General features: G+C 40.8%; 2 protein-coding genes across 2 annotated transcripts in view; one reads left to right on the top strand and one right to left on the bottom strand.

The window, feature by feature from the left end:
• LOC122155791 (cell cycle control protein 50C-like) overlaps positions 1-5,484 on the top strand; it is a 10,362-nt gene extending 4,878 nt beyond the window's left edge. The window contains exons 5-7 of the mRNA XM_042809996.1: positions 833-970; positions 1,905-2,114; positions 3,199-5,484. Of these exons, the coding sequence (XP_042665930.1) occupies positions 833-970; positions 1,905-2,114; positions 3,199-3,389 (539 nt within the window). The 3' untranslated portion in view covers positions 3,390-5,484. The remainder of the gene's footprint in view (positions 1-832; positions 971-1,904; positions 2,115-3,198) is intronic.
• Positions 5,485-12,291: 6,807 nt separating this feature from the next.
• On the bottom strand, positions 12,292-54,677 carry DCBLD2 (discoidin, CUB and LCCL domain containing 2). Its single transcript, XM_042809993.1, has 15 exons — positions 54,566-54,677; positions 38,531-38,758; positions 34,311-34,448; positions 33,033-33,084; positions 31,730-31,802; positions 28,490-28,623; positions 27,126-27,166; positions 24,498-24,713; positions 23,224-23,348; positions 20,229-20,376; positions 19,804-19,977; positions 18,787-18,880; positions 18,374-18,423; positions 16,662-16,799; positions 12,292-15,591 (listed from the first exon to the last, which is right to left on the bottom strand). The coding sequence occupies exons 1-15, from the start codon at positions 54,675-54,677 to the stop codon at positions 15,149-15,151; spliced, it is 2,166 nt and encodes a 721-aa protein (XP_042665927.1). The 3' UTR covers positions 12,292-15,148.
• Between the last annotated feature and the right edge of the window lie 17,412 nt (positions 54,678-72,089).

The raw sequence follows: 72,089 nt of genomic DNA, 5'->3' as shown, positions 1-72,089 counted from the left end.
TCCTGGCCACAAAGACTAGGTTTCAGATTGGATTTCTGTGGGAAAAAGGAAGGCAAAAACACTTCTATGGACTTCTCCTTCCACCCATTCATCCCTTTTTATGTACCCCCTATCTGTTTTTGGCAGTGCAGCTGCTACCTGCAAGTAGCTGAACCACCTACACCACAAGTCCTCCACCAGTCGACTTGTGAAGTGCAGCTGTAGTAAATTCCAGATCCATTTGATTTTCACCTGTGTGCACACCTGGTCCTCTGGAAATCTGAGCTACTAGGCGGGGCTCAGACCTAGGCCAGCGGAGCTGACTCTGTAGCCCATGTGGATCAGAAGTCCTGGCTACTGGGACAGAATTCTGCAGAGAGTTAGGGATAATAAGAATTTAAAATGCTAAGGGTAAATCTTTCAGAGCCTGCCTTTATATCAGTCCTTAGTACGCAGTGTGGAGCCAGTGGCTGGTGGTGTGGGAGAAGCAGGTGATGTCTGAATTGCCACTCTGCTTGCTCAGTTCTATCCCTCTGCTGTAACAGAGGCTTATTTCCTGCCATAAGAACAGTTTTTAACCCAAGCTAGCAGATAAGGGAACAGCTGAGTAAAAGAAGAGGTGAGCAAACTGCAAGCCCTGCTAATAAGCTAATAACAAACAGCTGGAGATGTAGTGAGAAGAGAGAGTTGGAACCAAATGATCTTTAAGGTCGTTTCCAAGTGTAGTCATTCTATGTTTGTTATTTTTTCTGTTCAGTTGGAAGGTGTTTCGTACTGTTTGTTTTGTTAGTCGTGCTGGTCATTGGAACAACTGTCTTTCACTCAGATGTGTTGCCTCTTGTATTCCCTCCAGATACTATTGATCTTTTTTACAATTTTGACTCATCTGTTATTCAAGTACCACTGCTGAGGACCGGAAACAGTTGGTGGACAGATAAACACGTGAAATTTCGCAATCCAGAATCGCACAATCTCTCTGCTGCATTTGCAGGTAAGAATGGTTCTACCAGCATTCCTTACTTTTCAGTGGCTATCACCTTCCCTCTCTCCCTCCCTGTGTGCAGAGTTTTCCCATTCTGAAAAGGGAATTGCCCCTATGAGAAATAGCCAGTAGTAGAAGCAGCATTGGAGGGGTAAATGAGAGCAAAAGCCAGATTTAGCCAAATTGGTCCTTTATTTTTCCACTGACCATCAAAACAGGGAGAAAGTGGTTTTGTAAGAAACAGTTAATCTGTCCAGAGAAGGCAAGGATGCAGTCTCAATATTTTCTACTGAAAACATCTAAGAAGGAAAAGTGCCACGTCATGTTTCCCTTCTTCTTGCCTTTGCAGATCCATAGGTAATTGTGAGCCAAGTGAGACTTAGTGTCTTGAGTAGTTATTTCCAACAATTGTTTGCTAGGGCTATCTCCTTGTTTAGGTTAAGCCATATTACAGGCTGCCCAGGGAGGGTTGTGGATTGTCCTCTGGGAATATTCAAGCCCTGCCTGGACACTTACCTGTGCAGCCTGCTGTAGGGGGGGCTGCTTTGCAGGAGGTTGAACTTGATGATCTCTGGAGGTCTGTTCCAGCCCCTACAATTCTGTGATATTGAAGTAGGACTAAAAGCACCATGTTCTGGATCAGGACATTGCTGTGCTGGATACAATAGGTATGATACATCTCCCTGCGTCAGGGAGAATGAGTTATCTAAGTAATTTTCATATAGCAAATTCTAAATACCGTAGGCTGTTTATTCATGTTTGAGTTGAGATCCATGGAATCTAAGTGTTACCAAACATATAATTTTGTGGTAATGGACAGTCTTGTCTCTCTCCCTTTTCTCACATTCTGTGTTAGTTGTGAGCAGGCAAAGAAGTTAGTAATTGACCCCTGTTTTTCCTGACAGTATGTCTTTCCTGTTTTGTTTTTCTTTCTTTTTCATAGGAACAGCAAGACCTCCTTACTGGCATAAACCAGTGTATTTGTTAGATGAGGAAGATGAAAGTAATAATGGATATATAAATGAAGACTTCATTATCTGGATGCGAGTATCAGCCTTTGCTACATTCAAAAATCTTTATCGTCGTATCAGCCGGAAAGGGCAGTTTACTGATGGCCTCCCAGCAGGGAATTATACTTTCCATATTTCCTACAGTATCCTTTCATATTATCCAAGGGAATCCTTAACTATTAGGTGGTTGCAATGTGGATGGGATTTCTATAGTAGAATGGCAAAGAAAACAAGTGAAACACTCCAAGCTAAATCATCATGAAAAGACCTGACTGTAAGGGTGATGGCTGTTAGGGTGGAGTTTCTCTAGCCTGTGCAGATGAAATTAAGACTTGTTGCTCATGGCAGCACCCAGCTTTGGATTTGATTTCTGCGGGGAGGTAGTGGGTTTTACAGAGAGGATAAACCTGAAAGATGGAAATCTGAAGAGGTGGCTAAAATGTTCAGTATTTGCCTGGTTGGCTGTGCAGTCACCATGACTGGGGCACAGACGTGCCAGGGGTAATCCTGCCAGTGAGAGCTGTGTGGGATGCCTGTACCAGCAGAGCCCTCTGGTGGATTTCAGCCGTGGGCTGATAAGATTTTTGTGCCAGTTTAAAAAAAAAAAGTGCTCACACACCAAACAGTGTGAAATTTGCTGACTAAAGGCCCCATTTCGTTCACAGGAATTACGGTGACTGTAAATTTCTCTTCAATCTGAACAAAAGCAGTTACGATTTTAAACATTGTAGCTCCACTGAAAGGCTCCCTGTGGGTAGAGAGCATATTACATTAAAGGTGAGCACTATCCCTCACAGAGGATATGTAGAGTGTCGTCATGGTAAGTTTCCCAAATGGTTCACTTTCAAGTGAGTTTTGTTTGCTGCTTAAAAATATTATGGGTCATATCCAGTTAGCCCAGTAGCCATTACATACAGTATGAATCTGAAATTCTTAGTAAAAAATCCTAGAATTTCCTGAATTACACTGAGACTGTATCCAAAATAACTTGGAACTGCTTCTGATGTTTTTGTTGTTGTTGTTGTTGGGTGGGTTTTTTTGTTTGTTTTTGTTTGGTTTTTGTTTTCTGATTAAGATAGCAGAGACTTCTCAGGTCACTTAAAGGAATTTTTGCAGCAAGTACAGATCTCCTGTCTCCTCTGTGTCTTGGGAAGGATTTTGAGTACTACGTTTTCTCCTGGAGGTAATGTAAACTTTGTTAGTGAATCCTTAACATCCTTCTGTCAGACTTCCCTGTTACCAAATTCAAGGGGAAGAAATACGTGATTCTTTCAACCATGGTATGGAGTGGAGGGAGTAACCCATTCCTGGGAATTGCCTATTTGGTTTGTGGTGCAGCAGCAACCCTGACAGGTTTTATCATAACTGCCATCCACTTAAAGCTGAGAAAAAAGAAAACGTATTTTCAGAGACGCTGATGTTCTCTGGATTGCTCAGTGAAAGCAAATGTGTGCTGTGAATGAAGAATGGGCAGCATCTTTCATTCTTTCCCCAATGCTCTGGATTTGCTTTATTAACAGGTTTGGTGAATGTAAGCAAATTGAGGGACAGAGCTTATTCATCATCCAAACCCAAACTTAAGTGAGGCTGCATTATTATTAATGCATTTATGCTCCTAAATTTGTTTCTTAGGAAACTTATATTGAGATGAGTTTCAAAAAACAGATAGCACAGTGGTTTGGAATTGCAAGGACAGCAAAACTATGTGGTACTACTGTTTATCCAGAAGTCAGGGTCTATACTCATTTCTTACTTAGCCCTTTGTTGCTACTGTATTTCTATTGACTAAAATGCAGCTTTGGGTCAGTAAAAAGTGAGATCTTGGTCCAACAAAGAGCTTGAGCTGGTAGAACCTAATGCTTAAGCCCCCTTATTGACCACTTGCATGGGCTGATTGGCTTGGCACAGGCGGTACGAAGCTTTTTCCACTATCCTGGAAAAGCAGACCATTCATTTGTGTATTAGTGTAGGATAATCATCCCAGTTCAGTACTTACAATAGAATACAGATCGTGTTTTAAAAACACGGAGTGTGTTTAAACCCTTTGTTGTGTTGGTTTTATATGAGTACCAAGGCTAGCCCACAGAGCTAGATAGAGGATGTGAAAACATCAATTTATATTAAAAAAAAAAAAAAGTGGTTTACTAGCTTAAAGTAAAGACTCCTTCAGTGCTAACCATTTCAGCAGAACCGTGTAGCTAATGCAGCCTGCCTACTGAAGCCTTCTGTGCAAGACGCTGACTCTCAGTGACATGAAATGTCTGTTCCCCACTCAAGTCCCCATTTCTGTGGTGCAGAAGCTCAAAGTCAGTAGTAAACATAAACCATCAGAAAATCTGACAACTTCATTTTCAGGAAATCAATGCTGTAGCTGGTGAATAGACCATTTTTGTTTTCCATGTTCAAAATTTCAGGTACTTTGAAGCAATTTCCAGAATGCAGGAATGACGCAGAAGAATTTAGGTCAAGAATAGCATACCACCTATGAGTTCTTAAAAACAATTTTTCCCTGGCATAAGTGGAAATAGAATAAAACACTCTTAATGAATTTCTTTGATAAGTACTGTGTGCCTTACCCTCTTCTCCACCAAAAAGCCCACGCCACTGAGATAAGGAAAAAAACAAAGACTAGAGCAAGAGTGTGGCATAGGGAAGCTGTGTGATTCTGTCAAGTCTGGTTTGCTGTTAAAGATGCCTCTGTCTGTCTTTAAAAATGTGTGCAGCTCTTAGGACATGGAACTTAGGCAGATAGACTCTGGTGAATCAGAATGCACTGTTTCTTTCAATGTCTGCTTCTTAATTGTGCCATGAGCACCAGAAAACCATGCTGCCCTGGTTCATAGCCTGGCCTGTCATTACAAGCTTGCTCCACCAATGTCTTATGCTGATTTTCTGGGTTAACACACATCTTGTTCTGTTCATCCTGGTCGGGTCCAGTCCCCTTCATCAGAAAGCTGTGAAAACAGAGTTCCAGGATTTCAAACCACTGCATCTAATCCTGCCAGGGGCTTGGGAGAGCCCTATCCCTGACTGGACTGGACAAGACAGGGCACAAAAGCAGTACGTTTAGCAATGCTTAAGCTCATTATTCTAAATCACTTTTAACAATGAGACATGCTCCTGAACCTTCTTAGTTGCTTTTGAAAATTTAATCCCATACAGCCCTCTGGAAGGCTCTGTTGGTGTTGCTGACAAAGCTGAATCAGGACTTATAGCTCCAAACAGACCACAGGACTCTGTTTTTTCTTTTTTTCTTTTTAATGCTTTTTTCCCCCCCTTTTCTCTCTCTGTGTTCTGTTGTTTGTTTGTTTTTTTTCTCCCTTTCCTTGTTTCTGTTTTTTTAATCCTCTGAGAAACGATATATCATCTGGGTGCTTAAGCCACAGCACAATTGCCATTGGTTCTATTTCTTTATGGAGTATCTGGTAAAAATGTGACTAAACTGAGACTGAATAATGAGGTATGCATTCCAGTGATTGAGTGTCTACAATAAAGAAAAAAGTATTTAGAAAATGCAGTCTCGCAAGCAGCATTGGTGATATGTCTGTTATCTCCCAGAGGTTGGTGCAAGAACCTGGCTCTTCTCTTGAAACGTGATATCTGTCAAGTTCTCCTCAAGGAAACCAGTCTTCAAACCAGTCTTCCTCTGTTATTCTAGAGGTTAATGAAAGTTCTTTTTCACCTTACCACTACTTTAAACACGTCTTCCATCTTTAGTGAATCCTCTGAGTGGTGTCCTTGGCAGCTGCTACTTGAATTCAGGAAGTCACTGCTGTTTGGTCTACTATTAAATGGGGAGGTTGGTGGTCCTGAATGTGGCAGGGGAGTTGGAGATTCATGATCCTTGAGGTCCATTCCAACCCATTCTGTGATTCTGTTACTCTGAACAGCTCTACAGAGCATCCTGTCATTTTGGGTAGTACTGCCTGGTCCACAATAATGGGGATGGCAGCTTTGATGAAGTACTTGCAGCAGATATGTTTGGATGGAATCTGCCTTGCTCAAAAAGACAGAAAATAAAGTTTTAGTACCCTCCCTACCCTGCTTTTTGTGCAGTGTAACCAGTAGTAAGTGAACCTTTTTCTGTGGGATGGTAGCATTTGTGAACTTACTGATTCAATGCATAAACATCCTGGTTTAAGGTTGCTGAATGAAGCTAAGAGCTGTACCTGTTATGTACAAATGAACAGCACCGCTGTGAGTGCTCCATTGCTAAGCCACTCAAGACTTACTGCCATGATCTGTAACATTTTGGCATAGCAAAATCATTAAGTTGTTTGAAGCCTTTTTCTGCAGATGCCAGTGCTTCAGAAAACAGCATAATACCCAAGATTTTTGCTTTTAAAGGAAAATAGTCGTGCTTTTCTCACTACTACTTAAAGCAACAGGCAAATATGCCTGTTTCTTTCCTGAAAAAGAAAGTAGTCTATCAGAAACAGGGCCAAATCACAGTATCACAGAATTGTAGGGGCTGGAAGGGACCTCCAGAGATCGAGTCCAACATCCCAGCAGAATAACTCTCCTACAGCAGGCTGCACAGTTTGCTGGACCCAAATTAATGATATCATAAATGTTCAGTATAGTAATGAGTGGTGTTCTGGTGTGTAATTTTTCCCCATGTGTTCCTGGAGCAGAGGAAGAGACTATTTATTGCCAGCTTTTACTTCTGAGGATGTTTAGTAACTGGGGAATAGGCAAAGAATTCCTGGTGGTATACATAATCTAAATTTATATGGTATGCATGGACTAAAACAGGTGAGCTAAATGGGATGTAAGTTCCTGTTTTGTCTTTAATATAAATGTTTTAATTTGTATTGTAGAAGGTAACAATTACACAGGAAAGCATTTTATCTCCTGAAGTTCTGCAGCTCAGTTGTAACTCTGGCAAAAATATTTTGGGGGTGGAAAGATCCCACTATTTTAAAAGCCTCATGTGCAATTTTTAAATCTCATTTTGAAATTGCAGAGGGGCAATAGAGAGAGCTGTGTTTCAATGTCAGAAATTTTCGTGCTGCTTTTGGTTGCTAACTCTCTTTAGGACTGGATTTCATGAGTGGTGTCTATATCCATAGAGGGAGGCGTAAAACAGAAGTAGGAATTACAGGACATTTCAGGAGTACTTCAGATACAGATTCTTCCAGGACTTTTTCAGCTTTACCATTTCACACGCGTACATCCAGGATCTGTTTGCCATGGCTCGTTTTTCTCTCTAAACACAGATATTTGCTTATCTCATCTGGAAATAAAAGGATGGAGTCTTCATGTGAAACAGATGAGCACGATCGCAGACCTATCGAGTCTGGAAAAATTATTTACATGTTGAATCTGTTTTGTATAAACAGCTCTGTTGCATGGAGATTCCTAGTAATAGTAATTGGATGGAGCACCATGTGTTTTAATGATGCATTACAGTGTTAAAAATCATTTCCTTTTCCTGAGGAACCAAACTGATGGCAGGGTAAAGACAGGGAAGGCACTTTAGGAAAGGGAGGGCTTGGAAAATCAGATAATATGCAGAGAGGACTGCATTTCAGTTTGGATTTAAGTTTTGGTCTGACATAGGAGAAAGCAGCTGCTTCACTGATCAGGTGGTGCTGTCTTCCTTGAGAGCAGTATGGTGGGAGAAAGTTAATCTGAGAAAAAAGCTGAGCTGCTTCTGTTTGCTCTGTGTCCTGCTCTCCTAACCCCCTTCTCCCCCCCCAGGCTATGGGAAACCAGGCAAAGAAAGCACTGGGTCTCATTTGGCTTCTGCTTAAATTTCATGAGTGTGTGAGAAAGTTGTCTTCCTTTCCCTATGCAGCTGACTGGAAGAGGAAAAGGACTATGAGGCTAATTATGGTCCAGTGTGGGTGGAGGCAATAATAAATGATATCAAAAGGTAATTTCCTTGCAAGTTCATAGAATCGTAGCATGGCTTGGGTTGGAATGGACCCTGAGCATCATCAAGCTCCAACCTCCTGTCACAGGCAGGGCCACCAACCTCCAAGTTGCATATCAGTTGGGAATCATCAAAAAGCAGAAGCTGTCAAATGCTTTTTACTTTTTCTGGCTCCTATAAGATGTAGTGATCCTGAGAGATGATTGTTTCTGTTACTGCAAGAGAAACTGTTTAATTGTGAAGTCTTTCTTGGGCCCAGGGTTAGACTGCTAGGCTTCCTACTGCAAGGCTGTGTCCTGGAGTCCTGGGAGTGTTGGAATTGGCAGCTGGGTCCCAGGCTGGTGGGCATTTAGCAAGGTGACCAGGGGAGCTGGCTGAGCTTTTAAACTGAACATCTTCAGCACCTGTCTCATATTGGAAACATCTTGCTTGGTTGTTTCTGGGAGTGTCTTTCTCCTTCAGAATTGGTAGCTCACAAGAAACTGCTTGAAATGTTTTGGTCCAGATCAGAAGCATTGCGTAAGAAATCAGAAGCAGCTGTAATGAAAAGACTCGGGTACCCACAGAGCATGTTGTAGGTACTCTGGACAAATGTGCTGTGTGAGACCAGGTGGAAAATGGTCATTTAGCTCCGCTGCCACTCATTACATCTGTGCATTGAAGAGCCTGAAGCAATGCCTTTACATCTGAAGCCATTAACAAATAATTTGTGAAAGAAGGCTCAGCTATCCCAAGTCATTTGCCTTTTTCCCTGTGAGGATTCTTTTGTGTAATGAGAAGCTGTCCCATTAACAGCTCTGTCACAATACTGAGGGATTTGGGTCTGAAGGTTTGGTCAAGCATTCCAGAGCTTTCTCTAATAATTTATGTGAAGCGCTGGGCTTTCCTCAGACTATGTTATTATTGACAGTGAACCTGAAAGCACTGTAAAAAGAACAGAAAGATGAGTGGTTTAAAGAAGGGAAGGAAGTAGCATCCAACCCTGCCCATAGCCCTGGTTGTCACAAGTTAGCCTTTGGGGGTCGTGTACTGAGCTGCTGTTGCTGCTGCTGAGGTACAATGGAGCAGCTGCTATTTGGCAGTGCGGAGAGACATCGCAGCAGCTCAGGACAATAATAATAACATCTGCAGCTCATAACAGCCCTCCCCGGCGGGTGTGCCGAGGCATCCGGCACAGCAGCAGGGGACAGGCAGGATTTAGCGCTCGGCGTTGGCAGTACTTCATCCTTGTGGGTGGCAGGGTGGTGTGAGGAGGTGGCAGTCCTGTGTGGGCTGGCTTCTGCTGGCTGCTACTAGGATGTCTGAGGGGAGGGAGGGCAGTCCGGAAGGCGTTTGAGAGCACTGTGGGGGCATGATGCTGAATGCAGGGTACGCTGCTGGGATGTCTGCACAACTTAGCGTGTGTCAGAGCTCGCTTAGGTGGCCTAAGTGGGATGTAAAGATAAATCACAGAGTGGGAGAGAAGGTGAGGGTGCATAACTTCAGAAGATACCAGCCTGTTAGGCACTGTCATAGCTTTTGGCTTTGTCGGGATTTTGATTGAAATGGAATGTCCCACACGATGTAAGTAAATAGGCTGCATTTTATTTGCCTTGAAGCTTACCTGTTCTGTCAGGAATTCTCATATCCACCAAATTAAGTGATATCAATTGTGTGGTAGAAAGAAATGAAGTATAAATGTGTCAGGTGTAATTTTAAGTGTAATCTAAGTGATTGTGTTTGAGAATGACTTTGATTCAAGAATTATTGATTCAAAAATGTTCCCTTCCCAGAGGGTGGGTGTAATTTTAGTTTCAGGAGCACACCAGAACTGACAGAGTTGCCCCCATAGTGGACCCTGGGCTCTGACTCTTCTGTAAGAGGCGGACCAGTAGCTCTCAAGCAAACAGGACTTCCTGAGCATGTGGTTTTAATGCTGCCTTCACTCTGGCTGGGTTGTTTCTGCTTCAGGTGAGAGAGAGGGTGAGGGAGAGGCGCTCCTTGTGAAGCTCGGGGCAACGTGGGGCTGAGAGCTCTGGGCAGGCGGCTGCATGCAGGTAAGGCTGGGCAGGTGGGGTGTTTGGGGTGCTGAGCTGTGAAAGCAGAACCTCAACTGCTGTGTTCAGAAAGCAGGGCAGAGTGTTGAGCCCTTCTCTTCAATTTGTGTTTCTCAGTGCTGTCAGGTGACAGCTTTATTTTGGACCTTATGTACGAATGGGTGATGGGAAACGTCAGGGAATCTCAAATCATGAGCAGCATGGGGCAGAGTTAGTGGCTGAACAGCCACACTGACTGTGTGCAACTGCAAGGGCTGCTCTGAAAGTAATTTCGTTATGTTGGCCTACGCTGCCAGAGGCGGATGGTGGTTGTATGGCAGTAGAGGCAGAACCTTCCCACCAATATTCACTTACATGTTGTTGCCATGTGACAGATGGCAGCAGAGGGGCAGTCTGACAGAATGGTGTCTGACATGGGGGTGCAGATGAAGCAAAGCTGTGTCACTGAATTCCTTCATGTGGAAAAATGGCACCCATTGACATTTATTGATGCTTGCTTAACGTTTCTAGAGACCACACAGTGGATGTGAGCACAGTGATGGTGTGTGGTGGGAGTATGTTTCAGCACTGGTGACTGAGTGGCAGTGGGGTCATATAACCCATGTTCATAGATTAACGATGGTTAATAGACAAATAAGTATTGGAAGGCTGTTGGCACGACTTACGCAGAGAATATTCTTGGGACTATTTAATGCTAACTCACACACTCATACACATACCTTACAAAAAGTCAAATTTGGAAATAAGTGTAAATGCTTAAATTATGAATATAGCTGTAGTCAGAGTGGTCTTTGAAGTGGGCTTAGTGGGAACTGATTTTTGCAGGCAGTTGTACTCATACTGGGTATCACGTGGCTGCTGCTTTCAATATGGTGCGAGTTTCAAATCTGATACAGATGCAAAAGTCATTAAAACTTTGGAATAGTGAATAATGGTTTCAGTCCCTCGATGCTGACAAATTTAGTATCTGCCACTGTTTTGTGTGGGATCACTGCCAGGGAAGGTGTAGTTTTATGAAAGAAGTTTGGTTTGATCATCAGTGATTTTATCCCTGCAGGATTCGAGGCCAGGCTGGATGTGGCTGTGGGCAGCCTGGGCTGGTGGTTGGTGATCCTGCACACAGCAGGGGGGTTGAAACCAGATGATCATTGTGGTCCTTTTCAACCCAAGCCATTCTATGATTCTATGATTTTCCTCGTTTTATGCAGTAAGGCAATTCTTTGTGTAGGTGTTTTCATCTTCCTCTACTGGGTTGAAGAAAATACTATAAAAAATGCATAAAAGCGTAAGTTGTTTTGTTGGGTTTTTTTTCCCCATGAAAATGTTATTGAAACGTTGCTGGTTACAATCCACTATTAGAACTGAAATTTTGTTTAGATGTTATTTTGTTCCCCCTTTACATTCAAGTTTTGGATTTTGGTCCCATTTAATTTTGTTTCCTGCTGTCAAAATAACACCGTGTTGTGGTTTGCTCTGATTACTAAAGGGGGGGTGTTGGGTTGGAACAGAAATGAAAATTCTCAGTGTTGATGAAGATCTCAAGCATTTGGTGTGAACCAAGTGTCCCTCATGTGGATGATTCTCTTGTGGACGGTCCCACGCTTGTAAATACTTCCTGGAATGTAAGGTGATAAGGTAGGCTGCTGGCTGCCTAGGTGTGTAATGGATTGATTTTTAGGCTTAATAGGAGAAAGAGTGAAAGAGAGAAAGAATTCCTGTAGGATTTGTCAGTATTTGGAAGGCCGTTGCCTCAGAGGAAGAATCTCTGAAATACTTCTGTTACTGTGACTAGAGAAAGACATTCTGTTAGTCTGGAACGTGACTGCAGGTTTCCACTTTCTTCTTCAATTGCAGAATGACTGGTTGGACTCTGTGACTTTAACCAAGAAAAGATTAAAAAAAAAAAAAAAAAGCTTAGAATTCACATAATTTATTTTGTGTTGAGTTTGTATTTAGGTAGATTGCAATTCCAGTTCTTTGGCCATAGAGTTGTTTGCACGGTTATTCCAGGTACGTTCAGCACACAGCTGTATGGCTGAAAGCTGTTCCAGGCTTCTGCCAGTTAAATGTGAATGGAGGCTGGACTCCCTCTCCCACTTTCACATGCAGTGCTGTCCTTGCATGTGGGGCCAAACAGCGCTTCTTCCCTTTCACCACTGGCGCTTACAACTCGGCATGCGGAAAACTGACACCAGTTTTGAGGTTTTCAGATCAGCAGCAACCTCGGGCCCCAACACGAGCTCAGGTAAGTGCCAGAGCTGGCTGCTACGGGCTGTGGTGAGGAGTTTTCCTCTGAGCACTGTTGTGGTGCCAGTGCCATGTTGCTGTGGGGGCAGGGCACAGCCCCAGAGGGAGTACAAACTAGCAGTGATACGGACATGAAAGTAAAGGTTGTTAAACACAAACTGAGCATAATAGGTATGTACAATTTATTTAAAATACTTTTTAACATACATTAAAAAAACCTCACTATTTATACAGTCTAATTTCTAGCAACATATACAGATACTGAGCAACTACGCTACATGCTGAGGTAAGAACATAATCAAGCCAAAGAAGGCTGAAATACTTTTTATATCCATAGAGCTTCACATGTAAAAATGAGACCCATTAATTGTACCTCTGCTTGCGTTGTACATGGGAGAACATCACTCTTAGGTCTGTCACACAGTTTACATTTGGGAGTTGATGTTTAACAGTTTGCAGCATACACTTTAAACCCAACTATGAGAAATTCCAACTTACAATGTAAATGTTGAAAGCGGTGAGCAAAGCATGAGGCCGTTTTCTTTCATAAACAGGATCTAACTCCATTCTTAACTCATGCTGCTCAGATAATGAAACTGCATCATGGCTGCTTGAACAAAACCCACTCTCTGCACTGCCTCAGCCTACAGTTGCACCCGTTGTTGCACTATACCTGGCCTACAATAAAAATAAAATGCGGATTTCCAACACTGTTTATTAATTTTACTGGATTACTTAAATCGGTGTGATCCACGCAGATCTTTTTGTTTCAAAGACTAAACGTTCAAAAGTTTCTTCAAGTGAATTGGAATACGTATGTCACCGCTCCGTGCAACCAACCAACCTTTCAGCCCTTTCAAATAAAATGCCGTAATGTCAAAGTTATAACTGCTGTGAGGCAAGAGCACTTGAGAGCAAGAGCCTATTTAAGGAGAGCACAGATGGCTGTGACTTAGCTTTATCAAACAGATGAATTGCAGTTACATCAAAAATACAACTTATGTGCAGGAAATGCATGTATTTCCACAACTAGGCCTTGCATACTGCCCTTCGTTGCCTACTCAGGTTTAACCTTAGGCTCCCAATTCTAAAAAACATTCCCATTCTCACACTCAGAACAATATAGAATTGAGTTTTAAGGCAGCAGAGTGTAGGTGACAATGTTCTAGGCAGTGGATAGACCACGAGAAGTGCTGGTTCACAGAGTTATATAAAGCCTCTCTGCAAAAAGACTCACATGCTCAGTCAGGGCACTGCTCTGTACAAGTGTGCAGTAGCTGTTCTCTTGTACATGACTTTGGCTTCGATGGGGATGGGAGCCACCTCGTGTCAGGCCCACGGGCAACACCAAAGCTGACAAATTATGTTACAGAAGCAAACAGTAACCATTACAGTCCATAAAACTGGGCTAATGTGTAGCTAGGGATTTTCACATTTATAAATTAATTCAGCATCCTCCCACCAGTGCTGTTACAATAAAAATAAAGCTTTTTAAGAATGCTTTTCTACTACTTAAGATAAAAAAGCTGTGCTTTGTTTCTAACAAGGTTAAAGAAAAAAGAAGTGGCAAATACAACATCCAAATGGTTCTCATTTTGTGATTACTGAGATAAAACTAGTCTACCCAATCTTCAGTAGAAGACTGACTGCCATGTTTCATTGCAGAGAAAACTGGAACATTCAAAAGATATAAATTCAATTAAATGCTTCTAAAATGACACTCTTTGGGACAGCAATTGTTCTCAGTAAAAAGCATTAAAGAGTCCAAGATCTTTAATAAAAACAATCATAAGAAAAGCTCTAGGACCAAAGATTTCCAATTGTGCTAAAAGTACCATACGTGCTAAATGCATGTATTTACACAAACTATGCACCCTTAGAATATTTGTGTGCTTCTTCAAGCACTCACAAAAGTATGTACATATCTTTCTTTGAATATGCTCACCTCGTAATCTACAACACTAGATACTGCTGTGGGAGAGGGAACATCTCAGTCACTTTGAATGCCTGCATGCTTCTTGCAGAAGTTTAACTGAAGGCAAACACCAGTCAGAGCAGCCTTTACTCAGCAGGGAATAAGTGAAAGCAGTTGCAAAGTAATTTGCTTGTAAGACTTCAGACTGTACCTTCTGTATCCCTACCAGGACACAAAGGCTGAGTGGCTTAAGACATGAGGCAGAAAAGAAAATGGGTTGTACAGAAAGCAAATTCTAATTTGAGAAGGCTAACAGAAATGATAAGAAACTTCTAAGGAACACATAGCGCATGATTCCCAGTCCTGTGAACAAAAGCCAAAATTAACAGAATTTACAATCATGACTATTTTTACGTCACAAAGTTAATGGAAGTTCAAGGCTGTACACACATTTTATAGGGTAAAATGAATTTTAGATGCTGTAGTGCCTATGTATCGTAGAACAGCAGAATTGTTTCAGTGGAAGGGACCCTCATCACTCATCTGGTCCATCTCCCTGCAGTGAACAGGAGAACCTACAGCTCGATCAGGTTGCTCAGAGCCCCTCTAACCTGACCTTAAATGTCACCAGAGATGGGGCATCCACCATCCACTCTCTGGGCAACTCATGCCAGTGCCTACAGCTTTTTGGAAGTCTGAAGTTTTGATTGTGGATTATTATTTTTCCCCAGAAATAGTACCATTAGCAAAAAAATTACCGTCTTTCATACTTTCAACAGTTGTTTCTCCAAATTTCATTCACATCTATGACTTTCTGAAGCTAATCTTGAAGCGATCTTCTGTCATGCCTGACAGATAACTGTACAGTAGTGAAAAAAAAAAACAACAGAGCTCCCGATTATAAATGCAGCTTAAGAAAAGGCAGAATGACTGGTTTCCCAGATTTCCAATAATACATCTTTTGGCTCAACACTGTATTACTTAAGATTAACAGTTATCAAAACAGTGTGATTAAAAAATGAATCCGTCAGCTTTACGAAACCGGCTTTTAAAAACAAGCCGTGTTTGCCATCATCCTACCTTATGTACCTTATACATGAGCTAACTTGGTTCATCTTTACTGCTGATGGAATGGGCCGTGCTCTGCGGTACCTGGTACACCAACTCGTCAGCAGTGCCTGGGCCCAGCTGTCCCTTTGGTGTGTCATACAGTGCCTGTGCTGAGGACACGCTGTCCGTCCTGGACAAGAGCTTATTGTAAGTTCCCACCAGTGAAGGAGCTGGATTCCCTGCTGCTTTGAAGGTGGAAATAGAAGGAACGCCCAGAGGTGTGCTGGGATGACTGGACATGTCCATGACTATTGGAGTTGCGTACTCTGGTCCAGTTATAGGCAGTGGTTCAGCGTAGGCATGATAAACTTCTTGTATAGGTGAATTGTAAGGGTCCAAATCAGCATAACTTGCTTCTTTTCCTTCCTCTGGTTTGAAGGTTGATCTCTGATGAAGCGAGCCGACAATGCCGCCGACCAGAGGCTGAGCATACTCTGTATTACAAACCCCAACAAAACAAAGTAAAAATGCACTTACTGGATATTTTCCTTATAGCAGCAACACATTCAACACATCCTGTCAGCAACACCCCAAGGAGTATTATCCTGGATCAAAGTACTGGTTGATTTTTGTCTGTTGTATCGAGGTGCTTTGTGGGGAAAAAAAGAAGTAATCTTCGCCCAACAGATAGAGCATAAGCTCTATGTGTCTATGTGACAGCACCTGATAGCTCAGGTGTATCATTCTTCCCTTGTGAGCTACTATTGCTCAAGCTGAATATCTGCTCTAAACTAAGTGTTTTCAAACGTGCTTCCCTGAAAGCTTAAAAGTGAGTGGAATTATCCTGTCTGGTACTGGATAAGAAGTGGTCTTCGGCATGGAGGGTTTGTCGTCTGAGAGGGGAGCCAGCACACAGCCAGCTGCAGCTGAGATACTGCAGTTTGACAGACAATCTGAGAAACAGAAGCTCACCCAAAATCAGCCCACCACCCAAAAAGAGAACATCATTACTTCTGCATGCTGTAAAGCTGTAATTCCTGTACATCTGCAAACTTCTGCCATCAGCACCGTCAGCACAGAATCAAAGGCAGTCAGCCATCTTCCTCTAATGGCCAGTTTACCATAAAGGGCACATGCTGTTATCAGTAACTGATTTTCCAGACCAAGCATATGGCTTAATCAGACTGTCAGTGTAGGGAACCAAATGCCACGTATCAGATTTATGCATAATGTGAGAAGTTGTTTTCAATGCTTGTAAACACAGCTAAAGAAACTGCACTCATTATGGCATTTAAAACGAGCAGCTTTCAGTTACTGCTGTAACCTGGGGAAGTGTCTACCCCCAGCACATCACCAGTCAATCAATACATACTTTCATGGCATTCACTCAAAGAACAGATCTGAAAAAGTCTGCGTTTTAATATGTGTTTATCAGCACATTCATTTCTATTCATTTCCCTTCACCTCCCCCAAGTAAACACGAAATAATTAAATGCATTTCTGCCATTTTTTGGCATTTTGTGTATTTATCACATAGCCTGTGAAAAAAACAACAAAAAAGTACCTGCAGATTCTGTTTGCAGCACTGTTGGAACTTCTCTTGGTCTGAGGCGGCCAATTTCACTGCTGCTGTAGCGTACAGGAGTTTCTTCATGTTCTGCTGATTTGGTAGGGAGAAACTGCTTCATTCCTTTCCACCACCCTTCACACAGTTAAAAAAAAATAAAAATGATAAGCACAGATACTAATTAATTGTTAAGCTATTAAAGTGCCATACGCCATGAGTTAACTGTCTGCCCCCACTGCAGTCATTAGGTTCTGCTGCAGTGCTGGGGGAGAGCAACGACTTCCCCCCTTGTGTCCCTTAATCACTGTGCTACTCCTACCCAGCACACCTGTAAGCTTGCAGAATGCAACACAGAAAATGCTACAGAGTCTTACTTTGTAACGAGGCCGATTTATAAATCAAGTATTTACACAACATTGTAACCCAGGAGTATGTGAATTAATGGGCTGTTAATGTTTCTCACTCATTTTGTTTAAAAGAAGCTAATCGGTGAATTTCTGCAAAAACTGCGTATTTTTTAACTTTGGAAAGGCTGATAAGGAGTGACTGTGGTCATGAAAGCTCTCGGGAGAGAAGGCTGCCTTTGCTGCAGTCATTCCATCCCTCTCACTGAGTAACCAAAGCCATCCTGGTTCCGCTGTCCATGAATGCATTTTATTTTAGATGTAAGAAATCATCTTGTAGGCAAAGAAGTCCAAGAACGAGCAGACTTAAAACCACAGAACAGTGTTAAAAGTATGAGGAAGCCTGTGGGAAGAGCACAAACAGAGGTCCCACAGAAAACTGCAGCAACATTTTTGTAATATTGCCTTCTGCCCAATTTCAGTACTCCTTTTAAAACAGACTCATGCACGGAACATTTAAACTTAAATCAGCTTAAAAAAAAAAAATAAAATACAGTGTATTCATCATAATATTTGAATACAGGAGACTTTGACACTTAACATTCTAAAGCAACTATGCTGTGACCTGTCAGAAAATGGACACGTAATAAAGAAAAATAAATTCATTAACAGGTTTCTTTTCTAATGAACAAGGCCATACATGAGACTGCCAGAGAACAAAGACAGGGATGTGGCTATTCTGTAGCGTAAGGTCAGAAAAATGAAGCATAGTTAGTCATGCAGACAGTGAAAGCTAAGCCAGCTCTTTAAGCTGCAGCACCAGAGTTTGTGTGACTCCTTCAAAGAGCTGCTCTGTGGAATTGTCTGACCTGAAGTTAATGAGGCACAAGAATGGAAAGGCAGAAAACATACCAGGGTATACAAGGGGATTCTTGGGATACGAGTAATCCCACATTGTTACAAGGACAATGGAGAAGAAGAAACTTGACAAGCTCCATATACCAAGATGAAATGTTTTTTTTCCAGCACAAAAGAAGTACCAGAAATAAAAGACTATTATATTTACCAAAAGTTTCCTCATGAATGATTTTTCCCCTCTTCATGCAATTAAGAGGCTCTAAACTTGTTTTACTTAAAAAAGAAGACTGACACTGTAAGCTGGAACTGGAGATATTTTCCATGTCTTATAAAAATGCAGAGAACAAAAAAGCTAAGTCTTATCAGCAAGCAAGTTCTGTGCTCTCTGTCCCTCCATCTCCACCAGTCAGCACTGTAGAAGCTTCTGCTGGTGGAAAACATCACTACAGTTTGAAAACATTACACTAAGAACACCAAGTAAAGGACTTCATAAGATCATGTTGTTACCTGCACGATCCCAGTAAGGTAGATCATAGGTGCCCTCAGTTTTTTTCTTGCTGTGAGAAAAGGACAGAGTATTTTAGCCAGTCTTCCTACCAGAAGCGCATCCGTGCTCAGCAACCTCGGCTGTAACTGCTTCTCAAGCTTACAGCCCAAGCCCCAGCAACCCGGCCTGCTGCTACCAGTCTGCTGCTACTGGAGAAATCAGTTTTCAGAAAAAGCACTTGAAAGGAAACTATTTACACAAAGCACTTCCGTTGTGCTTGCTCTCCAAATGAACATTTTCTCAGAAAGAGTGAAAAAAAGCCCTTCCAGAAATGTGGATCGTGTAGTTCCCATAGCAACACATGCAGAGTGCTTCATTCCCACACACCAGACCAACATTCTACTCAAGTACTTTCATTAATCCATTCATTTACCGGTTTCTCCAATGCCACGCACAAACTAAGATAAGAATCAGAGTAGTGAAGACCATCACCAGCACTGGAACCAGAACTGCTGCCAACGCCACATCTGAAAGCCATTAAATTAAGTGGTGTCAGACAGAAGTGCTTCTCATAAATCAGTTCTTATTTTGAAAATTACTTGGGTAAAACATGTAGTTTTCAGGTACAGCATCTATCACACTGGGTCCCCCTGCTAAGCTACCCTGCTGGATGCTCACACAGTTTAAACAGCAATTATTGTCTTCTCTCTTTTACATGTACACAGCATTTCTGAAAGCTTTTCCAACAGAATAAATAGCTTTGTTTTGCTACAAATACATGGTTCTCACAGGAAAATGGTATTTTATCATTAACATGGAATACCAAGAGCCCAGGGTTATGCAATCACTGAAGTCTGAACCTCTTACAAGAAGTAAATAGCACAATATCCTAACAATCACTACTTGTCTATCTGGGTTTACGTGTGACATGAGAGCATGTTCTGTCCTCTGCTTCGCAAAGGACACTTCACCAATGCCTACATTTGCCATGCTCTTGTTCTCTTTCTGACAACTTTAATAAACAACATGATGGCACCGGGTGTATTTCAAATTTCATGCCAATGGGACTGATTAACAGAAGACTATCTATATCTAAGTGTCTTGTCCTAAGCAATTATCAGATTAAAATGACAAAGTTACTTCTAACTCTGAAGGGAAGTCCAAGTTACAACTTCTCCTTTTGAGAAAAGCTCTTTAAGTAATTAAAAGTTAAACTCATTTTCAACATAATATTTACATCCCTTAGAATACTAGTTTTGTTTCCACATGCTGTATGCAACTGAGCGTTTTTAGCATCTGAATCTTTAATACACAGGCAAGTATTAAAAAGATTGATGTTTTATTACAGTATATAAAAACTGACAAGCAAAATTAAACTCAGAAAGCATATTTAATATATTGCAAAGTACTGTAAGCAGTTCCCACATTTCTAGTGCTCAATCATGGATACCTTTGGTTACGCTTGGAGTCACTGTGGTGTTTTTTATTTCAGGCGTGAAAGTCGTTTTATCTGTCTGCAACGAAGTCTTCACCGAGTGGACGAAGTCCTCACTGATGTCATCAACCTTGTTGGTGTTGTCCTGAGGTGGTGGGGGAGGCAGCATGGAGATTTTGGGAGCACGGACTTTAAGAGAAAGGTATTTAGAAATGAGGTTGGTTTTTTTGTTTGTTTGTTTGTTTAAGTGCTAGCTTTACATGTTTCCCTGTCAAGAAAAGAGCTGGAACAGTTTGTTATGAAACTTCTGTTCATTTTGTATAATGAACAAAAAAAAAGCTATGAATCAGTAACATGAGAGCAAGCGACTCGTGTCTCTTGAAACACTTTTTCAATTGCTCTGTTTACACACAGAATGGGAAAGTTTTCAGTTGCCTTACCTATACTGAACTGACATCCTAGCAGTTCTACTTTCATTGCAATTTTCTGGTGCCATTTTAAGGGGTTAATCCTAACAAATCGTGCAATAATAGGTGGGATAAAATTATTGCGAACTTCCTGGTACAATTCAGTGTTCCCTTGAAATACCTAGGAAAGAAAAAAGAAGAAGAAAAAAGACAAATACTATGTTACACAAATATAATACTGAGTAATTAAAACCAATTTTGATATTTCACACAGCAAAAGTAAGCCGTAGGGAATGCTAGCAGTATTTCACACCCAGAACAGTGCTGCTGCCTGACCATCCCCACTCACCCTGCCTCCTGCTGAAGAAATGAATGGTGTGTGTGTGCAGACCAATGGGAATACTGGCTTTGTTTCTGCATGCAGTGTGTGACTGATGCTTGGTACCCTCTGCCTTCCTCCAAACAGAGGAGGAAGGTAAACAGAGAAGAAACAGTGTACTGATGTGACCCAGGCAACCCCTGTTGCTACACAAATGCTGAGTTTGTATGGCAATAAAAATAATTTTAACTCAGTTCTTTCTCAGTGTTTTGCACTTGCTCTTCAAATACAGCAAGCAGTTGTGATAATGTGGAAGTAAGTATTATCAGAGTCTTCACACTGCATAATAGCTAAAGAATGGTCTGTCCTGTGAATGGATATGGCATCTATTAGGAAGAATTGAAGTCTAATGTAATCACACTGTCCTCTAGTGGTTGCTGTCTACAATGACTTGCAAAAAAAAAAAAAAAAAAGCAAAACACATTAAGAACTCCAAATCTCTGGGTCAAAAACTCTTCAATAATAGAAGCGAGCAGAAATTGCCTAAAGAATGAGCTAAAGCTCATCCTTCACTGCTGGGTCTCACACACAAAGAGCTCATCAAATTTGCAACACATCACAAAAGAGGGGACCATAACAGAGCAATGTCTATTTTCAAAGCATTGACACTGATGCTTCAAGATGCAATTCAAAAGTCAGTCATGGCACTTACTGGCACAAACCTGAAAAATAAACGCCATGGAGATGTAGGATTTTTCTGCTCACTCACACTACTAGGTAAAAACAATCCAAATTGTACAGAAGCAGGAAGGTGCTTTGGTGTTTTGTACACCATATACAAAAAGACAGTGCAGGATAAATGCCTGCAACATCCAGCAGGTCTGAAAGAAAAGCATTATTCCAGGACAGGAGACTGGCCTTTCAAAAGCCAAAACCAAGAAAATCTTGCATCAGCCTTTAAGCAGCATCTTAGCTCCCTGACCTCCATAACATGCCTGTCCCTGCTCTTAGGAGACACACAACCCCCATTAATATTGCTACTTAAAGTTGAGTTTTGGTTTGTCCTTACCTAGTCAGTGACTGTCTTTATGTTTGAAAGCACCAGCTGATCAAACAAATGCGTCAATTTAGTTAAGAACAGAAAAAGGTTTGCCTGGTGTTGTGCCAGTTCCCCCTGCTAAGGAAGGCCCGTGCTCAGTTTGGTACCCCAGCAACAAAGGCACAGGAGATGAGAGAAATCAACACCTCTGTGTCTATGATTCTCTCAACACTGACAGTTTTCAACTCTGGTTTCAGAGGTTGAGCATGTAAGAATGAAGGCAACAAGAATCCTTAGTGTCAGCTATAATCATAGAATGGTTTGGAAGGGACCTTTAAGATCATGTAGGTCCAGCTCCCTGCTATAGGCAGGAACACCTCCCTCTAGAGCAGGCTGCTCAGAGCCCCATCCAGCCTCACCTTGAATGCTTCCAAGGACTGGGGCATTCACAGTCTCTCTGGGCAACTTGTTCCGATGTCTCACCACCCTCACAAGCATTTCTTTTTTATATATTTTTTTAATATAATGATGCTAGAAGGACTTTTCTTAAGCACTAATGCACCTCTAAAAGCTCTTTTCATAGAGGATCACAAGAAGTCTTGGAGTCTTGGAAAACTTTCTAATCTCCTGAACAGAATTTTCAGACATTGAAAAAAAAAAAAATCAAAACAGGGAACTGCAACTCCTAAGCTAAGTAAAAATCAGAGGGAGAAAACTGCATGCACATACAACAGAAGTAAATCTGTATCAAATGAGATTATGCCAGACAAAGGGAAAACTTGTTATATTCTGAAGCCTCAATATCAGTCCCTTTTTTGTGCTAAGTATTTTCTTTCACAGCTGGCACTTTGAGTACGTTTGACCATTTGCACACTGTACCTAAAGATATAAAAAAGTGCAGAAAGGATCTGTTAACCTGTAGCTTCAAGCTTCACATTTTGTTTGCTTCAAGAACTTGCAAGGAAAGGAAGAGGCTCAGTCAGCAAGAGCCAAACCTGTAGCCTCCATCTACACAGCTAGCTGAGATTGTATTTTACAGCCAGAGAAGGGCACTCAAAAAACAGCAAAAGATGCTGGATTTTTAAATTTTAGTTATTTATTGAGGTCTTCTTACTAGAAATTTGATAGTTGTGTAGGCTCAAGGAGGTGGACCAGTCTCTACAATCAAATCACATCAGTTCAAGAAAGTTTCCCACTATGACTGTGTTCAGTGTTTGGAAACCTTTTAATTTAACAAAAAAAGATACTTCCACCTTTCACTTCAGCATCAGGAGGACTGGAAATAAGACAGATAGAACCATTCAGTTTAGCACTTGAAATCCTTTCCAGTTCTCCAGATTGTGAAGCTCAGAGAAAGCAGCTATTTGGGAATCTCTTAAAAACAGCCCAGGTCACCGGGAGATGCTGCCATCTGCCGGAAGCGAGTGCTTATTGCTGGCAATAGAAGTTTCTTGTCCAGAATATTATCACTTCCAAATCATCATTAAAATCATCTCCGCGTTTCAGTCTTCTATCCTTTTCCGATTCCTTTCTGCAGAGACACTGTTTATGATTCAATATCACATCGAAAAGTTAAATGAAAAAAAAACAACCAAAACCAACTGGTCAAGCTGGTCATGCTTCTGCACAATCTCCACAGAGTATTCCCAGAAAGTATATGGTATTTTTACCTTATCTTTATCAATGCCAGGTTCTCTGTATACTGTCCACTTTTGTGCATCATCACTATATAAAATTCTGTAGGATGAGACATAATAGTAGTACTCTGCTAAGGTTGATCCAGTAGTTATAATACCTGTAAAAATGAAGGTGTCCAGTTATACAAAAAACTGCTACCAATTTGTAAAAAAATATATCAGCTTCTTAATCCAGAGTTTCATAATTAGAATTTCCACTGCTCCAGTTACACTTACAAAAAGTTTATCCAAGGTGTCAGGGTCTGAAACTCCTACAGTGACTAAAATCTCATTTTACTTACTTTTTTATGTCTTAATCTACATTTCTCCCTCTTGATAGAAATGGCCTATCCATGTGCCAAGGTATCATTTTTCTTCCTTGCTTTTGTATTGCCAAGCTAAAAGTACCACTGAAAGAACTGCAGCTTCCTAAAGCAGTCACTGCAGTGCTGTGGGGAGACTCCCCAGAAAAGCTGTTTTGCAGAAGGTTATTAGCACAAGAATGGGAGGACCAATGTAAAACCCAAACAGTCTCCAGGGAGGTAGGACCGAGGTAAATCTGAGATGTTTAATGACAGGAAACCCAGGTGCTGATACATAGCAGGGCATGCAGCTGCATTCACAGAGCCCAGCTCAGGCACTTGAGAGCAAGACAAACCCAAACTGATCAAAGGGGATGTCTGGGGAGAATCTTAAAGCCCAGGATTCTAAAAGGCACTTTATTTTTACTATTAGGCACTTTATTTGACTTAAGTCAAACTGCAAACACGCTCTCCAACAAGGATTACCTGTGAACATGCAACCCTGAATTGCAGTTCAAGCACCACTGCATGAAGGGGAGGCTGCCAGCTGCTTACTGCAGAGCATGGCAACTACTCCCACCTCTGCTGCTGGATTTGCTATGGCTGTAGAGGGCAGCAGGGGAAACCTGGAAACCTAATACACCCATATCGGAGGTACCAGCGGACTGAGCTGCCTGGATATGGACTTGGACCCTCAATAAAACAGCAGGAACAGGCAAGTATCAAGGATCCGATATAAACACAGGAAACACTTGAACAAATTCTGATCAAGGAGGTTTTTTCTACCATGAAACTCCACCTGCTCATATTTAGGCTCTTTGGTGCATTTGTTAGAACACAGAACCAAACTTGTTGTAATGCTAATTAAATAACATCCAGATTTTATCTGAGACTAAACACTGGAAGAAAAATTTTAGTGACCAAACTTTCTGAAGGCTGCTTAAAAGCCAAATCCATGTAACTTACCTGTAATTCTCTTTTCTTTATTCAAGTCTATCTGCAGCCACTGACGTTCATCACTGTCCAAAGCAGCCCAAGGAGGCCCATGCCTTTTCAGTCTGGCATTTTCAGGTTTCCAAGTGTTCACTCGTCCTGTTTGGTCAGGCCACTCAAGAATAGATGAAGCTGTAATCTGGGAATCAGAGATTACCCCAGATTCCATTCCCAGTGTCCCATAGCAACCTGAGCAAAGGAAAAGGTGAGGACTTAGAATTCCAAGCCACACAGTGATCTTACTTGCCATGCAAATATTACACTGCCATCTAAATTTATTCCATAACAATGCTACTAAAAAAAAACCCACAATGTCTTCTGCATTCTTCCAGTCACGCTGGAACCAAACTTCTCATCTTCAGTATTGAAAGATTTACACTTGTGCAAGAATAATGTGGATATTCTCTCAATCACCTTCCACACAGAGCACTAGAGAAGCTCTGGGGGAACTGTCGTGGTTTAAGAGTTTATCATGTGGTTGGTGCAGTAATGGGAAAGAGATTACTTGGCCACTCACTCCTTTTGGAGCCTATTTAACTTTTGGTTTTCAAACCTACCTCAGTATCATAACGTTAATTCAAATAAAACTCCAAAGAATGTAGGAAGCAACGCGACAATCCTGCCCTTGAGTTCAAACGCATCCTTGAAGTTAACTGTATGTTTTGTTACCACTCCTACTAGAGGTTCCTTCCTCTACATCCTACATTCTTATGGCTTAAAAAAATAGTATTAAAAAAAAAAAATCTTTGTGGCTGATAGCCATTTGCTCATTTGTTGCCTCTGCTGGATGTACATCACCTGCTGCAGCACAAGATCACTTGAGCACTTACTCAAACTCGAATTTTTTCCTCCATCTGTCACTGCAACCTAAGAAGCTGTCAATGTGAAGCAGAAATACAGCAGAGTCTGTGTACTGACACTGTATGTGCTCTGTGGTTCTTCACTTAGCTTCTGTTACTCAAATCACCACGGCAGCCAGGTCTTCATGTACAATGGTTCCATTTTCCTCTGCACTGACCACATCTCTAGTATTAACACACACCACAATTTTGTACCAAGTCATGACATCAACTACTGTGAAAGAACCACACTGGTAATACTACCATAATCAGATAATTGTCATTACAGCACACTACAAAACCCTCTTTTTTCCTTCAGCCAATTCCAAGTCCATTCAGACACATATATTTTAATCTACATCTCTTGCTTGTTCAATAAGTTGTTAAATGCTTCTCCAAAATTCCACATTTTTGTCCAGATCAGCACTTCTCACACTGAAAAATTAGTAATCAAAAAAGGATCTTAACCTGCACAACCTGCTGTGTGGTAAAGCCAGGTGGCATTTTGTCCCATCTCTTCACATTCCCAGCCCACTGAGTAACTTTTATACAACCTGTCAGATCACATTTTGAAAGACAAAAAAAAAAACCAAGAAATGCTCCCCCGATCACTGTGTTTCATATCCTCCAACCATAAGGTCAGTAGACAGGCGTTCCTTCTTCTAGCTTTTCTAAAGGTCTAAGAGAGAGATATTGGATGTGAATTACATTTTCCAATCTCTGCTTCATTATATAAGTTTCCACCTTCAAACACTTGTGCCCATCAGATTCCTGCATTTATCTCCCCATTTGGATCACTTTTATTAATATATTAGGAAAAGCGTTTGTTTACTTCTGGGAATGTATGCACGACTCCCCTTCTTTTTTCTTGATTAAACAAGGTCCCAGTGTTTTTGTTGCATTCTTTGTATTGTTGCTAAAACAGCTAAGAGACTAAGACCAGCCCACTGTCTTCATGGTATTTCCACCACTCATTCAAAGATGGCACATTAAGTGACTTCCATTTAGAAAACTGCAGCTATTCTGTTTGAAAAGGAGGCAATTGGCAGAAAGTAAAAACATACGAAGCAATAAGCTTTAAAATGGGGCAACATCTGTTATACCAATCATCAACATGGAACATGTTTACAGGAACAAATGAATGGCAGCCAAGGTGGAACACAGCACACACACAGAGCAAAGCACAAGAAATGCCTTTCTAGAGCTCAGGAGAAAAGTAATTTATCACACAGCATTCAGTTGCAAGAAATCAGGGGAAAGAAAAAAAATTAAAAAGTGAGGGAGAAAACTCAGTCATCATTTTGAAATTTATGCTAAGTTTCTCAGGAAGCAACAAGAAAGCTGTAAGGACTAAATATGGAACAAAGCTCTGTAGTGCACAGTTGTTATAAATAAAGAGTAACTCACAAGTGCCAAACTCTGCTTTAAGCAGTGCATTTAAGGTGGGGGAGTCAAGTCACTTTAAAGCAGATTAGACCGGAGGAAAAAAAAAACAAACATGAAATAATCTCTTCTTACAGATGAGCAGAGCTTACTAAGGAAAGGTTTTGAATAGGAGAAAATATTAAAAGATAAGTATAGACTGTCAGGACAATCACCCTGTGGGACTGAGAAAGCAGGTTTTAGAAAGTCTGCACTACTGAGGAAGCCAGTCAAAATATTACACTAACCAGAACAAAAACTAAGAAATGCATTGGGAAGAATTGATATGAAAGGAGCAATTTATAAGAAAGGATTATGTAATAAAATTGACAGTGCTTACCGCTAGTCTTAAAGGTGAAGAGACTTGTAGATAATGGTCCCCTGCAGAGAACAAAAAGATGGGGTTTGTGCTACTGAGGAAAACTGACACAAACTGCCTTCCATTTATTTTTCTCATCTGACTGCTTGCCTCTCAAATCTATGTACACGTTCCTGAGTACAGAAAATTCATAATGAAGTTGTGGTATAAAACTCTTTTCACCTGAAAGCTTGCCCAAGGATTCTACTGGTGTAACAGGCTTTCAAAGAGCCATCTACGCAGCAAGATGCAGGAGCTTCATTAAAATACTTCCCTTTTGAATGAACTTTACCACAGTAAGAAGAACCAGCCTCCTCTGATCACTTAATTCTTGGGATTTCTGAGATAAAATGACAAGTTACAGCATAATATATTTCCATATGCAGCTTCAATGGAAATGCCAATCATTAAATGGCATTCATTTGGGAATTTCCAAAAATGCTGCATACAAACTCTCAAAAATCTCCATCTACAACACACTGATATTTCCAGAACAACCAAGACTGCGAAGATTGTGTTCTTTACTATTCAAGTTTCATCTCACCATTTCCCAGAGTGAGTCTGCCCACACACGCCAGGGGGCCATTCCTCACACTGACTGAGCTCCCTGACCCAACCTCTGGCCTCTCAGGACAACAGTAGTTGCCCTCACTTCACAAAGACAACCAAGGGAAGTGACCTTTGTCTATAGGTTTCAAACATTGACAGCATTACCAAAACAAAGCAGTTATTATTTACTGGATTTTTTTTTTTTCCTAAAGTTTTGTAAAAAAAAAAAAAAGACAGGTTTACTCTGCTAAACACATTATTCCATTATTCCTCAAGTTCAGGCTGGATTCAAATGACAGCTCTGGAGAGGGGGAAAAAAAAATATCAAATGTTTCCCTGTCTTTCAATTCCCCACCCCCCAGATAAATACTCTCCCACACTGTTCATACACAGAGCCAAAAATTAAAACAGAACACTGTACACTAGCTTGTGAAATTTTAAGTTTTATGTGAAAAATATTGCTTGCCTCAGATACCAATTTTCCCCTCTTTTACCTGAAAGAAAATTACAGGATTTAAATTGGTGATTAGAAAAAATAAACTACACAAATTATTATTTTTGCACAGATCACTGGGAATTTATGGTCATGATGTGTATTTTGGAAGACAAAAGTTCTTTTAGAGTTGGTAAAATTAATCTTTATGGTTTAGAGGTTTAAAAATAATCTGGTAAAACAATCACACCACAGAACTGTGAGAACTTCACAGACAGCTCCATTTGCTGAAATTACTCCTGGTAAGAGGCACTACCAAAATTTAAGTTGCTAAAGATGAGGAGGATGTAAAAGGTACACTTACATTTTTGAGGTGACATTGTTAGCCAGGGAGCCCTCATAGTATGGAATGCCTTTGCTGATTACAACGTTAATTTGGCCACCCAGAGTATTTGATACGACGCCTGCATGAACACCAGCCATGCAAAGTGATGACGACTTATGGGGAAGAAAAAAACAACATTACTACCACGCTGTAAATAAATTAAATATTACACTACTTACTGTAAGCGCTGCATTGCCAAGTCATGTTCTTTGTTGCTATCATTACATTAAGAAACTTCTTACTTAGCTTTATCTCTGTTTTTTAGAAATCCTTAATCTCTGTTTTGAGAGGCTTATACAGAGCTATCCACAGGCATCTGCCTCCTGAAACATTTTAGCTTTCGGAGACACACATCACTCTGCAGCCCCTTGCTCTCATTCAGGGATGGATGTGGGATCAACCTGAATTTTAGAATATCAAGGGGAACCAAGCTATCTTTGAAGGTTCACCAGATACATCTCCATATACATTCCAGAAACCACATTCAGCATTTTATTATCGGTGTGGTATTGCAGCACAGCTTTGCCTAAGCCAATAAACAACAGACAACAACTGTGGATTTTTATTTAATAGCTGCTCTCCAAATCAATGCTGCTGGTTGCTATTACTAAACAAAGTTGTTGGATTTTCCTGCCAATCATTCCTCCGGGTGCTAGTAAGCCTCACAACAATTATCCTAAAACAAATCAGCAGATTTTGTCTAGAAAAAGGGAAACTTCACAGAACCACAGTATATTCTGAGTTGGAAGGAACCACAAGGATCAGCGAGTCCAACTCCTGGCTCCACACAGCACCATCCAAAATCCAAACCCTATGTCTGAAATCGGTGTCCAAGCGTCCCTTGAACTCTGACAGCCGGGGGCAGTGCCCACCACCCCGGGCAGCCTGTTCCAGGGTCCCACTGCCCTCTGGTGAAGAGCCTTTCCCCAACCCCCACCTTGACCCTTACCAGAGAGCAGAGCTCAGAGCTGCCCCTCCTCTCCCTGTGAGGAGCTGCAGCTGCCATGAGGCCTCCCCTCAGCTCCTCTGCTGAGGCTGAACGCACCACAGGACCTCAGTCCAGCCCCTCACACACCTTGCCCTCCTAACCACCCTTCCTTGTCTTTGCAGCCCACCTTTGGACACGCTCTAATATCTTTACATCCTTCCCATTCTGTGGCAGCCACAGCTGCCCCCAGTGCAGGAGCTGAGGCTGCACAGCACAGAGCGGAGCAGGACAACCCTCCTCACGCTGCTGGTGGCAGCGCTGGGCCCGGTGCACCCCAGGATACAGTTGGCCCTTTGGGCTGCCAGGGCACACTGCTGGACCACATGCTGTCAGCCAGAACCCCCAAGATCCCCGTCATCAGGGTTGCTCTCCAGCCTCTCTATCCCAAACTTCATGGATAATTTTTCTTCTTATTTTAAAAACAGAACAACATTCTCCACTATGGCCTCTCGAGAAATAACTGCATTATGCTACAGGTCAAAATGCCCCTGTATCTCAAAGCTCACTGGCACAAAACCTTCCTGCAAAGATTCTGATTCCTTACCCCACAAATACCCTCAAAAGCTTCTAGATAAATGTAAACATGACGGGCTTAAACACCCAGTTTCCCACTCCCTCTTATCTCCTCTTGCAAGTAGAAGTATGGGGATTCTGTAAACTAAACTGTCTCCTCCCCACTCACCAGAAGATGTCAGCAATGAGTGCTCCAAGTCCTCCAAGGGATTACACAAAAGAACCAAGATTTAGGGTACTCTTCAAAGCAGTACACAGCTAAGATCTTTAGGAAGGGATGCAAGCGAAATGTCTACCAGCAACTTTGTCTTACGTGTTTTACAATTTGATTTCTTTCCATCCAATTTGACTTCTGGGAAACTCTCTGCCCTTTATACAGGCCATTAAGTCATACAAAAAGAGAGTCCAGGGGATTTATTTGCTGAAGCTTTCTTTTTCCTCCATAGAAAAATTTTTCCTGATTTTGGCCAACAGAAACAACTCCAACAAGCAAGGCTCCTACAGATGCTGCAAATATGAGATACAGACAATAAACTCCTTCTTATAAATAGGCATAAAAATTATCCTGCAGCTATTTAGCAAGGACTCAATGCAGAACATAACACTTAACAGCTACACTGTGGTGACTTCGTTTTTTAAACATCTGAATAGTTATTTAAGCAGGTAGACTAGGATTTACAGGTATTTGAAAAAAGTAAATGACAGAGCAGCACATTTTAGGTTCATATTAAATATTAAAGACCAGTGTACATTCTTTTGTAACATTCCAAGTAAACTACATTATTACATTTCAATTTCCAGTTAATAGAACTATTAATGCTACAGTATAAACTGTTTTGTAACTGTTTTCATAGCTGTCCAGAGTAAACAGCGTAAATCATTGAAAGTCTGTTTAAAATATCATAGTATCAAAAGCAAGATGACTTCATTTAAAAAAAAAAAACCAACAAAAAAAACACTTTGGTTCTCTCTACAAAGCTGAAATTCACAACTTGAAAAAGCCAACAGAAACAAAGCAGGAAGTATCAGAGTGTTTTGGTTGATACATTTTTTTCTCAGAAGGCCTTGCAAGTCTCTAGTATACTGCATCACTTCTTGGAGATGGCAACATGGATTCATTGAATGGTGTGGGTTGGAAGGACCATCTAGTCCAACTCTGCTGTCAGCAGAGGAGACATCTTATAAAGTCGCCCAAATGCCCGTCTAGCCTGGCTTTGAACACTTCTAAGGATGGGGCATCCTCAGCTTCTTTGGGTGACCTGTTCTAATGCTTAATCCCCCTGGTGGCAGAAAAATTCTTTCTAAAATTAGACTACATCCAGCCTCTTTCAATTTGAAGCCATTACTCCTTGTCTATCACTACAAGCCTGCACTAAAAGCCTTGTCACTGCAAGCCCTTCAAGTATTATCAAAAGGCCGCAAGAAGGTTTCCCTGCAGCTGCCTCCTTTCCAGGCTGAACAAGCCCAGCTTCCTCAGCCTCTCTTCATAAGAGAGATGTTCCAGCCCTCTGATTTTCATGGGCCCTCTCGGACTCACTGAAACACCAGTCGCTGAGCAGCTGTGCAAAAAAACACGAGTAGCATGCCATTTAATTTAGGAGGTGCAACTTCCAGAGTCCAGACAGCAGAGCTAATACAAACAACTATAAATGAGTTTTAATCAAACTTTAAGTATTTTACCACAATTAATGTGTGCCTACAGTAGTAAGCTTACTTACATCTCTGTATCCATGGGGAATAGTGCCTGAAATATCAGCAAAAGGAATCACACATCCAGCTGGGCAATACTTACTGAAAGAAAAAATAATAATAAAAATTCAAGTCAAGGCACGCACGCAGCTACAACTCTTTCAAAACATTATAAAATAGACACTGTATTTATAATATTTATAATATACTGTTATCACTTCTACCACTACGTAAGGATATATCCTAATCAAAGACATAAGAAACCAGACAAAAACATAAAACTGTCTCAGCTGTAACTGAGTTCTGGTCTGAATATAATAAAATTGATATAAATATTTCATGGTTTCCATAAATTGAAAGCCTCGTAGGTAGCAGTATACATTATATTTTATAAACTAGAGACTGCATATCTATTTGTTTTGCACGTTTAAATTTATACCTAAAAAATAATGGTACTTAGCAATAGCTCCTGGCAATGCTTTGACCATTCAAAAAGAAAGAACAGGTCAAATATTCAGCTCGCATCACTAGCTCCTGGAAAGAAGGGAAAGACATCTGCACATCTCATGCAAGCCTATGTTTTAGCCAAGATTTAACAACCAACTTGGGTAAAATATCAACTCAACAAAAGTTGAAGCAATTTTGCAGGTGCCATGAAAACAATGGGATTTGGAGACCTAAGCACATATTGAATAAAACTACAGCCTATGATTTTGGAACTTGGGAAAATGAATGAGGAATGCAGGTTTCACAACTTCAGTGCTTAAGATCTCCAAAAGGAAAGCTTACATACCTCATGATAATCTACAGCTTTTAACACTGATGTTGCTTTAGACAGAAATGGGGGACAAAACAGAGAAATGATGCATTTCCTCCATCAGAAAGAAAAGCATTTTATATCTCTATAGAACCTCGTTAACTCACATCAGGCTGTGAAATGGGTTTGTAATTTTTCACCTATTCCAGAGTTTAGTGCTCCTTTGATAACTTCAATGTGAATTTCAGTATTTAAAACGTATATGTGCTGTAATGTATATTTATAAAAGTGGTATTTTTTTTCTATGGGAATGTAATATTGGCTTATGTGTGTTAGCACAAATTAATGAGGTTCTTCCTGTGTATGGTATGCAAGATAAAAAAAGAAACAGGAGAGAGGGGATCAAGAACAAATGCAAATGTGAACATTATTCAGCTCTCTCCCCAGTCTTTTCATTGCTCAAGTCCTCAAACCCCAGTTTTCAAGCTGTATCAGGTGTAAGTTATAGAGTGAAACAGAAACACCAAAATGACCAAGAAGGGGAGTGGGAGAAGAAGAGGTAAGAGCAATCTTACTTGAATTCTGGTTCAGAAAAATGACTTGCATTGTCCAAACAGGTAATTAGGTCTGGAAAGAAAAAATGCTGGGTCAAGAGGGTGATAAAGACATCTGGTTTGAGCATGCTTTTTAAAGTGTACATAATTTTCTTCCAGTCAGTCTTATGCAGGACCTCGTAATTTGTCTTGAGTAACTGGGAAGTACATTGAGACTTACAGAGACATGAAGAGAAGCACTACAAACATATGGCTTTTTTTGTTTTTTGGGTTTTTTTTTCTGCATCTTAATTTGTAGCTATGCTTCAGAGAATCTACATAGGAGACATAAACATGCACTCTTTTCACAAAAGCAAATTGAAACAGAGAAAATTACATTAGTAAGCCAGATAACCAGGTCTGTGTTTTCAGCATGTAACAGTCCAACAATACTGAAAGCAGGCAGCACAGGAAATCTTACAGTGACACGTAACTGGGATCCACGACTTCTTTCAAATTTTATGTTTCTGTGCAGTGTGTGAGCACAAACAATCCAAAACAGAGAAAAGCATCAGAATATCCACAACATTTCTAAAATGAAACTTCTTCATCTGCTCTTTTTAGAACTACACCTAGGAAGTATCTTCCTGAGCTCTGTGCCTTGAAAAGCAGTTCCTGGTTAATTCTTGTCTCCTTTCGGACAATGTATGTCACTCACCTCCACAGTGAGTGGAAGTAGATGCAAAACACAGCAGCCTCTTTTTGAGGCTAGAGAAAAAAAGAATAAAAAACACAAGGAAAAACAAAACAAAGCAAAACAAACCAGCAAGAAAAACAAAGCAAGGAAAAAAAAAAACACACTGAAAACTAGTTAGCAGTCACAGAGAGAATTGAGGAAGTGAAGGAAATTATGAGTGAAATAAATTTTGCCATGAGGTGGGCGTGCATAGAATATATACAGTTAGATAAGAAAACATTTCAAAGTTATCAGTCATCTTGATTATGGCTGGAAAAAATGCATTTAATCCTTTATCCAGAGTAGCTTTTTCATTCATAACAGATAACTGTGATTCTTGCTTTACTGAGTGTAAGGTTTGATAACCCTTTTTTTCTTCTCCTTTTTTTTCCTCCTTTTTAAACTACAGTAACTTAAATAATAACAGTTTAATTTCCTATGCAGAGATATCAGGAAGACTGCATCATAAGTCATTATTTTTAGAAGTCAGTTTGTAAGAATGTGGGTAATAAAACCGGTCTGCGGTTTCACTAGACCACTCTAACTTTACCAGCACAGAACAATTATGAGGATTTTACAAATACCTGATTTGTCAGTGGTTGAGTAAGCTGCAAGAAATCCACGCCCTGAAGTGTGTACCCCACTCATGAACTGCACTGTGACTTCATTGCTTCTTGAAGTTATTAAACCATCCATTTGAAAGCCAAATCCACAGTACTTTCCTAGGGAAAGAAGGGGAAAAGAGTCATGGACCCAAACCAACTTCAGTAACAAGTATCTTTTTTCATTTCCACTATACGCTCACGATGCATCTGGTGTATATTCAAAACCAAACACAGGCAGTTGATAGGAATGAATGTGGTCAGTGTCTGTTTAAAGCAAATACCAAAGTATATTTACTTTGACACTGCCAATAGATGAGAGACACTGGTATCCCTAACACTTAGAGATAAATGTAACACATCCCATTCACCTCCAGCCATATGTATCCAGCCCATTCTTCCAAGATGAGAAAGATGGGGCAACAAGAATCACGTACAGAAGGAGATGAGGAAAAAAGCCCTTCTCTTTCCTCAGCTGTTGGAGTGTTTCTTCCCTGCTGATTATCTCATGCTTTCTGTCAGTTGCTTTTCTTACTTTTGTGACAACAGCAGGCATGATTCACTGCAATTCAGCATCAACATACAAGCATATCTGAGTTCTACTAATATAAACCTGCAATTGGCCCATTTCTTCTTTTGCTGCTCCTGTAACACCTAAGGCAGGTACTGCAGCTATCTCGGCAGGACAAAAACAAAACAAAACAAAACAACAAACAAACACAAAAACAACCAAAACCTCAAACCAGATTAGGCTTGTTCTGCATCTGGGTATTTTTCCTGCCATCCAAACTGACTATAATTAGCACATTTTAAACTGAGAAGCTGGAGTCATCAGATATTGATAATATCTGCCTATTAAGTTAAGAATTACTACCAAATGACTTGAAATTACCTGGATGAATGGCTATGAGAGTCAAATCAACATGGAATTCTCCAATTCTACTATGTGAAACTTCACTAAACTGCTAACAGTTCATTAGACAGTTACGAAAATGTTCTGCTCCATAGGCTCTCTTAAACAATCAATATTATAAGCCAAACACAACCCTATTTAAGACTGTGTGTGGACAACCACCAATAGCAGATGGCTCTGCATGTTTCAATTTACCATTCATTCATTCGTTTTCATTATATTTAGGTTGTCATCTTGTAAAATAGCAAAAAACAAAAAAACAAAAACAAAACACCAAAGCCAGGCTTCCTTTTCAAGATGGAGCAGAATAACACTGCCTTGCAGAAACAGTTCTGAACTAAGGTAATGTGCCAAATTCCTTTAAGAAGTGAACTGCACTCTCAAGCACAATTTAAATTAGAAATACAAATTCCTATCATTCATCAGAGGCATCTAGATTTTGTTTATTCTATTTTTTCCATACAAAGCATGGGTATTTTGGGACAAAACCAGAAAATAGATTTTGTGATACTTTAATGAAATATATAAAATTATACAGATATAACCTTATTCCAATTCTTACTATTTAAGCTGGTCAGTGGCAAAAGTTATGAAAAAATAAGTTTCCTTTTACCACGGCTCCACACAGACCCTGCACTTTGCCCTCAATCTAGTTTCAATTACTAACTGAATTCATGATGATGAATTGCAGCATTTTCCCCAACTACTACTTTTCTCATTTTTTTCTCCTATTTTTTTAAAATTCATTTTCAGCCTCTGGCTCTTTTTACACCACTGACCAGCATGAAACTCCTCTCAGAGTAGGTCAGGCTGTCCACAAGACACCATTTAACCTCTTCTTTGGGCAAGTACACACAGCAGGACACATAAATATAGCTTGGGTAAACTAGCTGGTGCTGCTCGTACCATGGAGATACAGCCTGTGACAAACTGTAGGACAGATGCACCATATGATTCATTGCAAGACACACTTTTGAGTCCCTAAATCATTTTCCTAGCTCTTCTTTGGTTTCCTTCCAGATTTTTAGCAAAGTATTTTTAAAAAGTGCCAGAAATGGACAAAACACGACTACAGTGATGACTGTCAATTCTATGCACAGAAAACTACCTGTCTGCGTGCCTGAAGGAACCAAAGCACTTTTGAACAAGACTACAGCAAGAGGTGAGTCTCCACAGTAGCTTACATTCTCTGCTCCAATAGATCTGACCTTACATCAAATACATTAAATAAATATACTTGTCTGTAAACGTCTATTGGCTGGATTGCAATGAAATCTAATACAAAACACCTCCAGATCTTACTTGAAAGAGAGATAAATTTAACACCGAGGATTCAACGCTTCTTTTGATTTACTGATAAGTATTCAAAAGGCTTGGACTGAGAACTAATCCTTAAGAGCTTCATAAGATGCCTTCTCTGCTTATCAATGAACTAACCCAGTAACAATTCAATTTGAAATCTGATCAGCCAACTTTTAAAGCAATTTGGAGTTAAAGTAGGTGAATTCACTGAATTCCAGGTTTTATGTTTCAGCATTAGAACACAGCAGCAATGCTGAATTTAAAAAAAAAAAAAAAAAAAAAAGGACAAATTCAGAAGATAATTTCATCCAAACAAATTCAGATCACTGTTTAATCTCACTGTTTGCTGCTCCAGATACAAACATTTAAGAAATAGCACCATCTGCATCTGCTACTGTTAAGATCATCGTTTGTTCCGTGATTTCATTTATTAGGAGCAGAACACCACACACATTTGCTCGACATACTTTGCTACTACACCAGCTGGAAACAGCCGAAAGTCAAGAGAAACAAATGAAGTAGAAAATTTACTCCAACCCATTAAGTCACTTGTACAAGTGAGTAATAGACTTATCAGAACTGGACGTTCCTTGCCATTTAAGGACTTCAGTTCTTTCTATTTCAGACCAAGCCTGGCTCCGCAGCTCCAAGCACATATTTATTTTCGCACATGCTTAACTAGGTAACAGTTGGAAAAGAGGGTTAACAAAGCTAACATCCCCCTAGCTGTCTTATAAAAAGACTCGACATGAGTTGCACTAAAGCAATCCTGGTGAAGTAAATCTCTAGACAAAGAAGGGAAAAGTAAATGAATCTGCACAATAACAATGACAATGTTAGTAAAGGAAAAATGATAATTCCAGTTTTATGAAGAATCAAGGACCTTAAAATCCTACAAATACCTTTGATGTGGATAATAATTTCACACTGCTATCTGAAAAGTAACTGCTTTACAGTCATGAAATCATAAAAAGTACAAAGTGAACTACAGATTCCTTACCATCAGAAAATGGAAGACATTTAAATCATAAGTTATTGAAGCTTGACATCTTTTAATAACACCAAGATGAAGAGCTCAAAAAAGAACTACTTCAGTACAAGAAAGCAGGCATTTCAGGTAATGTATGTATGTATGTATATACTTCACTTTGCCTTTTTTTTTTTTTTTTTTTCTTTTTAAAAACAATGCTCAGAATTTTGCAACTCCTTCACTGCTTGCAATGATCTCGCAGTCTCTTGCCACTCTGCAAGCTACTGGGAAATGTCTGAGAAAAAGGAAAATTATAATGGAGTTTCCTTCAAGAGTCTGAAGATCACAAACTATTACAGGATCTGTGTTGCATTTAGCATCTATCAGTATGCATGGACAAAATATAAGATGCTTTGCTATTGTAGAAATTCATCATGTTTTCAGGGCATTTTTAGCATCTAGGAATGGAGTCAGAACAGACATATACATACACTTTATAATACAGTAAACAAAATTGAGACCATGTCAGAATAATTAAGAATACTCTGGCCTTCCAGAAACCTCATCGGCTGAGCAGCAGTGGTGAAACGAGCTCATCACCAGAGATGCTGCTAAAGTTGGTGAGGTACAGGCAGCACTCCATTATGTTTTGCAGAGTTTCCTTGGCATGAAACTCAGTAAAAATACAACTTTGACTACAGAATTCCTAAAATTCCTTCCTTTGCCTTCTTAAAGATTCTTGTACATAACAAACACTTCCTTCTTTTCACCACTTCTCCTAGGTGTCAAAATCTGCACTGTACAAAGTGTTGCATGCATGTATCAGGCAAGGTCTCATCACGTCCAATAAGCAATTGAAGTACAACAGCTTTCAAGAGCAGTAAAAATAACTGAAATACCATAAAACTTGTGATTATTATATGCACAGTGGAGGCTGGGAAGGTGAAACTAAGAGTTACAAAAGTACTAAAACTATCTTCCAAGCCCTATACATGACAATAGCTGAAAATAACTTACCTATCTCTGTCCTGGTGGGGCCAATCCCATTGTGAACTCTCAAGTAACTGGAATGACAAGAATCTGAGTCATCAATATCTAAATCACCAAATTTGAGCTGAATTCGCTGCCCAGGCTTTACACGAATTTCCCATTCACAGACTGTGCTATTGGGAGAGGTCTGTGGGTAGTTTATTGAAGCAAGAGTTCCACTTTCAGGACCCAGAATGGTGTGTCCACATCCATCACCTACAAAAGAATATAAATAGTTAGCTACATCACATTTACCTTTACTGGGTTCACTGGTGATTCAATTACTACTGTCTTCACCTGCAGAAAACACTTTGTTGGTGGTGGTGATTGTTGTTTTTTTTTTTTAACCTCACCAATCACACTGCAAAACCACTCAAAGTCACACACAGATGGTGCAGCAAGCGTGTCAAAATACAACAGAATTTATGTTAGCTACCACTTAATTTCTCATCATTAGTGATCAGAGAGGTTCTACAACTTCCTCAACTAGATAGAAGTTTATCCTTAATGATGTAAAAAATGGCTCTGACAGTACAGAACATATCCCTGCTATTTCATTCCCTCAACACCTATATACAGAAGAAAACTGGTTCTAAAAATGGAGGGAGAAACACATCAGTAAAACATGAGCACATTAATTCTATGTTATTACATTCATAACGCAATGAGAAAGAACAGAAGGGGAAAGACAAGGGACAGCAAACACTACTGAAAATAACAGCTAAGTCTGAACATCATCCAATATTTAATGCATTGTTTTCTACTGTAAAACAAGTTTAATGCTGTTAAACTAATTCTTGAAGGAATTCAGTGACACCCTTTGCTTCACACACATTTCCAAGTCAAATACCATTTTATCAGAGTGCCCCCCTGCTGCCATCTGCCACACAGCAACAACGTGTAAAGGAATACCATTAAGAAGGATCCACCTCTACTGATATACCACAACCACTGGCATCTGACAACATGGGCCAACAGAACTGTCACAGCAGCTATCAATATACTTTGTGCTGCTTAGTAGTTAAAAGTGACAGGCAAAAACTGATTCTTTTTACACATTTCCTCTGCTATGAGGAAAGGTTGAGGGAACTGGGATTGTTTAGCTTGGAGAAGAGAAGGCTCTGTGGAGACCTCTCTGCAGCCTTGCAGTACTTGAAGGGAGCTTATAAACAGGAGGGGGAATGGCTGTGTACAAGGGGGGTAGTGATAGGACAAGGGGGAATGGTTTTAAACTGAGATAGGGTAGGTTTAGGTTAGATATCAGGAGGAAGTTTTCCACACAGAGGTGGTGACGCACTGAACAGGTTGCCCAAGGAGGCTGTGGATGCCCCATCCCTGGAGGCATTCAAGGCCAGGCTGGATGTGGCTCTGGGCAGCCTGGTCTGCTGGTTGGCGACCCTGCACATAGCAGGCGGGGTGAAACCAGATGGTCATTGTGGTCCTTTTCTATCCAGGCCATTCAGCGATTCTATGATTTCCACTTCTTCACTAAACATAAAAACATAAGCCACATTTTAGGGACAAAAAATGTGCAGATACTGAAGATTCTCAACTAAATTTAAGAATCCTTTGCATGAAAGGATTTCATGCCAGACTGAACAGAACGGCAGGACCCATGCACTGAAGCAGCATGGGGGAAAAAACAATTCAGTTGAACTTAACTCTGATTAATCTGCTCACAAAAGCACCTAATTCTCAGTGACAAAATGTTGTGGGTTTGCTTTCTTTTTTCATAATCCGAGCACTTAGAGAGATAGCTGTACGTTCCAAAATCTGAAGTGCTGTGGTTACATGCAGAATTACAAACAGATGGAAGCTTTCTTGCCAACAGTCTTGAATTGGAATGATGCATCTTCTTTTTGAAAAGGTAAATGGACTATCTGCTCCAGTAAAATCTAAAGTTCTATCTGTAGAGCTGTTACTCAGCCACATTTTTCTCAAGTCTAACTTTAGCATGGTGTTATAAAACACTTTGTTCTGCCTCACGACAAACACTATTCCCATTTGGGTAGCTGATAAATTACATTCTACTTCATTTACACCTCCCTTTAGGAAAGCAAACAAACAACACATCTGTATTTTACTTTCCTAAACTGCTATTATTTTAACGCACAATTGTTCTAGAGGTAGCTGAAATACTACATGTTGTGTATCATTTAATCCTGGTTTCTTTCTAAAGGCATATTGTAGACTGAAAATATTATTGAGCTATCCTAATGAAGTCACCTTTCAAACAAGAAATCACAGTAGCAATCTGAGTGCAACTAAAACATTGCAAGTTTTAAACAGCATTGAGACTTATCTTTTAAAGACACATCTGTAAGAAATGTCAACTGGGTCTTTTAGACCTCATTCTGGTACGTATTTCACTTTGGTTAGTGAGAGCAGAAGTGCCACACACTTCATGCCTGAAGAAGCTAAAGATTATCAATGCACGTCTGGCATGCAATACACAGCACACCAAGGGCAGATTCATCATTCAGGAGCTATTTGAAAATCTCTACAAATTAATTCCCAGTGAAATAGTGAAACAATGAAACCTCTCCTTATTTTATTAGTTCTATAAGGGAAATTCTTGAGCTCCTCTATACAAGCGGTGCTTGATCGCTTCTACTGAAGTTGTATAAACACCCCCAATCATCCCTGGAGACACACTTACATCTTTTGTCACGTAACGAACCGGCAACACTCAGCAATTTCTCCAAGAGAAAGCACAACTGTCTGCAATACAGCCACATGCATGGTAGTATTAGATTGTTTTTCATGTAAAAGGCATTAAGTACCACAGAATCTTTTGCTTTTGTTAATTTGCGTGCATGAGTGTGGAACATTTGGGCACATATAAGAGACAGATGTCAAGCCCTAAATCAATTACTCTTGCAAGAGATGACAAATTCTGTCACTAGTTCGCAATACACAGCTGAATGAGTCCTTTCTTTCAGCCCTGTCCATCACAAAACAGACACAGTGTAGTCGCACAACTAAGCAAGCTCCTCACCACATCACTTGTGCATACACATCCCACCTGACACTTGCTGGAAGGTCAGCAGCACATGTGCATCGATTCTGTGCGCCCCAAGGAGCAGGTTCACAGCAAATACAAATAACCTCAGCTCTTTGCTGAGTGGTGTCAGAAACACGGGCGCCTCTTCTCGAGCTGGTAGAGGAAAGCAGACTGATGTCGTCAGCAGAACCATTTGTCTCTTCCAGAGGTGCCTCCAAATGCAGTCTGAATGAATTATCCTGATGGATTACAGATGACCCCTAGGCTATGGCATGCTGATGTCTGATGCAGTCATGCAGCTGATTTAACATAATTTCTCATATCCAAGTTCTTTATATCAACAAAATAGAGAATTTCTACCAACATAAGCATACCAGAGTGCATTTGATAAGAAGAAAACGTAAGATTTAATAAAAATGAGAGGCTATCATACATGCAGAAGCGGGTGCTAAGTACTCTATTAATCTCCACTAGAGAGATTAAATTACTTCAACAACTATGAAAATAATTATTCAGAACTTTTTTCCCTTGAGATCGGCTGCTGCTAACAACTACTAATCTTGTTTCTCACTATCAAAACATGTTAAAAATGAATCTTATGGCCTTGATAATGCTTTCCCACTCCTTACTTGGGGAAGAGGGAAGGATAAAATAAAGACACCAGACAGTTTACAATTAAAGCATAACTGATCAAAACCTCCATTTTTAACACATGGCACAGCCACCTTGCAGATGACAAGACAAGGGGAAATGGTTTTGAACTGGAAGAGGGCAAATTTAGAGTATGAAAGAAATTCTTTACTGTGAGGGTGGTGAGACACTGGAACAGGTTGCCCAGAGAGGCTGTGGATGCTCCCTCCCTGGAAGCATTCAAGGCCAGGCTGGATGGAGCTTTGAGCAGCCTGGTATAGTGGAAGGTGTCCCTGCCTTTAGCAGGGGGCTGGAACTAGATGATCTTAAAGGTCCCTTCCAACCCAAACCATTCTGTGATTCTATGACACAATCTATCCACTGGGTTTCCTGAGAAGATCCTGCCTAAGTAAACTATGACTTTCTGTACGTTTATGGCTACATAAAAGATACAATTAAATCTTTCTTAACTAAGTAATGGTAGAACCAAATCTATTTGTCACATAAGCAAAAATATATATTTAAATCATTCACTTTAGCTCCAAATATGCAACTCTCTCTACTTCAGCCTTCATCTCTCCTCTTCAGCTTACCTCCTGTGCGCCACATTTCCCTAATCATTAGCAGCATCATTGGCATAGCATCTACTTTTTGCTTTCCTCAGTGCAGACAAGGAACACTAAAGAATTAAGTACCTCAAATTCTAAATAGCTTTTTTAAAGTATTTCTACCACAATCCACAGCAGTCGGTTCTACAGGAAGGAATATGCTCCTCTGTCAGAATTAATTCTTTTAACAAGCCAACAAGTACACAGCCCACTTCATCTTCATGACATTAATTTGCCTCAGTAACATACTGTCGGAGCACTACAGATGTTTCACAACATAAAATGCCCCACACCTCTGCAAGGAAGCCATCGCTCAGTCACACTCGAAGGCACTTAAATTAGTGCAGCTGTGAACAAAAGCGAGCCTTGTCTGTCCAATGCTCTGGGCCACTTCTTTTCACACCCCTTCTGGTACTGGAGGCAAACATTTCTGCAGCCATGTGGTAAACCAGACTAGGGACTCGAGATAAAAAGAGCTGTTTAGTTTTAACCTAGAGTAACCACTCCATTTATTTTATGGCGCAAATGCAGCAGTGCCTTCTCTGAGGTGTCCCTCAGGTGTCGGTTCTGGAACCAGTGCTCTTCAACATCTTCATCACTGACATAGATGATGACATCGAGTGCACCCTCAGCAAGTTTGCAGATGACACCAAGCTGAATGGTGCAGTTGATACACTGGAAGGAAGGGAAGCCATCCACAGGGACTTGCACAGGCTGGAGAAGTGGGCCCATGAAAACCTAATGAGATTCAATAAGGCCAAATGCAAGGTGCTGCACTTGGGTTGGAGTAATCCCAGTTATTTATACAAACTGGGGGAAGATTTCCTTGAGAGCCCTGTGGAGAAGGATTTGGAGATTCTGGTGGACGAGAAGCTGGACATAAGCCAGCAGTGTACACTTTGCAGCCTGAAGGCCAACTGTGTTCTGGGCTGCAACAAAAAAGGGGGGGGGCAGCAGGGCGAGGGAGGTGATTGTTTCCCTCTGCTCAGCTCCTGTGAGGCCCCATCTGCAGCACTGCATCTAGGCTTGGGGCCCCCAGTACAGGAAGGACATGGAGCTCCTGGAGCGGGTCCAGAGGACGGCCACTAAGATGATCAGAGGGCTGGAGCACCTCTCCTATGAGGGAAGGTTGAGGGAACTGGGATTGTTTAGCTTGGAAAAGAAAAGGCTCTGCAGAGACCTCTCTGCAGCCTTGCAGTACTTGAAGGGAGCTTATAAACAGGAGGGGGAATGGCTGTATACAAGGGGGATAGTGATAGGACAAGGGGGAATGGTTTTAAACTGAGATAGGGTAGGTTTAGGTTAGATATCAGGAGAAAGTTTTCCACACAGAGGTGGTGACGCACTGAACAGGTTGCCCAAGTAGGTTGTGGATGCCCCATCCCTGGAGGCATTCAAGGCCAGGCTGGATGTGGCTCTGGACAGCCTGGGCTGCTGGTTGGCGACCCTGCATATAGCAGGGGGGTTGAAACTGCATGATAGTTGTGGTCCTTTTCTATCCAGGCCATTCAGTGATTCTATATTTGCCGTCCAAAATACAGTAATAATTTAAAACAAATTACCTTAAATCACTACATCCTCAAAGCAGGTAAGCAATTTTCTCCCTCAGCCTCTGCGTACTAATGAAACTGACTACTTCAGAAGAAGGAGAAAATACCACCAACTGTCTTAGACTGCAGACCTTCTGCTTATTGGTGTCAGGGAAATGATGTGAGCAAGTCTCCAGGGACAGGCACAATTTGCTTAAATAGTCTCCAAGCAAAAGCAGCTGATAAAGGCAGGCTAGCCGTGGTGAAAAGCGATTTAGAAGAGGACTCCATCAGTGCTCTGTATTCAAGGATACATACAGCAGAAGCCCTCCAGGATCTGCTGCCCACACTGAATAACAATGACAGTTCATGTTGTGTGTTGTCTTTTGTCTGGCACACACAGCTTGCCAGCTTTCCAACACATATCATTTACTCAGCAATCTGCACCAACATGCTTGTAAAAATAAACACTGTTGAGCTTCAATGCTCTGAGTGCTACACAGCAAAACACAGCTGACAAAGGAAACAGAAAGGAACACACAGATGGTCACACAAAACTGGATCACAATAGCCTAGGCAAGGTCAAAAAAAGCTACAAATCACTTTAAAGGTATTCAAATGCCTCATCCAGACTGGCCCGAACAGAGTTTCAGAAGTCTTCTATACTTCAACAAAGAAGTAAAAAGGTCTAGACTCACACTAGCAATACAGATACTAAATTATCACAACTGTCACATTTTTCTCTCTTCCATCATCAGATCAGAGAATCACAGAAAGGCCAGGATTGGAAGGGACCTCAGGATCATGTATCTCCAAGCCCTCTGCCACAGGCAGGGCCACCGACCTCCCCATTTAATGCCCGACCAGGCTGCCCAGGGCCCCATCCAACCTGGCCTCGAACACCTCCAGGGACGGGGCATCCACAACCTCTCCGGGCAGCCTGTTCCAGCACCTCACCACTCTCACAGTAAAGAACTTCCTCCTGACATCCAACCTAAATCTTCCCTCCCTCAACAAAACCATTTCCCCGTGTCCTGCTGTTATCTACCCTTTCAAAGAGTTGATTCCCCTCCTGTTTGTAGGCTCCCTTTAGGTACTGAAAGGCTGCAATGAGGTCACCTCACAGCCTTCTTTTCTCCAGGCTGAACAAGCCCAGCTCCCTCAGCCTGTTTTCGTAGCGGAGATCATGAGCACACAGCCTGCCACTGCTGGTCCACAGTGGCACAATCTGATCTAATAGCCAGTGGTTGCAGCACCACATTGGCCTCTTCAAACAGCAGCAGTTTCACACCTTGTGCCCTGCTGGTGCTCACTGTACCCTCGCTAAGCTGTACAGCAGTTCTACACTCAGGTTACAACCCTATTTGCCCTTTACTGAGTACAGGTGTGTATGGGTCGACTGGTGTCTGTGCATGGGAGCAGGCACAGCGGAAACAGTGGGAGCTACAACAGCGAGGGGAAAACCAGTTTGGCCACCATGGAACAACAGAAGATGGCAGGAAGGAAGCTGACGGTTTGCGTCCTTGAACAACAACAGTGGAGCATCCAGATGCTTTCAGAAAAAAAACACAAGAAAAGTTGGAATGATTTGTGCCCAGCAACTGTACCAACAGCACTGGCTTTAAATACAAATCTCCAATGCTCATTAAAGTTCATACTCCAATTGCTGAAACAATCTACCACTAATCTACATCTCACCACTAGCATCCCCTTCTGCCTCTGAAGGTGACATACAGCATTGCCTTAATTTCTAATACATGTTTTCAATGCTAGTTTCAAGATTACAACGGGGATTATTTAAGGCCTCCCTGTCATGAATGGCTCCATCTGAGCATCATGAAATGTAATACACAATTTGTTCTAAACTGTAACTTGGTCCCAACTTTGCCTTGTACATTTTCCATTAAAAAGAAGATATTTCCATTCCTGTGATGGTCTACGAATATAATCAAGTCAAATAGACATTGATGTACTACTGAATAAGATGATTATTTAGGAAGAGCAAAGTTTACTTGCTCAAGTGACTGTTTTATAAGTATGAAAATGACAATGTGTGTTCATATATATATGAAAAAAACAGTATAACGAGCACTCAAGAAGTCACTAATGTGTGAAACTCCAGGAAAAAGGTATCTGCCAACTTTAAACCTGCCCTTTGGCTTTGCTTCAGCAGGAAGAAAAGGATTCCTTCTGTCATACAACTAAAGAGCTTGGAAACAGCTCTTTAAACATGAAAACATCAGTAATGAACATGCTTTATCTGACATCTTCACATATATTAGAGGAAAATTAAGCTTTTACGCATTACATTTATCTCTTTTTTCCATCTTCATGATACTGAGTCACATTCCAACACCTGTACACAACTTATGAATAGCAATTAGCAGATAACAGACCTTACCAGTTTCATAGAACTCACCAATCTGTAAAAGAAAAATTCAGTGCCAATGGCTCCCTTCTATCCCACTGGACGTGGTACAATGTCTTTCCCATATCTTCATCATTTTGGCGCAACATGAAGCTAACCAGATAAAGCTTTAACTGGCTACAATCCTGTTGACAACACAACAGCTGCCAACTATGAAAACCACTGTGGCCTTGCTGGCAATCTAAGTGCTCAGTGTATTCCACATATGTGCTGGATCACTGCAGTCAGCTATCCTTTCAGAAGCAAAATCTCCTCGTTCTGAGAAGTAATCAAGAAATCACAGCAATAAAAGTCATCCTCTGTTTCTACTGCTTTCCCAATTCGCCTCCGTTTCATTCAAGATACTGAGGGACTTTCATCTGCCTTGTGCCTGTGGGGCTGGACTATAAAAAAAATATTTACGTCTGAACAGCTGTACACCCCAAGTCTAATTAATACACCACTTCAGTTCCACTTCAATATAAAACTAACAGTGTAGAGATATGATGTATAACAAAAACTGTGAAAAGTGACGGAGCACTGGAACAGGCTGCACAGGGGGGTTGTGGATTCTCCTTCTCTGGAGATATTCAAGACCAATCTGGACACCTACCTGTGCAGCCTGCTGTAGGGAGGCTGCTTTGTAGAGGGGGCTGGACTTGATGATCTCTGGAGGTCCCTTCCAGCCTCTACAATTCCGTGATTCTGTGATTCATCGACCAGGACTTGTGCAAAGCACTTGACACTGTCCCACATGACATCCTGATTGCCAAACTGGAGAAAAATTGATCTGATGGATGGACCCCTCACTGGATAAGGAATTGGCAGGATGGTCACACCCAGAGAGTTGCAGTCAATAGCTCAACAACCAAGTGGAGACTTGTAACAAGAGGCGTTTCTCAGATTTTGCCATATCTGAATTGAGTTTTTATGTTACAAAGACTATATGAATGTTAATATGCAGTACACCTAAACTTTCGGTGAACAACGAAACAAAGGCAGAGATATCCACAGGACAGAAAAAAAATCTGAACTAAAAGAATTAGTCTTTTTTTTTTTTTTTTTGCAATGAGCAAAACTGATGTCGTAATACAGTCCTGCCAATGAAAGACAAACTGGTGTAAAGAAAGCAGACAAAGTTCTTCTCAGACAGACAGACAAAGTTCTTCTCAAAAGAAAACAACAAACAAAACCACCTGAAACAATTCATCAAAAAGAAACAAACAAACAAAAAAGTGCCTGTCTTGACCCTCTCTCTGAGCTTAAATTAGAGGTCACTTTACAGAAAGGTGGATCCACAGGATTGCAGACCAGAACGGCCCTTTTAAACACGATGTCTTGTATGGCATAACTGCACACACCTGGGTTGGTATGATTTTAAACTGAGAGAAATCAGAATTCTGCATAAAATTTAACTTTCCAGATAGTTTTCAGACTTTAAAAGTGTCTTGAGAAGAATAATTCTTGACTGTTTCTGAGACTAGAATGCTTTAAGCACTCAGAGGGGAAAGACAAACAACTCTTTTCTAACTTATTCTTAAATAATATACCTCCTTTACAACATACGGGTGAATTCTCTGTTATTCAGTACTGGAACTGCCAAGAATGACACAACAAAGTTCATAAACTTCATTCAGCTTCCACAAAAACATTTACTAATGCAACAGCTATGTATGCTATCATAACAGTGGTTACAGAACTGGAACTTTCCTAATTCTGCTACCCTTCAAAACAAACAAGATACGTGAAATTTATGTTAACAAAATTCATCCATTCATCCCCATCTCAATTTTCATCTCCTTTCAGTAGCACAAAAAAACCTGAAATTTATTTTTTTCAGTGAGATGTTAAGAACAGTGGATCTCAATAATTCTAAGGAGGTAATGTTGTAGAAGGGAAAAATCCAAAACACCTATTGTACAGACCAGCAAACAGGCTCAAGGAGACTCTTCTCATTAGTAAAAATGAAAAGTAAGCATACATGACAAGTTCACACTCAGCCCCTGCTGACATGTTCTTTTTTAGCAAACTCCTTTTCTTCAAAAGGATTTCCCTTGTTAAAATAATTACCTATAGCTGCTAAGAACTTATAAAGGCTTGAAAGGCTTGCACACTCTATGATATTTTATGGTTTTTTTGTGACTGTATTTCAATAGTTTTGTATCTATAGAGGTCCACTAAAATCATAGCCTCAATGCAAATGCATTAGGAAAGAGAGTAAGCTGTTATGTATGGACAAAGCTCAACACCCATGCTTGATTTTCAGGGCCCAACTAGTCTCACCCAAGCGGCTGAGTTTCAGCACACATCACCTGTTTGCTGGCCTAAGCCTTACTGAATGAAAGCTTGTGGTCATTTTCATTCCAGTCTTTGCACTGAAAAAAGAATCTGCCTAACTCAAACAGAAAGAACAATTATAAAAGTAGAGATTTTGTATGAAATGCCAACAAGCATCCAACTGTCAGATTCCCATAATTCCAAGATCTATGTGCTGAAAAAAGTGAAGCACAAGTAGCTAGATAAGGTATGAACTAAGTCTGCCTTACATTAATTTTTAAAGAGTTTAACAATCATAAAGAAAGCATGAAGATACCAAAAACCTGGTTTCTCAAAGCCATCACACTAATGAACAGGCTTCACAAGCAGTAACCCATTACTGTGCAAAAGCCAGCGATGACAGTTTTGCAGACCCAGTGTTATGCTATGTGGCCTTTTAAGCAGTTAATACTACTGCTACCTGTCCACCCCCATAACATCAGCTCAATAACAAACCTACAGCCTATGCTTGCACAATGATTTCAACTATACCAATGTTAAAAATAATAATAATTGATTGAATAAATTAACCTAAAAGAAGCTCATCACTAGGAAATGCAGGAGGAGAGAAAAAGCCTTTGACTGCAGAACCAATTCTTGGTAATCCTGACTGAGCGCTTCCCCACTGTGAAGCACAAAGTTGCAACCTTTTAAAATATAGAAAAGTAACCAACAGAGAAACATTTGTCAAAAAGGTGAGCAGCACTTAGAACAGGAATCGCATTTGTACTGATGACTGCCTGAGCTAAGCTGATTCATTCTAGGAAGCACTTCCCTAGTTGATGACCAGTTGATAAAGGACAGCAGCAATCAGATTAAAAACCTCACACATCACTTCTCAGAGCAAAAAACATGTGGGAGAACAACAGAAAAGGAGACAATTTGTTTCTCTCTTATGCAAGTAACATAAAGTAAACATTTCACCCTATCTCAATCTCCATCTCCTTTCAATAGCACAAACATAGCTTTCGTAAAGATGTACTACTCTGTCAGAGGGCCACTGGCTTGAGATGCCCAATGTAACAGCCCACAGACTTCTGAAAGAATATTTATTTACATTACTGCTTTAACACTAACTCACATACTCCTTTTTTGAAGTCCTGTACACACACACACACACGAATATACAAAAACTATGCGCACTGTGCTGCTTGAATCCAAAGCAACATGCAATACATTCCGGATGGAATACAAGAAGCCTAAGAGCATGGACACAAAATGGCAGTGGCAGCACACTCTCAGGAGGAGCAGTACCTCAGCAGGCTCCTGGACATCAGCTGTGCTGAACAGAATCAGCACTGCATGGCAACCTCCCAGACAGCATGGGTCTGCACAGCACATGTGTGTACCTTCTGCCTACCACATCTACTTCACCACTACAAATAAGGCTCAGTAATCGGCGGAGGAAAAATAGTTTTGCTGAGTTCTTGTTTTTCAAATGTGAAGAAGTAATCATCATCTTTAGGTTCGTACTTTCAATAGAATCTCACACCTCTCCTGCTTATGAAGAGCACTCTTCCACACAATTCTGTAGGGCGTTCCCTCTCCCTAATGTCCATGCTACAATGCCAGGAAGCAAAGGAGAGCATGAGAAAACTCAAGGCAGCAGACACAGCAGCTAGGTCTGGCAGAACTTCACGCCTCAGTCTTGAAAACCTTTTCTGTATGCCTTGTCACAAGGACAAAGGGGATGTGCTTCAGCACTCCTGCCTACATGGCACAAATCCTGAATCCTCAAGAGTCAGCATTCTGCACAATAACATCTGCACAATGCTGCATTCTTAAGTGAAACTGTAACATTAGTGAACAGTAAATAGTTCAACAGAGCACTGCTCTCCTCATCATAAAAGACCTACTCTAATGTTTATTTGACAGGTAATAAATCATCCATCCAACAAGCTTGGAGGGGGGTGTCTTTTTAATCGAAATAATTCCTTAGGGTTTGGCTGTGATCCTCTTCTTCCCAAATGAGCCCAGCCCAGGACTACGGACACAAAGGGCAAAGAGACACTACCCAGCAGAATACAGCAAGAGGAGAAAATGGCACTGGTAAGAAAGGCAGCACATGACAATTGTCACACAGCAGACAGTCATGCGGTAGTGCTTCACACTGACGTGCCATGAGCTCTTTGCAAAAACCTGGGATGCATAATTACGCCCTTTCAGCTGGAAGGTTTTCCTAGTCCCCAAAAGGGACAGACATTTATTTCCAACTCCACACTGATCACAGTAAAAGCCATAGCTGTTGGCTGCCTTGCTGGCTGGTGGACCAGAGGTGAGGCAGGGGCACGGCAGAGAAAGGAAGGGTATGTGCCGGAGATCCAGAGAACAGCCAGTGAATCCAGGAACATTGATGCTTCATGGCAAGATAGGAGGCCGTGGATAACTTTCACTAGGCTCAATGCACACAGTCATTAACTCCTCCCGAGGTTTCAGATCACAGTAACTCAACACTATACATTCAAAGGGATTTTTCTCTGCTGTGCTGTAGCAAATGTTTTTTAAGCTACAGTGATGAATTACTTTCTTGTAGGAGGCTTGATTATGCAGTAACATTCTCATAGATTGGAAAAACATGGCAATCACATTCAAAAACAAGCACTGTAAGTCTAATCTTTTAAAGAGAAAGTGGTAAGCAAATCTGCTTCAAATCACTTGGGTATTAACTTCAGCACTGAAAGTTTATTTGATACTTAAGGCTTTATATGCAAACCCATATTCACTAGGAAACCAATCAGATGACTACCAAACACGTGATGAAGTTCTTGTTCCCTACAATCTCTGTACCTTTAGAATAACTGACATCACTTACCTTCAATTCGGGTGCAAGACAAGCAAGCAACCATTTCCCTCTGAGCTGTTTTACAACATCTCTACACCCTCAAAAAAAGCTAACTAATAAACACGTCACACAGGATTTATGCCACTAGTTGGACATCTCTTAGGAGCACTGCTTCTCAAAATACAATCTGCAGAGAGAAGGAATGGGGCTGGCCTCCTTTTCCTCAGCTACTTAACTGTATGAAAAACATCTAAAATGCTTTGTGTTCCTTTCTAATATCAACTTCCTAGCAAGCAGGAACTCGTGTCACCACAGCGTTTTCAAAATCACACAAGGTGACTTGCACAGCAGCCACTTGGGCAGTTCCCGATGCACAAGACTGTACCAAATACAGTACAGGTACTTTTCTCTTGAGCTTTTCTCAATGTTTCCAAAGGTGTTAGACCTCATGCAAAATGCTCTTATTTTCCAAGACAGTGAGCCATTGCTCAGCAGCCTGTCCCAAAGAATGCTGAGTTTCTTACACAAGATCATTTTCAACATGACAGACCACACTTTAATCCCACAACACAGTGGGCTATTAAGTGAAACATCTATTCACTGCAGTATCACCCGCACTTCTTCCACGTTAGTTTTGACTTCCTCATTGGAAGGGTAGGAAGACTCTAGACAAACATTCAAAATAAGTTTCACACTGACCAAAAACATACAGTTATTTTTTAATCACTTGATACCAACGAGGAGCTCTCCAGGAAAGCATGTAGGAGATGGAAACATTCCATCTTCAGAACAGGATCCACATACCTTGCAGCGTGCAAGGCTTAGAGCTGCTGAACAGCAAGAAAGAAAACAAATAGCTGTTTGTTGAGAGGATCAGCTTCCCTAACGTACCAAGGCAGCCTGGGCTCCTACAAAACACGTAGGAACTCACTGTATTTCTTCTAAGAGATTAAAGGCAACTTTAACTGTGGAATTTCCTAAGCTTTGGGTACTTTCCTGGTAATTCTCTTACAACTCTGCACACATTTAATGTGCTAATTTAGTTTTGTGCAGACTCTTCATGAAAAAGGCAGCAGTTTCATTTCTATGTCTACTCTTTAACCAAATTAGAATGACACCAATATTGAAGATACAGGCTCTCCAGCCTTTTCTGTAGTAAGATAATATATTATGAGGAAATGGTCGGTCACAAGCAGAGTTTTCTCAGAATTTCCAACATTTTCTCACTATAAAGACCATTTTATCCAACAGCACAAGAGATCTTAACCTTTGGTTACCAAATAAAATGAAGCTTGTCAATGAGCAGATTTCCCTCCTTCTCTGAAGCGAATCTTCTGAGCAAACTGTAAGCATTAAGCAGACAGACCCTTTAAATTGAAATTCTGGGTAGGAGTACAAAAGAAACAACACAAACAGCACGCTTAGAAATCCACTGTCCACTGGCTCCCACTTCTTACTATGTGGTGCCAACCCTTTTGCATACAGCTGACCACTCACTGAGCCAATTCAGCTCCCTGAGCTGAAGGAAAACTACACCTCTTTCTTTTCCCCTTGGTTATTTCAGTTTTCTCCTAGAATAACAAACGCAGTCTGCTCACCAAAAGGTCAGACAAGTGTCAAGTCAGCAGAAGCATTTGGAGCACACATTCACGAGCATGATGCTTCAGCAGCACAAACCAACACCTCGCTGCTGCCAGACTCATCCAGATACAGCCTTCAAAAGACACAATGCTCTAACTGCCCTATTTCTTCTCAAAAACAAATGGGTTTTCTCCTCCTCTGTTAACAACAACAAAAAGCATGCCAAATGCTTGCTGGTGTCAGTTTCGTATGTGTATATGTGGAAACAAGATGACAAGATAAGACAGTGGAGTAGTTTCCTCTACGAGCACTTCTCCAATCTTTTCCCATACAAGAAATAAGTTGTGTGCTTATCAGTATACTGCACGCATTTTCTGACCGCCGCTGTGTATTTCAACACAGCGTCTGTGACATTTCAGATATATTTCTACCTCTCCTTCAGATGTGCAGAAATTTACTTGAAGAGAGCTGAGTTCCCAACCCAAAGCCAGAGCGGTGCCAAAGCAAGAGGAGCTGAAAACTGCAGCATTTCTCAAGCCCTGTATTCACAGAAGGAAGAGCTTCAAGATGCTGTCAAAACACTCACTCCCACCGCTCTCTCCCGAGGCTGTGATCAAAGTGACATTTACTGCGGCATCCTCTGATCCGCTGCCACGAAGTGACCACATCTCGCCCTGTAATTTTCAATCCGTTGAAGCCCGATCATTAATGCCACCAAAGAACAAACCTCTCCGACTTCTCTGAACAAAAAAAAAAAAAAAAAAAAAAAAAGAAAAAACACCCCCCCACAAAGCCACAGCGACCAAACACAGATTCAGCACTTTCGCCCCTAGACCGGCTTCCCGCTCTGGGGTGCGCTCAGTCTATCTTCGCAGCCAGCACGGCGCTCTGCCCCCCGGCTCGCACCACTCTGCTCACCCCCGCCGAGCTGAAGCGCGGCAGCCGTGCCCGCAGCCCCGCGTTCCCCCCGCCGGAGGAAGGCCTGCAGCCTTGGGCGGCCCCGGCACGCTGGGAGAGGGAGGAAGGAACGGGGCTCCGTCCCCGCGAAGGGGCTCTTCTTTGCGACGCGGGGCCACGCGCCGGTGGCGGAGCACAGGTGGTAGCCCGCTCCCGACCGCGCAGCCACGCAGGGCCCGCTTCTCTCCCTCACTCGCCCGCTCGCTCACCTTTCTGTGCTCCGGAGCCCCGCAGCAGCGGCGGCAGGAGGAGGAGGCCGAGGCGGAGTAGCGAGGCCGCCTGCCGGGTCCCCGCGGGGAGCGGCCGCCCCGGGCTCACCATGCCCCGCGGCGTGGCCGGCGGTCCGAGCGCATCGCGGGCTGCGGGGCGGCCGGGTCGGGCCGCGTCTCTGCCCTGCGCCCCGCGGCCGCCGACGGACCGAGCGCACGCCCCCAACCGCAGCCAGGCGCCCCCTGCCAGCGGCCCAAGCGCTTCCGGGTGCGCGCCGCGGCTCCCGGCGGCTGAGGGGCTGCCCCGCTTCCTGCCGCCCCCGTGGCCCGCCCCCGGCACGCGGGAGCCCCGGCCTCGGGAGGGCTCCTCAGAGGCGGGGCTGCGCATTCGCCCCGCGGGAGACGGGTCCGGGTTTCACCGCCCCTCTTTGTGCCTCCTCGATTCTCCCTTAAGATCTGACCGAGAGCATTTCGCTTTTGAGTCAAAACTGCTTCAGAAAACTCGGTGGAGGCACGAGTTTCGCTGTTTCAAACAGAAAAGAATAAACTGGAGTCGCTGGTCTCCGCTTATAAACACGATTCCAGCGCTAAGAAAGAGAGAACAGGCAAGAGGGCTCAGGGCGTTGCAATTCCAACTATTTCTCATCTAGCTCTTGGAACACCTAGCGTGTGATCAGAGGCTGGTTATAGAGGGCTACACTCATCTAGACGATTAGGTATTTTGAAGAAAAAGAACCTATCTTTCAAGTATTTCATCAAGAAAGCAAAATTGCGAGTAGCTAGTATTGCACTGAACTAGCTGCCCAAGGCAACCATGAAAGCCTACTTGGGGGGCAACAAGCACTCAAAGCATTCTCCACATCCCACAGCAGTTCCGTGAGGCAGATGCTGCTTTCCTGACCAGCAGTGTCTGCACCCACTGCACCACCATGGCAGGAAGGGCACCTTAGGAGAAGCCCTCCTCAACCACGCAGCTGCTCAAAGAACTGTTTAAATGGCTCTCACTGATTGCGTTAAGACTACTGTTGCTAGTCAAGATGTTGAGAGTAGACAGACGGTCAAGTTGAAGCTCAGTGCTTACTGAGGCTTTTTTCACATAAAGCATGCAGGGTGTTACGAAGCATTCCTTAACACAAGTTTACTAAGTTTTATACTTTTCTCCTGCTGATACCTTTTTAGCAACAGCTCAGTGAAAGCAGTCAATGAAGGCTGTCTGACATGAGGCTGTTTTAAGTCAGCTTGTAGGATGTAATAGTCACCGAGACATCCCACAGCACGTAATGGAAGATGGGCTGTAATCTATATGTGCTCCTTTGTCTCCCATTCCGCAGACGCAGAGGTTCATACCGCAGGTCACATGAAGCAGTTATATCACTGCAATAACATCCTTTCTGCACTATAGAGACCACATTCCTAGGATCACTAATCATTAGTGGTATTTGTTGTGTACTGGAAAAATCGCTCCTTGAATAATTTGTGGCTTAATAGTGCCGTGCATTAACATCCTACACATAAATCAGCAGTGTTCCCTGGTGGACTCGGAAAGGTTTTCTCCTGCATTATTTTTTGTTGTGAAGACTGTGTGTGGTATTTTCCTAGCTCAATTCAACTGTTCTAAAGGTTTTTATTTGCTCATGTGAAAAGAACACTGGATTTGGGAGAGGGCTGATTTCTGCAAGGGGTATGAGAACTTGCAGTGATTCCTAAAGCTGCCAGAGGCTGAATTTGCTTCATCTATCTTACAAGTTTGTCCTGGAGCCACATTCCCTAACCACAAATTGCTCATGCAGAGCTCTAGGATACATACTTCGCAAAGAGAACGCCATCCTGATGGAAGTGGTGACAAACTATGACAGTTTATCCGCTCTAAAAGCCTTAAAGATTTATGGAATATACGGAGCCAAAGAATGAGGAATATCATTCCATTAGCAATGCAACTGTTTGGATGGCTTGTCTTAATACACACTTTTAATGCAGAAGAAAAAAAAAAAGAATAATTAGATAAATCCAGATGGTCTCCCTGGCTTTCAAAATCTTCCTCCTCCTAAGAAGAGTGCAGCACAAAATGAGTTTAAGTAGACCATCTGCAGAGTGCTGCACATTTCAGTCTGTGAGAGTTCCCAGGCAACTCCTCTGGGGGAAACAGAACTGTATATAAAGACTCCATTTTAGACTGTGACTTAAAACTGCCCCTGTCATCAAATCAAAACACATACATAACTAAAATGTTATGGGAGATAAATACAGTATCATGCAATATCAATACCATAAGGCAAGGTGCCAACAAATACTATGAAATCAGCACAAATCCTTTTTTTTTTTTCAAGAGGGTAGGACCAAAGATTAAACTAACTTAGTGCCAACAGAAAAATGCTTAGGCAATCGAGCATTTCTATAATGTTTCCTTTCCATTACGAGTAACTTCTAGAGGTAAATGCAGATATCTAATCTCCATCTGGTTCTCTTCCCCTGAGAGGCTTCTGATGCTTCTTTCCCACTGTGTTTCTCTAGCTTTCCTATTCTTTTATTATATCTCAAAAGCAGAATTCAGCTGGAGGGCAGGGCTGCTATTCAGAGAGACCTTTATGATCTATAGTAACAAGTTGACACAAACCTCCCAGACCCTAAGAAAAGCAAGTGCAAGCTCTTGTATCTGAAAGGAATTGCCCATTGCAACTATATATTCTGGAGGATATTCATAAATAGTCTGCAGAAAAGAAACCAGAGTTCCTAGAGGACAAGCTGCACGTCACAGTGAAGAAAGCCAGTGGCATCCTGGACTATGTTAGCAAGAGGTCCAGAGGCCAGCAGAGCTACAGAAGCGATCCTTCACCTCTATCCGGCTCTTGTAAGACTGCATCTGAGTACTGTATCCAGTTTTGGGCTCCCCCAGTTACAACAACAATACTGACCTGCCAGACAGTCAGTTAAAGAGGTCTTGAATGGTCAGGGCCTGAAGAACATTCTGCATATGATAGGGCTGAGAGAGGTGGACATATTCAGCTTGGACAAGAGAAGGCGGAGGGGAGATCTTGCAATTACCTGATAACTGTGTGCCTACAGGACAGGGCTGGAAGATGGAGCTGGCCTGTTCTCAGAGGTGCACAGTGATAGCAACAGACATAAGTAGCAACAAGGAAAATTCCATATCCAGATAGAAGAGGAAAAAATACCATAAAAGTGTTCAAACACTGGAACTGGTTGTCTGGAGATGGTGTAGAATCTCTAATTTTTGCAGGTTAGTAGCCCTTTTACCTAAGAGGGAGAGATCCAGTGTCCTCCTGATGCCTGCCCACGAATAACTGGATCCATGTTATCTCTGAAACTGTTCAAGCTCTGTTTATATACTACGGAGCAGTATATTCACTGAAATATGGCTTTATAATTTAACAGCCACAACAACACTGGAACAAAAACTCACCCTTGTCAGAAAATTTTTTGTTGTTAAGTTATTTGAATTAAGACAGTACCAAAGCCATTATTGTAATGCCATATTCAAAAAGCCATTTTATAACCATATGGTTATTGTTCTCCTTTGCCATAATTCCGCTTTTAAGAAACACATTTTGACAAATGATTGCATAGTATTTTTAATTAAAAATCCAAAGAGGAACCATGAAGAATTGTACCTATAACCTATCATGAATTCTGCCTATTGAAAATACCTCTGGATTTTCAGAAAGTTATGTGATATTTCATATATTATTTGACTAACTGCAGTTACCTTCTACTGCTGTTTTCATGTTTTTCTTTGTTCCCATTTTAACTGCCTGCTATACTGATTTTTTAGGGAAAACAAAGTCCCAGTTGTAGAATGGCTTTGATTTCAACCTTTTAGAAAGGAAAATGGATATCGACTGTATATTATTCACATCAATGGATGTAATTAATCTCATCCCCAGAAACACATTTACAAAACCACCACGATATATCCACCTAAGATTAATTTTTAATTAACTTCAGATAAGAGCTTTAGGATCGTATATAAAACACATTTATTTGACAGTCTCTAGCTTTGTGTTTTTAAAAGAGAAAAACCACTTAAAATTTAGTTTCACGCTACTTTGGTAGGAAACATCTGTTAATTTTACTGGACCTAAAAGTCATTAACAGAGAAAAATTGGTAGCATAAATTCCAAAAACAATTTTCTTTTACATTTTACTGCATTGTGCACGTGAAGCAATTCAGGAATACTAGGAAAAACAACAACAAGAAGAAGCTATTTTTTGTTTCAACATAGTAACAAAGGGAAGAAAAATTTTAGGGAGGATTTCAAACTGTCTTCTACCCTCGGAGGAGTTCATATGTATTGGATCAATGCCAAGGCCCACTAAAGCCCTCCAAGTAAAAACAGTCTGAAAAATGTTAAAGAGAAATCGTGTCTTTTAAGTGTAGGTTTTGTGTTCTTAAAGAAGAGCAGTTTTCTGAAGTAGCATGCAGTCTGAATTCCCTGGCTGAAGTGAATCCCGTTCAGTGACAGCTGAAGGACAAGACTGTGTTAATTATGCCATTAATTTAGCACATAAGCACAGGTAGGATTCTAAGCACAAGTTCAGCCTCTGTGGGACTGAAAAGCACACTTAAAAATTCAATCTGTATTTTGCTGAATCTGCTGCCTCAATTATTTGCACCCACATAATCTCAGTTTCATAGTAACCCTATTAGCCTCCGTTTCAATATTTTACACTTTTGTGAGGACCTCAGTTTCTCTTGTTAGCTTCACTTCTTTTATGCAAACCCCAGTTCGAAATGGGCTTTCATGCTCTGTGCATCTCATTCAAATTCTGTATCTTCCCTATCTTTTTTTATTCCTTTTCTCTTCCTGCATCTTTATCTTTTACTATTCTTGCCTCTGAATCACTTTTAGCCACTGGACTGATTCATAGCTTTACTCATTCATAGCTGATTGATAGCATTACACAGATTCCTGCTTCCAATCTCACTGACTGGTGACACATACAGAAATATTAGACATCTGGCTCTCCAAAAGATGAAGCTCTGTAGTGATACATTTAAGAAAATATAATGAACAACCTCATAAAGGTGAAAAAAAGCAGTTCAGTGCTGCATGTTTCAGGTCAGAGAGCAACATAACGTAATAAATTGACGCCTAAAGTTTGTCTTCGGGAAAGCCTCAGATGTAAGAACAAACTTGAGATGAGATTATAGTGTTAAAATCTGATACCTGTGAAGATGCTGTTGGGAAGCTAAGAACAAAAAGGCTGAACTTCAAGTAAAATTTTCCTTTCCAGAAATAGGGGCATTCTTCTGTTACTGCAGATGAGATTAGTAATCTCTGTAGCAAAGAAGCTCAGTTTTTCAAGAGGTTGTATTGTGTCTGCTCTGAAAATTGTGCATTAGACCATGAACATATTGGTATCAGCTCTGTCTGTAACAGATAAAGAATCCAGACAGCAGTCTATTTTTTTTGCCTGATTGATTGTAGTCCTACCAAATCAAACTGATCTGATCTGGGTTGCTACCACATCAGTACCTGACGAATAAAATGTTTTTTTAGTGAAAAGAGGAGAATCAAAATGTGAAAACGTACTCTAGAAACAACAGAATGGCACTGAAAGCTAATTATGCCTTTTGTGTAGATGTAAGTAATGTGCTGCTGTGGACAGCCCTGTTTGGTGCTGAAGAAATACAGAGCTAGAACTGCAGGCAAAAGCAACTCAACTTCGATGGTGCTGCATTTAACTGAAATTGCAGAGAATTATAATTTTAAATGGGAGGAAGTCTGAAAATATTTAAAGCTTCAAAAGAAATACTGTGCTATGCTAATAAAGACATATGAAAATGACAGCATATGATCAAATTTAAAGAAGAAAAAGGGCTGTTTTATATGAAATCCAAGCTTTATGCACAGGGCTAATGCTTCTCCCTGGGGAACAGCTTTGCCAGTTACTATAAAACCCAGGAAATTTGTGTCGTTTTGTGTTGTTGCCAGCACTTAGACGCTGGCAAGCAATGACTATGTATGAGTTTCAAGAATAAAAATCCAAATTAAAAAAAAAAAAAAAACCAACAAATGAGGGTGGAGAAGGGAGACACAGAGAGAAAGATGTTAGATGCAAAGTTTTTGCCAGTATAACTGCTGAAAGGATTTTAAAATACAACCTAAATCAACTTGAAAGTATGATAAAGCCAAAAGGTAGAAGAAAGCTCTCCTCTTTTTAACTGACCCTGCATCTTTTAAAAACATCACTGTTTTCTATCCCAGTATTGTTTTTTAAAGCTTATGACTTGCAATACACAACTGCCCAGCTCTTTTCTGTTTTCAGATGTATGAGAAAAATCTCGTGCATGCACTTAAAGTGCAGTACCTCATCTTTTCTGCCAACACGTGCTGCAGTGCACTTCATACAAGACTAAAGCAAAAAATAAGAAGCACATTAGTTGCTGCACGAGATTGCTGCATATCACCTGGAAGCATCAATCTCTTAGGCTGTGAATGAAATGTGACTTACACAAATGGTGTGAATAATTTATTTGGAGAAGGTTATGAAGAATTTGGACAGCCAGTTATGGCAGATGGGAAGAAAAAACATTTTTTTATGAGCAAATTTAAAGTTGAGGGAATTACCATATTGAATAGTGAATGCTTGGAGTGCTAACTGACTGTGCGTGGAATAGCTCTGTTCAGTGATAGAGAAAGCATAGCATCTTACTCCATTTTATCAGAAATGAAAGGTAAGGAATGCTGGTCAAGAAGGTAGAGGAGTGTGGTGGGTACTTTTCTATTTAGTTCTAAAGGTTAGGACTAAAAGCCTGCAGACATTTTTGTGTCGAGAAGGAAAACTGTAAACAGAATCACGTAATTGCAGGGGTTGGAGGAACCTCTGGGGATCATCAAGTCCAACGCCCCTGCAAAGCAGGCTCCCTAAAGCAGCCTGCATAGGTAGAACATTTTAGAATGTTGCAGATCAGAAATATCTTTTCCTAATGAAAAGATTTAGTGCTTAAAATAAGGCATTAAATACAGGGTTATATCTGAATATAAGCAGAACTCTCCCATCCCACAGTTACATTCAGTCCCAGAGAGTGTCAAAAATGAGGATATTTTTGGCTGTAAGTTCTCTCTTGAAATATGAAGTCCAGTGCCCAAAGTCAGTCACTTAAGCAACTTTAAAGTGATGGGAGAAGGGATATTTACTAAAAGAAACATTTCTTTCACCAGACTGTGAAATCATAGAATGGCCTGGGTTGAAAAGGACCACAATGATCATCTGGTTTCAACCCCCTGCTATGTACAGGGTCGCCAACCAGCAGACCAGGCTGCCCAGAGCCACATCCAGCCTGGCCTTGAATGCCTCCAGGGATGGGGCATCCACAGCCTCCTTGGGCAACCTGTTCAGTGCGTCACCACCTCTGTGTGGAAAACTTCCTCCTGATATCTAACCTAAACCTCCCTTGTCTCAGTTTAAAACCATTCCTCCTTGTCTTATCACTATCTACCCCTGTAAACAGCCATTCCCGCTCCTGGTTATATGCTCCCTTCAAGTACTGGAAAGCCACAGTGAGGTCTCCCCAGAGCCTTCTCCAAGCTAAAATCCTATAGCCCCTCATACAGGTTGTAATGATAAGCACCAATTAGCAACACTAATATTTTTCTTCTGTCACCTCCAGTTTCCCTAGGCAGCAGCAGGTCCTTCATTTGTATGCCAGTGTGTAGAGAGTTCTCTGGGACATATTTTATGTTTCAGTAACTGATTTATATTCAGTCTGCCATAATAAAGGCCAGATGATCACCTCTATTATGCAAATGAATGCATGGAAACAGTGAGGAAGTCAGTAAGTTAAAGTGGCAGAAGGAACAAGTGCCATTCTGTTCTTCTCTCTATCCTTTGACCTTTCAATAGCTTTCTTGCTTGCAATTGTGAATTCAAGGGGAAGGTACAGCCAGCCAACTGGAAAGTGATGAATTGAAGTTAAAAATCATTTTATGCCACAGCTGACACTCAGCTTATACAGGGAAAGGTACACTGGAGATATAAAAGGTTCAGTAAATAGAAGCCTTGTTACATTTGGACTGTAGTGCACATAAACTCTCAGTAGTTTAAATTTAAAATATGCTATTTGTTAAGACATTGAAAGGCTTATTTCAATGAAATGCTTAGGGAGAAAAATATAAACAATGTACATGTCACTAACAGGAAAATGTACTTAAAACAGCAGATTACCTACTTACACCTATATCTTTTGTTGTTTTATGTTAAAATATCTCTAAAAAGACAAAAACTGAAGTAATTTGACATTCTTTTGTCCTTCACAAAAAACATCTTGGCCTCATCTGAAAATGTACTGTGTTAGGAACCAACACGTCCAAAAGCAGAGATTACACCATGGGGTTCCAGAATTGAATCCATTCACTTTAATTAAATAACCAAGTCACCAAGAATCTGTGGAACAATCATAGTCATAATGAAAGAGTTTTTCTGACCAGGAGATTTGTCAGTATAATTTTGCCATTCTAACTGCAGTAGCTTACATTTGAATGTGTCCTTTGATAAGAAGATCATAGCATCATAATTGTGGTACTTAATTATCCTATATGTTCAAAGCTATTTTATAAAAAGTCATTTGAAGAGTGAAAACAGGAGTTACAAGAGATTCACTTTCTAGCTGGCCTCAGAGCTCTACAGGTGACAGTAAGACCCAATAGTTTTATGAACATTCTTATCTTGCCCAAATATAAGTACATGAATAGAATAATTTTTACCTGTGTGGGATTAATGTGTAGCTTTTCCTGAATTGTTTGTTTTTGTTTAGATGGATCTCACTTTTTTTTTATTTTTAAAGAAAACAACCCACAGTGAAAGTAACAAATTAATCTATTATTAATTTCACATGTCTATGTATAAATATTTAATACATTAGTAAACTAAATAAAAGGAATAACTCTTCTGGATTTTGAGAAGGGATAATCATTCATTTGTCTGGAAGAGTAGTATACTCAAGATCACTGTCCCAGAACTGCAGATAACGTAGGCTAAGAGCTTGCATTTCATAAATTACAAGAATAGGGCCTAATAGCCTCGGATGTGAGGACTTTCTGAATTTCAGGAAGCTTCATATCTGAGTCAAATTTTGTATCACAGACCCATTTCTAAAACCTATATCAACGCTCTTGATTCTCTCCTACCAGCGTCAAACAGATATAGTTCTACTTCAGTGGGTTCATATCTGAAGTTTAGCCTTTGTTATTGGAAAATGAGTAGGTATAGTTTATCATCTCTTCTTTTGCTACCATTTCTTTCACTAGAACTGCTTATCCAGATTTCTTGTAAGAACTGTTCCCATCTCACTATTTATGGAGCTTGAGATTTGTGGTTTCCATCTCAGACTAAAGAGGGACCCGCGCACCTGAAACATTCTTGTTACATGCCATCAACTTCATGAGAAGATGGTGCCTCTCATTACAGACCATGTCTGCACAATTACTGAGAGAAAAAATATGAGAGATAATAGCAGTAACTCACAAATTATTTAACCCAGAAGCCCTCACAGTCAGCACAAGTTCTGCTTAGTCAGGTTTTGATACTAGATTTCTAACACAAAGCTCCTCCTGGAAGATCTGAATTGAAATATCTAAGTTTAATCAGTATCAGATGTATGTATAAAACAGAACAAGGGACACAATTTGACCTTTTGGTGACTGACCTACTAACAAAAGCAAGGTCTTTCGGGATTTACCTCTTCATGCTCATAGTGTGGGGCAACAAGCCAGTATAACATCTGCTTAGTATTAATTGCAAAGCAAATGTACAATGCTGACACCATTAATCAGTTTGTCCAAGTGAATAAAATGTCAAAAACTGATGTAAGAACGCTTGGCTTTAAAAGCAAACATTTCATAGAGATCTGCATGGGTCCATCTAATGATGGATGTTAACCCTAGAGAATGAAAAATGACTCCAGCCTAATGTTAGAGGTGGAATGCTTGTAGATCTAGCTAAGTACACAAATACTGTAAAAAAAAAAAAAAATTAGAGGTATGGGAACTAGTTCTAAAAAAAAAAATAAAATAAAATAAAAAATCACCTGCTGTTGGTGCCACAAATATCAGTATGTGGTATTAAACAGAATGAATGAAAACATCTTGAGTCCTACCTGCAAGTTGCAAGCTTTGCCCTTAAAACTAAGTATTTACTTCCACAGAACCCCTAAAAAGTAACAAGTTCCCCCTTTCCCTACTTGTGCTAGGCCACAGGCAGGAAAAGTACCTAAGGCATAGACTTCTGTTAGCACCAATCAGTTTGGTACAAACAGTGCAGCAGAACCTGAAACCTGGGCTTAAATTACAGACGAAAACAGAGGATCAGTCAGTAAAGGGTGCCGTTATTCCCTTATGTAACAAAGAGTAGAACATCTGTCAGGGAAGGAGGAGGTAGAGAACACAAACACATGGAAGATAGATATGGAAAAAATCTCTGCTAGCCAGCTTTAAAAATGTAGGGCTAATTCTATTGCTTTGTCAAATCTGGTTTTAAATTTTTAAGGCTTTTGTGCTTCCAAGATCCCCTTTGGGATATGTTTTTGGACTGCAGTGTATTTGAGTTTCAGTACATTTTTTCCTGATGCACTTTTTTTTTTTTTTCAACCTGAATTTGTTCCCACAATTACCAACACACCCAATCATAACACAGTAAAAATTCACCTCCCTCATAAACTCTGTAGCACTCACTGCATTGCCTTTCTTTTAGGGTCAGATTCTGTTATATCTTCTCAGAACACTGTGCCTAGTACTATAAATTTTCCACACTGGAAATCATCAGAATTATTCAAGGGTAGGGCTCTAGTCTGAAGAAAAAAAAAAAAAACAAAAAAAAAAACACATTGCTGGAAAAGGCACAATATGTCTTGAAAGTATGAGACAACCTTTTTTTTAGTTTGGGAAGAAAAGACTAGGTGTTGAACCAGCCTCTTCATCACTATAAATCAGAGACCTGGTAAGGAGTTTTTCCATCTGAACTGAAAGGACTGTACGTGATGTGCTGTTCCAACAGAAGAAATACGTATTTTGTTGTTGTTGTCTCATTTACCTAGTTGTTTCTCATTTACCTAGTGTAAATTGTAAAGCTTTTTCCCTAAGTTGTTACTGAGGAAGGAAGCATGTTCTTTGCTTCACCTAAATGGAACAAGAGCAGCACAATATTATTTGTGGTTCAATAATCATAAGTTAGATCATACCAATATAATTGAAATTAATTAGAAAAAACTTTATGAAGCCAAGAAAACCATTTGGTGAAGTAAGCCAGACTAAAGAGCTTCAAGTCCTGAATGGTTAGAAAACCTGGGAGAACTTGTTAGTAGGAGATGCAAAAATTTCTTCCAACTTGAATTCCAAGCAAAGGAAAACACTTCTAGTGGACTGCTGTGCATCAGAAAGTAATAATTATCTGCCTAAGACCCCAAAACTAAATCAGTACTCTTTTCCATATTGTACAGTGAACACTTCTGAACTTAACCATACAGAAGGAAGATGGTGCACTTTCAGACTTCAATAGTATACAAAGCTTTAGTACATGCTTGTAATGGAAAAAAGCTAGTGCAAAGCATAATTCACCGAAATTTTCAACGAAAAAGAGGACAAAATGCAGTCTGAGTTTACAGATAGTAACAAATTCAACTGGCTTTTTTCCACAGCTATCAACTTTTTTTTTTTTTTTAGGGAAAGAAAATGTAGTGAATCTATCATGACTTCTATAAAGCTTTCTCATGTAGTCCATTTAAGAAAATTGAGAAGATAATAGTATAATAATCACTTAAATATGTGAATACAAATGAATATGTCAACAGCAAGATGGCTTGGGGAAACAGCTGAGTAAAGGAGGCAGGGGGACAGAGGTTTATCACTGAGCATTCAAGGAGACACCTTCCAAGACTGCTTATGGAATTCAGCATTATAAAATTTTCTCATGAACTGCCTTGGCAGAAAGACTAATGTCATCTGTCAACGACACAGTTGGAAACATTTTCAGCATGGTGGCTAAATGTTGTAAGCAGAGAAGGAAAAGAACATCACAAAAATGATGATCAGTTCTGAAGTCAAGATAGAAATGTGATGGAAATGCAAGGCACTTGCAAGGCACTTGCAAGGCCTGGTTTAAGCTGGCACTTTATCAATGAGAGATGTATGGAGACAATGACATGTATTAGGTTGATGGCCCACTTATGACATGTAACTGACATGAAGCAATAAAAAAAAGACAAAGATGATCCTCATCTGAAATATATTTTAACAGAGGTAATTATTAACTTCAGTTCGCAAGGAAATAATGCAACCTCCCCTGGGAGGTCATGTTCTAGTTATCATTATTTTAAAAATTGATTAGACTAGGATCAGGTGCATAAAACACATTCAGTGACTGGACGCTAGGCTGGTCAGTAGGCTGAATACAAAGTTCATGAAGAGCCCATCTTGCTAAGGCATCTAAATGGCTGAGGTTGCTCAATGAGCAATTAGATAAGCCGTGATGTGATCGCTCCCCATGAACACATCAGGGAATAAATATGGAGGAGGAATTTGTTCTTCATTCCAGAAGAGTGTACTGGCATAATGACAGCTAAAATAAGGTTTCTAAAGAGCACAGCAGGGAGTCACTAAAACAGCCCATTGAGAGACATAACAGGAGCAAGAGGATCGGTTATACTTCAAAAGAATTGCCAATAGTTTATGAGTAGATTTTTATGCTATGATGGTTCACCTTAACAGAAGATTGCACTCCGTAGATTACTGGGCATTTTTTGCAGAAAATCATGTCCCTTTTATCCCACTTTCCCCAAAAGAAGAAGAAAAAGCCCCAAAAGGGAAAAAGACAAAGTTGCCAGTGTCATTTAGGACAGAGTATTCTGCTTCAACACAAGCAGTTCAGAAGACTCTAAATTGACATCTGAAAGCTTGGTAGTGTTTAGATCACCCTCAAACTCTAGTGGATTCTCTACTCATTCTTTGACTTCTGACCTTCCTTTGACTCCATTTCATTCTGTGGAATTCCTACTCAGATGCTCTTGGAATAGACTGTGTTTAGACACAACGCTGAAAGGCTCCAGAAGCCCCACAGCAAGATTGTGGCCTTCCAGTACTTGAAGGAAGCAAATAAACAGGAGGGGGAACAGCTGTTTACAAGGGTGGACAGTAATAAGACAAGCGGGAAAGGTTTTAAACTGAGACAGGAGAGGTTTAAGCCAGATATCAGGAGGAAGTTTTCCACACAGAAGATGGTGACGCACTGGAAAAGGTTGCCCAAAGGAGGCTGTGGATGCCCCATCCCTGGAGGCATTCAAGGCCAGGCTGGATGTGGCTCTGGACAGCCTGGTCTGCTGGTTGGCAACCCTGCACACAGCAGGGGGGTTGAAACCAGATGATCATTGTGGTCCTCTTCAACCCAGGCCATTCTATGATTCTATGAAATCAGACACAACTGTCAGTCACCTTCTCAAGATAATTTGCTGCCCTGTCTTCGCTTTCTCAACTCAACTCTATCCACTTCACTTGTCAGGAAACCTGCAAAAACATGCCAGCTCAGTTATACCAGGACAGATGCTTACCTGTTCATCTAGTGGAGTGGTGCCAATTCAGAACGTTATAGTCTGATCTGGATTCATAAAATTACAGTTAGAAGAATATAAATGGCAGAGATATATCCACACGTTCACTTTCTATACACTACAGACAAACTCACAGAAAAGCTTCAATGCAGATTGGTAACCTTCAGAAATGCCTTCATAAATGGCATACATCAAGGTTTCTGCTGGTTTCATCTTCCCCTCCCAGCAGCTTCCGCACAGGGACTGCTTGTGTCCTAGTGGGATGCTGATGCTGCAGTTTCTGTATGCACCTTCCAAAGTGAGGCCACGCAATGCAAAAGGTAATCAACAAATGTATATCAAATTGAAACAGGGAAAGGAATGGTTTGAGTGTCTGTAAGCATCATAAAACATTATTTGTAGTGAATGAGTCTTCAAGAGAACTATTCACTGACAATTTGAATTTTACATTACAGCTATTTAAAGAAGTTGAATTTAAATTGAACACAAAATCTGATCATTCTTGAGTTGATAGTAATGTTTGGTTTGGCAGTTACATGCCAAAGTATTAAGCAGTCTGATAGTACTTACCTATAGGAATTGTGTAGTGCTTAGCTTTTGTGACCATGCAACAGACCTCACAGCTATATAAAAGGCTGCAGAGGTATGTCTAAGACTGCAGTACAGCATATGCATAATATGTATTTTGCACAATATTCTGTGGAAAAAATTATATAAAGCCCCTCTTTTCCTCAGATAAAACATCAAAGTATAGAATGGCCTATATTCAGGATTCTAGGATGTGACCTTCTAGTACTTAGAGGGAGCTTATAAACAGAAAGGTGACCGATACGGTTCAATAGCATTAAGTCACAGACTGCTAAAGGTGGGTGATTTAAAACTAAGAAAGGAGAGATTTAGATCAGACATTAGGAGGAAGTTTTTTGTTCAGAGGGTGGTAAGGCACTGGCACAGGCTGCCCAAGGAGCTGTGGATGCCCCAACCCTAAAAGCTTTCAGGGCTAGTTTGGATGGGACCCTGGGCAGCCCGGGCCGATGAGTGGCAACACTGCCCAAAGCAGGAGGTTAGAACTAGATGATCTTTAATGTGTCTTCCAACCCAAGCCAATCTATGACTCTACGCTATCAAATTCAAGTTACTAATACAGGTATCCACAAGTAGTCGGAGTTATAATATTCATGTTTTGTGTTTTTAAGAACTCAGGTTTGAAGATGTTCTCGAAGAGCACATGAGACATCTCACAGCTGCATCATTCATATTTTTTAAAAATAAGGGTTCCTGGAAAATATATTTTAGGCATAAACTCAGCTAAAAGACACTCTTCAGTTTCACACCCATTAAAAATTGATTTACTTTCTCTATAATTCTCCATATTCAGCTATAGGCAGTGTTACAGCTGGAAAGATTATCAAAGCAAAAACAAAGAAACAAACAGGAAAGGAATACTCACCTGTTTCTAAAGACCCAGGTTTGCAGAAAAGACTCCAGAGAAGGGGAGAGCTCAAGAAAGAGACCAGTTCCCAGTAGCAGTCAGCCCTTAAATGGGGTCTAGGAGGGGTGGAGCCTGGCTCCTTCCGGTCACACAGGTGAATTGCCTTCACCTGTGTTCTGTGGCTGACTCAGTCCTTGCCTCAGGTGATCAATTAGTGGTTCAGGCTGACTCAACAGTTCCCATACAGGTGGCGATAATATTTCCACTTGCATGGCAAAAGCTGGAAATTCTGGCAACTCAGCAAAGAGCAGAGGGTCTTTTCAGATCTGTCATAGTAGGAAAGGTAGCCTGGGACTGTGAGATAGGTATGGCTGGAAGGCAGAATTAGACAGTTGTTCTGAAGTGATAGGGTTAATCACATTGCTTGTAAACAAGCATTTTTCCTTTCCAGATTGACTTTCCCTCACCTCTAGATGATGAGGAGCTCATCCTTCTTACAGCTAATATTAAAAGCATTTATCAGTATACTGGTGTTATTGGCTAGAATTGTGAAACACCCAGACAGATAGACTAGAAACAAATCCGCTTTATAAGCAGCCAGCCTCCATATATATATTTTTTTAATCCTACATATTGCAAGTTGGGATTCATACTTTGTGGTGCATCTTCCCATTGTATAACCTGTGCTCATTTAGGGACAGGACTGTCCTTGTTAAATGTCTGCAAAGTGCTCACTACAGAGACTTCCCTCAGGACTTTCAAAATCCTTTGCATACCCTTTCATATAGTATCTAATAATAAGTAAGAGTCAAGACCACAATTATTCAGCAAATTCCACTGCTATGGAATCATGATATACACAAGACCCTGATAATATCTCTGTATTTTGTACATAATTTTGTTCCTAGACAACTGCACATAGGGTCAAGTGCTTTGGGAGTTTAGATCATTTTGTTTCCTATGCATTATCTAAGTGAGGAATTGCAAGCAGGCACAGAGTGCCTCCTACATTATCAGGAAGCATCTGGTAATTTGACCTACAGTTGCAAATGAAATTCTCTCCTTTGAGTTTCATATGTAAAAGTCCTGCTTGTTTACAATATTTAAAACCTTATTATTAGGTCTACTCTTTATCATCTTTCAAGATGCTACTGAGCTTTTCCTTTTACATTTTTTACACATCTGTGTAACCTCCGCTCTTTCAAACCTATTTAGCTATATGGGTAAGTGCTCTGAAAGCAATTAATGAAAATCACTCTGTTTTTTGGACCAGACTTAATAGCGGTCACAAAGGACTCATATTACAACATGATAGTGACTGTCTTCCTGTTAATCATGAAAGTTCTCCTGAAGTTGCTGGTAATACATTCGATTTCACAAACTATTTTTGTCTTCTTTTTTGCCTAGAAAGACCATAACAGCATTAAGATGTAGCAGCACTGCTATAGCTAAAATAGCCTAAGGCTGTAATCAGGGCAAGGAGGTCATCACTTTCTATACAAGCTGCAAACCACAATCTTGTTTGCAGATTACAAAGCTTTTCTACATCTCTAATGAAAGATACAACTTTCTGAAAACTAGTAACAGTGGCCCCTAAGCAATGGTTTGCTCTAGAACCAGTCAATATCATTATTTTACCTGTTTTTGTTGGTATTTCTAGTCTGGCACTCCTGTATTCCATAGCATGAGCACTGGGCTTATTCAAACATGCCCAGTTCTTGGTCCTCCCACTTTATTCTTTTTCTATTCTGTTCTCTGAAAGCAGGCATTTTTGACCTATTTGACCATTCTCTACTCAAAACCCACCACAATAGAAATATTAATGATTACTTTCCCTGGGCTAACCAAACTCCTGGAAAAAGCACTCAGAACTTTTTGTGTCAGAAAGTTCTCTGGGTAAGGTTTTGAGGAGCCCAGCATTTGGCATGTTCCTGGAAAAGAAATGAGCAGTTTTGCATTTGATTTCCCAATATCTTATGTATCTCCAATACATCTAACTCGTCATTTCATCAATTCAAATATTCACCTTTAAATTCCTAGAAAATATTTGTTTGAGAGAAAGCAGGACGTGCTTTTTGCTTAACAGGAACAGGCTGCCTTGTGGAACGTTCATCACTGTGAGTAAGAGCCCTGGAACGAGAAGCTAAATCTTTCCTCAAAAGCCTGATGAATTGCTTTCCTTTTGTTTTGGCTCAAGGAGGATTCTGACACCATTTGTTCAGCTCTCCACACAATTGCTGAGCCCTGCATTTCTGAGAAAAAAGAATCCTGCAATACAGAAAAATATGTCCCTTCACTTAGGAGGAGGCAGTAATGGGACCAGCAGATCATTTAAAGAAATATTGCATTATAAAATGGTTGTTGCTCACAACATTTGAACCTGTAATTTTGAGAATATTGTTTCCTGTTCTTCCATGAAAATTTAAAAGAAAACATTCCCAGGAAAGTAGGATCAGGACCAGATAATTAGCATATATGCGTTTGGGAAAGTAATAATCCTGTGTATCGATGTAGAATGTTTTTCTGAATGAACC

This window comes from Centrocercus urophasianus, unplaced genomic scaffold (genome assembly GCF_019232065.1).
Source record: "Centrocercus urophasianus isolate 14NV4802_14NV808 unplaced genomic scaffold, USGS_Curo_1.0 seq_12, whole genome shotgun sequence".
In the NCBI taxonomy this organism is placed as follows: Eukaryota; Metazoa; Chordata; class Aves; order Galliformes; family Phasianidae; genus Centrocercus; species Centrocercus urophasianus.
This window is presented reverse-complemented; position numbering and strand designations above follow the sequence as displayed.

Bases quoted from the DNA above. Each gene is read 5' to 3' on its own strand.
- DCBLD2 (XM_042809993.1), bottom strand. From the start codon at position 54,677: ATGGTGAGCCCGGGGCGGCCGCTCCCCGCGGGGACCCGGCAGGCGGCC. The intron at 28,624-31,729 runs GTAAGTAAGCTT...CTTCCCCATAAG, and splicing joins TTCCCCATGGATACAGAGAT to TCGTCATCACTTTGCATGGC. The intron at 16,800-18,373 runs GTAACAACATGA...AACTGTGTGAAG, and splicing joins ACCTTACTGGGATCGTGCAG to GGTGGTGGAAAGGAATGAAG.